A 72,089-nucleotide genomic window follows, 5' to 3' on the forward strand; every position below is an offset into this window, starting at 1 on the left:
CTGTTTGGCATTTGCACCTCCCCCTATGTGGGGCTTCCTCCGGAGGCTCGCATTTCCTCCCACATCCCAAAGATGAGGGGTGCATTCTTTTTAGTACTGCCATTGGGATGAGAATGCAGTGCATGATGAGTTTAGAACACAGGAACACAAAAAAGAAGAGCAATAGTTATCTAACCATAGACCAAAAGACACAAGAGCAGAATTAGGCATTTCGGCCCAAGAGCCTGCTCCACCATTCATGCATAGCTGATTTATCATCCATTTTAGCCACATTCTCCCTGTAACCTTTACTAATTAAGAACCTATCAACCTCCAATTTAAATCCTTAATAATAAGCCCACAGACCAGATGATAAAGGAGCAGAATTAGGCCATTTGGCCCATCAAGTCTGCTCCACCATTTCATCATGGCTGATCTGATTTTCCTCTCAGCCCCAATCTCCTGCCTCACTCCTCCCGTATACATTCATGCCCTGACCAATTAAGAATCTATTAACCCCTGCCTTAAATATACACAGAGACTTGGCCTCCACAACTGTGTGTGGCAAAGAATTCCACAGATTCACCAGTCTCTGGCTAAAGATATTCCTCCTAATCTCCATTCTAAAAAGATGCTCCTCTATTCTGAGGCTGTGTCCTCTGGTCTTAGACACCCTCATCCTAGGAAACAGCCTCTCCACATCTACTCTATTAAGGCCTTTTATCATTTGATAGATTTCAATAAGCTCACCCCTCATTCTTCTGAATTCTAATTAATCCAGGCCCAGAGCCATCAGATGTTCTTCATATGACAAACCATTCAATCTTGGAATCATTTTCATGAACCTCTTTTGAACCCTCTCCAGTTTCAGCACATCCTTCCCTAGATAAGGGGCCCAGACCTGTTTACAATACTCTGTGAGACCTCACCAGTGCTTTATAAAGTCTCAACATTACATCCTTGCTTTTATATTCTAATCCTCTTGAAATGAATGCTAACATTGCATTTGCCTTCCTCACCACACACTCAACCTGCAAATTAACCTTTAGGGAATCCTGTACAAGGACTCCCAAGTCACTTTGCATCTCAGTTTTTTTTGTATTTTCTCTCCACTTAGAAAATAGTCAACCCTTTCACTCCTTCTACCAAAGTACATCACCATACAATTCCCAACACTGTATTCCATCTGCCATTTTTTTGCCCATTCTCCTAATCTGTCTAAGTCTTTCTGTAGCCTCTCTACTTCCTCAAAATTACCTGCTCCTCCATCAGTCTTCATATCGTCTGCAAACTTTTCAACAAAGCCATCAATTCCACCATCCAAATCGTTGGCATGTAACGTAAAAAGAATCGGTCCCAACACAGACCCCTGTGGAACGCTACTAGTCACTGGCGGCCAGCCAGAAAAGGCTCCCTTCATTCCCACTCTTTGCCTCCTGCCAATCAGCCACTGCTTTGTCCATGCTAGAATATTTTCTGTAATACCATGGGCTCATAGCTTGTTAAGCAGCCTCATGTGTGGCACCTTGTCAAAAGCCTTCTGAAAATCCAAGTACATAATATCAACCGATTCTCCTTTGTCTATCCTGCTTGTTATTTCTTCAAAGAATTCCAACAGATTTTTCAGGCAAGATTTTCCCTTGAGGAAACTATGGCCTATTTTATCCTGTGCCTCCAAGTACCTGAAACCACATCCTTAATAATCTGCTCCAACATCTTCCTAATCACTGAAGTCAGACTAACTGGCCTATAGTTTCCTTTCTTCTGCCTCTCTCTCTCTCTCTCTCTTTTTGAAGAATGGAGTGACATTTGCAATTTTCCAGACTCTAGTGATACTTGAAAGATCATCACTAATGCTTCAGCCACTTCTTCCAGAATTCTGGGGTGTACACCATCTGGTCCAGGTGACTTATCTACCTTCAGACCTTACAGTTTCTCAAGAACCTCCTGTCTAGTTACGGTAGCTTCACACACTTCATGCCCCCTGACACCTGGAACTTCCATAATTACTGCTAGTGTCTTCATGTCACAAAGGCGGGGGCACAGGGAGCAAGGGTGGACCCAAATGCAAGACACATCTTGTGAGGTTAATTAAATTTAGTTTATTGTTCGATATCAGGAGAGCTAGGCAGGAGCAGGAGTAGCGAACTGGACAAGGACTGAGGACTACGACTAGGCTGGGACCAAGGGTCTGGGCTTGGACTCGGAATCGGCTCCCAGAACTAGAGGAGACATGAAGAGGCTAGGGTAAGGACTCCAAGCCCGAGACTGGGCAAGGACCCAGTACCTGGGTCTTGCCTCAGGCTCAGACCCCAGAACCAGGCATGGACATGACATGGCTAGGGAGAGGAGGAACATGGAAAAACAGAGCCTCGGTCTCGGGAGAGCAGGTACGTGGAACCATGGACAAATACACAGAACACAGAGTCGGGACCCCTCCTTGGGTGCAGGACATAGGGCTGGGACTCACACACAGAACAGAGGGCTGGGACCCCTCCTGGGGTACAGGACATAGGGCCAGGACTCATGACCCTCTGCGGGGCAACGGCAAGACAGCCTGACTTACCCCACGGAGGCGAGGACAAGACAAGACAGAACATGACCCCCCCCCACGGGGCAACAGCAAGATGGCCTGACTTACCCCATGGAGGCGAGGACAGGACAAGACATGACTCCCCGCGGGGCAATGGCAAGACGGCCAGACTTACCCCTACAGAGGCGAGGACAGGACAAGGCAAAACATGACCCCCCGCCCCCCCCGGCAGAGCAACGGCAAGACGGCCTGACTTACCCCACGGAGGCAAGGACAGGACAAGACCAACACGAAAGCACACCAGACAATACCTATCTAGCTCCAGTGATAGAACTAGACCAAAGGGCAGGCGAAGGCTGCAGATGAGGGCTAGAGGCGAGAGGACCAGAGAAGGGATTCAGACAAGGGGGTAGGACAGGAATCACAGACCACCAGGGCCAGGACTTGACTCAGAACTGGGAAGCCGCCAGGGCCAGGACTTGTCTTGGTGCTTGAATGCCGCCAGGCCCAGGACTTGACTTGGAGCCTCCGGATAGTGGTGAGCTCTCGACTCGACCCGGGAACAGTAGACAGCGGTTCTTGATTCCCTCTGGCGGGTTAACTGACAAACCCACCTTGGTGAGGAAACTTTGCAGGCTCGCTTCGGCGAGGTAACTGGACTGGGTTGCTCCAGTGAGGAAGGGCGAAATACTGGCACTCGCTTCAGCAGAGACTAGGCTTGCTCCGGCCAGACGACTTCGGCACACCGTACCTTGGATGACTTTGCGGACGTTCCCATGCCAAACGGCTGAAAGCCGGAGACTATAAACTACTTGTTCAGCCAAGCGTTAATTGCCTCTAATCACCAAAGCCAAGGGACACGGGAAAACAGGGAATCAACGGTCCGGATTGTAACATAAACAAGGTAAATTTAAAGGGACTCCGATCCGGACCATGACACTTTTACAGTGAAGACTGATGAAAAATACTTATTCAGTTCATCTGCTATTTCATTATCACCCATTACTACCTCTCCAGCATCATTTTCCAGCAGTTCAATATCCACTCTCGCCTCTCATTTACACTTTATGTATCTGAAGATACTTTCGGTATCCTCTTCCATGTTGCTGGCTGGCTTACTTTCATATTCTATCTTTCCTTCTTAATGACTTTTTTTTTGAGTTGCCTTCTGTTGGTTTTTAAAAACTTCCTAATCCTCTAACTTCCCACTAATTTTTACTCAATTATATGCCCTCCCATTGGCTTTAACTTCTCTTGTTAGCCATGGTTGTGTCATCTTTCCTTTAGAATACTTCCTCCTCTTTGGAATGTATTTACCTTGTGCCTTCCAAATCGCTTCCAGAAATTTCAGCCATTGCTGCTTTCCTGGTATCCCTGCCAGTGTTCCTTTCCAATCAATTCTGGCCAACTCCTCTCTCATGCCACTGTAATTCCCTTTACTCCACTGTAATATGGGTACATCTGACTTCAGCTTTTCCTGATTAGATTTCAGGGTGAATTCAATCGTATTATGATCAGTTACCACAAAGGGTTCTTTTACCTTAAGCTCTCTAATTAATTCTGGTTCATTGCACAACACCGAATCCAGGGCAGCTGATCCTCTAGTGAGCTCAACCACTAGCTGCTCGTGGGCAGCCTAGAAATTCCCCCTCCTGTAATCCAGCACGAACATAATTTTCCCAAACTACCTGCATATTGAAGACCCTCATGACTATTGTGACATTGCCCTTTTGGCATGCATTTTCTATCTCCCATTGTAACTTGCCGACCACATCTTTACTGCTGTTTGGGTGTCTGTATATAATAGAGAAACACCATCCCCTCTGCCTTCCTGCCTATCCCTACGATACAATGTGTATCCATGGACATTAATCTCCCAGCTATAATCTTTCAGCCATGATTCAGTGATGCCTACAGTATCATACCTGTCAGTCTGCAACTGTGCTGCAAATCCAACAGACTGGACGCCAACATCTTCCCAACCACTGAAGTCTGGTCTATAATTTCTTGTCTTTTGCCCCCCCTCCCTTCTTAAAGAGTGGAGTGACATTTGCAATTTTCTAGTCTTCTGGAACCATTCCAGAACCTAGTGAGTCTTGAAAGATCATTTCCTAATGGCAGCACGATCTCCTCAGCTACCTCTTTCAGAACCCTGTGGTGTACACCATCTGGTCCAGGTGACTTATTTACTTTCAGACCCTTCAGCTTCCTAAGCATCTGCCTTCCTCGCACATAATTATTCTAACTATCCCTAATTAGGCCTTATTTTTCCAAACGCTCAGAAATCGAATCCCTTAGAATCCTCTCTGGTAGTTTCCCAACGACTGACACAGTGAAGAGTTTGTGTGTTCCCGCATGACCATTTGCGTTTCCTCTTGGTGCCCCAGTCTCCTCCCACAGCGCAAAGACACACCAGTTAGAAGGTTGTAAATACAAGAGATTCTGCAGATGCTAGAGCAACACACACAACATACCCGAGGAATTCATCTATGGAAATGAATAAACACTTGACAATTTGGTCCAAGACCCTTCATCAGGACTGGAAAGGAAGGGGGAAGAAGTGGAAATAAGAAGGTAGGGTGGTGCGAAGGCATACAAGCTTGAAGGTGATAGGTGAAGCCAGATGGATGGTGGTGCGGGGGGGGGGGGAAGATGTAAGAAGCTGGGAGGTGATAGGTAGAAAAGGTTCAGGGCTTGAGAAGAAGAAATCTGATAGGAGAGGAGAGTGGACCATGAATGAAAGAGATGGAAGAGGGGCATCAGTGTAAGGTGCTAAGCAGGTGAGAAGAGAAAAGGTAAGAGGGAGCCAGAATTGGGAATAGTAGAAGAGGGAAGAGGGAAGGGGAAAATTACCAGAAGTCGGAGAAATCGATGTTCAGGCCATCAAGTTGGAGGATACCTAGAGGGAATATGAGGTGTTGCTCCTCCAAACTGAGAGCGGCCTCATTGTGGCAGTACAGGAGGCCATGGACTGACATGTCAGAACAGGAATGGGGATTGGATTGAAAATGGTTGGCCACCGGAAAATCCTGCTTTTTGCAGATGGAGTGAAGGTGCTCGACAAAGTGGTCCCCCGATCTATGTCTGGTTTCACCAGTCAGTTAGTAGGTTAGTTGGTCATTGTAAATTGTCCCTGTGATAAGGCTAATGTTAAGTAGGTGGGTGTGGCTTGTTGGGCACTTCGATGCAGCCTTCCCGGACCTATCAGAAGTGTTATTGTCTTAGCTAAGCGTCTTTCTTACAATCACAGGTCACTACTGGACACCAAGAGCTTCAAGTACTGCAGGGCTACCCCATCAGCTAGCTGCTCATTAGCAGAGGAGCTGGACTTGGTGTGGACCATGTTGCTGTTTGCTACAGAAAGGTCTCAGAGTTGGCTCGCGGAGGTGGTGTGCTGTCTGACAACCAGAGATTGCCTTTGACCGCAAGACCCTGTTGGATATTGGTAACAAAGAATACAGCAAGTCCAGTTCACTGGCTTATTGGTGAGATGGATGGCGGAGCTGGGTGGCTCTGACTGTGGTGAGGTCTAGGCCTCATCCTGCGGATTCACCTGTTGCAGCCACCAGGAAGGGAGACACTGGAGGCGGTGTGGTCCAGTGTCCTTGCTGGATTGGGTCAGGTTCCTCCCACTGGTGCTGCCCTCTAGAGTTCACTTGATGGAAGACAGACTGGATTGCGTGCCTGCGTTTGTGCGTGGGTTCGTCTGCGGACTACTGAGGGCTTGTTCCTGTTGACAACGTACGTGCTTTATCAATCTATGGGACATGTCGCTTAGGGTCTTGGGCTACATTAAAGTCTTTGTGTGACTGTATGTTTACTGCTATTCTTATATGTGCTATGTGTGCCTTCTGCTGTGTATGACTTTTGGTACAGTGTTTTGTACCTTGGCCGCAGAAGAATGCTATTTCATTTGGGTGTATGCATGGGTATTCATGTATGTTTGAATATAATGATTCTTCAACTTGAACTTGAAGGGCCTGTTCCATACTGTATCCTTAAATAAATAAACAGATAGGCAGATAGATATTAGGTAGATAAATAAATAGATAAGTAAATCGATCAATCAGTAGATGAGACTCAGCAGACTATAATTCTCTAATTATCTGCGGGTGTATGGAAATGTTGTAGTTAGCGTAATGCTGTTAGAGTGTCAGTGTTCCACGATCAGGACTCAATTCCCATAGCTGCCTGTACTGAATCTGTGCCTTCTTCCCATGACTGTGTGGCTTCCTCCAGGTGCTCCAGTTTTCCCCCCCGCCCCATTTCAATGATGCATGGTTAGAGTCAGTGAGTTGTGGGCCCCCCCATTTCAATGATGCATGGTTAGAGTTAGTGATTTGTGCCCCCCCCCAGCCCATTTCAATGACGCATGGTTAGAGTCAGTGAGTTGTGGGCCCCCCCATTTCAATGATGCATGGTTAGAGTTAGTGATTTGTGCCCCCCCAGCCCATTTCAATGATGCATGGTTAGAGTCAGTGAGTTGTGGGTCCCCCCATTTCAATGATGCATGGTTAGAGTTAGTGATTTGTGCCCCCCCCAGCCCATTTCAATGATGCATGGTTAGAGTCAGTGAGTTGTGGGCCCCCCCATTTCAATGATGCATGGTTAGAGTTAGTGATTTGTGCCCCCCCAGCCCATTTCAATGATGCATGGTTAGAGTCAGTGAGTTGTGGGCCCCCCATTTCAATGATGTATGGTTAGAGTTAGTGAGTTGTGCCCCCCTCCCCCATTTCAATGATGTATGGTTAGAGTTACTGAGTTGTGGCCCCCCATTTCAATGATGTATGGTTAGAGTTAGTGAGTTGTGGCCCCCCCCCCATTTCAATGACGCATGGTTAGAGTTACTGAGTTGTGGGCTTGCTATGTTGGTGCCAGAAGTGTGGCAACACCTGTGGGCTGCCCAGCACGATCCTCACTGATTTCATTTGACACAAACAATGCATTTTACTGTGTTTTTTAGTGTTTCAAAGTACACGTGACAAATAAAGCTTATCTGTAATCTTTTTCTTCAGTTATCCACATTTCCTTTCTTGAGCAAGGGGAAAACATTAGTTACTCACTGGCAAGAACAAACAGGAGAAAATCTGCAGATGCTGGAAATCCAAGCAACACACACAAAATGCTGGTGGAACTCAGCAGGCCAGTAGCATCTATGGAAAAGAGTACAGTTGACGTTTTGGGCCGAGACCCTTCATCAGGACTGGTGAAAAAAGGATGAGGAATTACTCACTGTTCTCTGGAACCTTGCCTGTGACTAGGGAGGACACGTTGACTTTCGTCAAGGCTACAGCAATCTCGTCTCTAGCTTCTCTCAATGACCTGGAGTATATTGCATCAGGCCCTGGGGAGTTATCCACCTGAATATTTTTAAGAGACCCAACAGCCCATCTTCCTAACTTTGGTAAATACTGATGCAAAGTACTCATTGAGGACCGTGCCCACATCTTCTACCACCAAAAACATGTTCCCACCTTTATCTTTGAGTGGTCCTACCCTCACTCTAGTTATCCTCGTACTCTTGATGAATGCATTGACTGCATCTTTAATTTAACTTGCCAAGGACTGTCCATGGCCCCCTCGGCTCCCCTAATTCCCTTATTGAGTTCTCAAATAGCCTTTTCATAGTCCTTAAGGACTGTGCTTTCTTTCAGCTTCCTAATCCTATTAATTTTCTTTTTGACTAAATTCGGAATCTCTAACGTTATTCAAGATTCTCTTACCTTGCCATCCTTGTCCTTCCTTCTTGCTGCAGCATACCAGACCTGTACATTCAGTTGGTCTTGAAGCACCCTCCACATCAGATGTGGATTTGCCCCAAAAACACCTGCCCCAATCAACTCTCCCAAAGCCCTGCCTAAAACTCTAATAATTTGCCCTCCCCCACTTTAATACAAGGTGTATTCTTATCCTTATTCATCTTAAAACTTAATGAGTTGTTATCTCTAGTTTTCAAATGCCCATTGAAAGGCCAGTTATCGGGCCAGGCTTAATTCCCAATACAACATTCCTCGATACATGATCCGTCAATATTTGCTCAGTGATCTGAAGATCCCTGGAGGACTATGGTATGCGGTGCGAGAGTTTGAAAGATGAAAAATGAGAAAACCCTGCAATGTCTCTCATTACTCACGTTGGACCTGTGTCATTAACTTCCTATAATTTTATATAAGGCCAAATCTTCACTGCACCGTTCATCTGCTGTTCTTTATTAAACCAGGATTGCAGACACGGTAATGTTCTTTCCAGTTCTGAGAAGAAATTTTATTTCCAATATCCACACTGAGTTTGAAAATTGAGAATTAGACCACGTGATGGGTGAGATGATCCATTTGCTTTCAATATGAGTGATTACATACCCAAGCTTTGTGAAGTATGGAGTTCTCATATGTAATGTTTTCCAGTTTCTCTATTAGTCAGAGTATTTTTCACCTCAAGTATTTTATTGTTTCATATGCTCATGCATATTTTAGAGAAATCCTTTCATATAAATGTATCATGGTTAAAGCAAGATAATATAATTTTATTCAACTGACAGCTAAAATAGCTTCAATAATCAAGTATAAAGGTACTATGTTACCTAAACAGAAAGAAAGGAAATAAAAATGCATAATAATTTCAAAGTTTAAAGTAAATTTATTATGAAAGTATGTATACATATACAACCTTGAGTTTAATTTTCTTACAGGACCCTCGGAAAAATAAGAAATACAATAGAGTCCATGAAAAGACATACATAACAAAGGCAGAGTCTCTGAAAATGAGTCTACAGGCTGTTTAGTCAGTTCAGCATAGAGATGAGTGCATTATCCATGTAAGTTCAGGAGCCCAATAGCTGTCGGGAAACAACTGTTTATGAATATGGTGGCGTGGGACCTAAGACCCCTGCACCTTCCACCTGAAGTTAGTAGCAATAGGGAGATGGGTCAAATGCAGGCAGACAAGTTGGGTTAAGGTGGAGGGTCTTGGCTGGCACAGAGTAACAGGGCTGAACACCATTTTGTTTTCCACTCTAGGGTTTCAATGCTTTAATCTGGCTTGAAGTGTGTCCCGGCGATGGCTGACTGTAATCTGCTTCAAGGTGCTGTACGTGAATTCCTGAGAGTCAAGTTCACCAAATCCTCCAGAAGTTCGTAAAATCACTACCTCGAGTAGGCCGTTCAAAAGTATGTTTCTTAAAGGGAAATTACAGGCTGCGGATTGCAGCGATCATATTTCAGAAGAAATATATCTAATAGAATCCATGGTGGTTTTGTGAGTTGCCTGCAAAACACCACTCTATATCACCAGCGCCATATTGGGACGATCCAGTAATCTAGTAATGTTCAGTGAGGTGCTTATCAAGCTTTGCTTGTTATTGAACCAACTCTCCCTTTAACAGAAACCATCCTTAAAAAAAACATCAAAAATATATAGCAATGCTGTACCGAGATCAGAAGTGAGGACGTTTTCCAATGGTCTCACAGCATGATATTAGACAGCAAGATCTAGATAACATTTAGGCAAGAACTGATGGGCATCAGGGGAGGAGAAGATGGCGACGCGACGCAGCTGGCAGCGGCCACTCTGGTGGTGATGTCTGTTATTTGTCAAGTAGGGTGCCGTGCACAATCCTGATTTGATGGAGACGGACATGAGAGCACGGAGGAACATCTGGTGAAACTTCTGAAATGCCTGCTTCACTGCTGCTGCTACTGTGTGGTCCAGAATCTCCAGAGGGAAGGCCCTGAGTCCTCGGCTTTGCTTGTTGCTCGGCGGCTGGGGCGGGGTCAAATCGCTCGGCAGAGGATTCTGCTCGGAGAGGCTGTGTCGGAGGGGCTGGTTGGACGCTCGAAGTTTTTCGGACGGACTCAGAGTCCGCTGCGGTCGGGTGCTTCCAATGGTGCTGCATCAGCAAGTTTGCGGCGCTTGGAGTTCATGGCAGGGAGAGTTTCTCTCTTCTACCGTCTGCGTGAGATGATGAGTCTACTGGGACTTTGAGACTTTTTTTTACCATACCCATGGTCTGCTCTTTATCAAATTACGGTATTGCTTTGCACTGTTGTAACTATATGTTATAATTATGTGGTTTTGTCAGTCCTAGTCTTGGTTTGTCCTGTGTTTCTGTGATATCTCTCTGGAGGAATATTGTATCATTTTTTAAAGAATGCATTTCTAAATGACAATAAACGAGGACTGAGTATCCTCATAATCTAATCAAGTAAGACTGTCACCACAGAACAGGGAGTGATTTGCCTTTATCCCTTAATGGTATTTTCACTGCCAAGTCCCATACTATCAAGGTCAAGACTATGATTCTATGGTGAGTGTCTCACCTGACTTCCCAAATCCTTCTCTATTCACAACGCAAAGCCAGGAGCATGATGGAAAACTTTATGCCAGCCTCAGTAATATTTGTGAAACCTGATGCCACCCAAGCTGTGCCACTGCTAGCTCTGCCCACTGGCACAAGATACACAGCAGTAACTCACTGCGGCTTCTTCAAAAGGACCTTCCAAAACAACAACTTCTACCTCCCAAAGGCCAAGGGCAGCAAATGCATGGGAACGTGAACACCGCCAATTACCTCCCAAATCTCAGATTACTTAATTACTCGGAAATGTTTCACCATGAATTCATTATAACTGGGTTTAATCATGGAATGTCTTACCTGTCTGCAATAGGGAAATACTGCTACCCTGAGAACTACAGTAGTTTAAGACGGCAGCTCACCCTTACCTTTCCAAGGACAACTATTAATGTGTAGTAAATCCCGGCCTTGCCAGTAATCCCCAGGGTCGGTGAATTTGAATGAAAATAAATGATGAGCCATTTTGTAAGGAATTTGTATGTTCTCCCCATGGCCACATGGGTTTCCTCCCACATTCCAAAGCTGCATGAGTTAAGGTTAGTGAGTTGTGGGCGTGCTTTGTTGGCACTGGAAACAGTGCGGGCTGCAATGCTCAGACTGCGTTGGTGGTTGATGCAAACAACACATGCCACTTTATGTTTTGATGTACACGTGACAAGCAAAGCTAATCTTTCTTTCTAATCGGCTTTACACAGTTTAACGTAGAATGAGGAGCGGAGGTTGACAATATTTTAAAATCCTATTGTTAGCTAAAATATAAAGCATGAACGCAATTAAAATGCTAAATTCCATTGTTCTGTAGTTGGTTATTGCAATTGCTGTGAAATCTCAACATTCAATCTTACTGGATTGGATCAAGTCAATCTGAAATTTGACAAATCATAATTAAATCTATTTAATATCAGAATCTATTTGTGAAACAAGCAGTCAATGAAAAATTGCAAGATACATGACTAGCCTTCAAAAAGATTTAAAAATTCTTTATTTTGGGGACTAGAGAACTACAGTTGCTCAAACATTTGTTTAGTTTTTAGCAAACTAAAAAAAAGTCTAAAAATGCAAGTCGCATTTCCCATGGTTCAGACAATCCACCAAGTAAAACTTCTTATAAATCTACTGAGTAAGTCATTGTGAAATGCTAATGTCAATGTCAATACCTCTATGATATCATTTTTAAAAATATGCCATAATAGGTTTAACACCAGACAGTAAATGGTCAAAGTGGCTACGATCGCTTCATTCTGACTATCATTCCACACTTACATTCATCCCAGTGTGATCACACAATTAAACCTAATATAGGTGAATGTTCTGCAGGAAAATGGGATTCAAAACAATGATATAAAAATGGAAAAACAAAAACAGAAATATTGTTGTATTAGAATTTTATGTTGACATGCTTTTTTTGGTGCTGAGTTGTTATTAATCTCAATGCTGCTTTAGCAATGTTCATTAGTATCTGTGTGTTCAGTCTGAGAAGTGAAAAAAAACTGAATTTAATAATATAAAGTTTTAGAAAGCTGGGAAGAAAAGTGGCATCAGAAGTAGGTAGAGTGGTGAAGGAACCGTTGGCACACTGGTCCTCATCAGTCAGGACATTATGTTGCAGCTGTACAAGATACTGGTGAGAGCACACTTGGAGTATTGTGTACAGTTTTGGAAACACACAATTAAACTTGAAAGCAGATTTATGAGCGCTTGACTTTCAGAAAGATCTTGGGTAGGCTGGGATTTAATACCTTAGACTGAGAGGTGTACAAAATCATGAGGGGTATAGATAGGGTGAACACACACAGTATTTTTCCCAGGCAAGTTTAACTAAAAACTACAGGGCAAAGGTTTAAGGTGAGAGATTTAAAAGGGATCTACGAGACAACTTCATGCAGAGGGTGGTGCGTATATGAAGCCAGCTGCCAGAGGAAGTGGTTGAGCCAGGTAGAAAATAACTTTCGAAACACTTGTATAAACACATGCTTAGGAGGGGTTTAGAGGGAAACTGACCAGCCTGGTACATACTGTGGTCAGCATAGTATGGGCTGAAAGATCTGCCTCCGTATGTATTATTTTCTGACTCTGTAACTCTTCCACATGTTTAGCTTCTCAGACCTGCTCCCAGGCAATTAATTGGATTATTTGTGGTATTTAAATTGGCTCCCATTACACATCTCTAATTATCCATCACTAACTAACAAATACCTTTAAATATGTCACTGATTCAGTAAATTTGACTTTTGAAAGTTGTATTCTTAGATTCCTATTGCCTTTAGCTTGAATAAATATTTCCTAATTTTCTTCCGGAACAGGATATCTCAAAGTTTGAATTTACACCCTCTTTCTGGAGAAACAAGCTTCTCATTAGCCAGCCGAGTGAGTTTTAAGAATTCCATTTGTTTTCTCCTCAACATTATAAACCAAAGGTAGTTTAACAGCAATTAAGTAAACACATTATCATTAAATCTAAAGAACTAATCATTTTCCTGTGCCCTTTTCATCCGAATCTAACTTGATAAGTGCATTTTCTCTGAATAATACATAAATGAAAAGAAACAGCCTCTGTCTTGGAAAATGGAAGAAATCATATCATGATTTATTTCCTCCAGGGGGTTTTAGCTTTACTGTTCTGGGGTTTCAATACACGCAGGGTGGGTGGAAATATATTCAGGACGAAACAGAATCAGAGACATGTCAGAGCCGAAAGAGGACATGAATGCTTTGTTCTTGAGCTGATACTCAATCCTGAAACAATAACAAACTATTGCAATAATAATCTCTACATGTGCAGGAAAACATCATACAGGCTCATTTCTATTATAATTTCGCTCCATGTTCACCCTTCATGCCTTTAAAATGCAGAATCCAGTTTGCATTTTGCGTTCGCAAACAACAGGAATTCTGCAGATGCTGGAAAATCAAGCAACACACATCAAAGTTGCTGGTGAATGCAGCAGGCCAGGCAGCATCTGTAGGAAGAGGTACAGTCGACATTTCAGGCCGAGACCCTTAGCTCTTAGCTCTTCCTTCAGTTAGTCCTGACGAAGGGTCTCGGCCTGAAACCTCAACTGTACCTCTTCCTAGAGATGCTGCTTGGCCTGCTGCATTCACCAGCAACTTTGATGTGTGTTGCTTGGATTTCCAGCATCTGCACATTTTCTCTTGCTTGGGAACGTGATGTACCTGATTTCAAGAGTATCTGTTCCTCCGTCCCCCAGAAAGGTACACATGGTATTGGTGGGTCTCAATATTCATAAGATTTCCTCTGGTATTGGATCACTGGCGTACAGAAGTAGATAACAAACCTTATATTGGGCATACTGTGTTGGTGCCGGGCTATGACCCCTGCAAGCTGCCCCCAGCAAACCCTCAGGTGTTATCACAAATGTATACGTTTCAATGTATACGTGATAAATAAACTTGAATCTTGAATCATATAACTGGTGGGTGAAAGAACACGGTCTTTTTTCTCCGCAGTAGCTGCTGGCTGCTGTGAGTAATCTGATGGTTCAATCTGTATGAAGTGTGGTCTTTTAAATTTATGTCAAAGGGTCTGAAAACAAAGCTATGATAAAAGATGAACTTTTACAACAATAATAAAAAAAACAGGTCAAAGTAGCATCAAAACTGAAGAAAATGTTTGCTTTCTGCATTCATTGGAGCAATGTTAATGGTACTTAATAAAATTTGTGCTAATAGGGTCAGAATGACCTTAATAATAGAAAACTCCACCACAAGTCCACCAACCGGTTGTTTTTGCTGGCCATTCCTCCTTCCTCCCTTCTTCATTTCTGACATTTATTGAGATACAGGGCAGAATAGGCCTTTCCAGCTCTTCGAGCCGAGCTGCCCAGCTACCTCCAATTTCACGGGCAGCGACTGGCGGGAATTGAACCTGTAAAGCGTTGCGCTGACCACTACACTACCGTGCTGCCTGAATATCATGACATTAGTGACACATTGCACAGACAAAGGAGCCTAAACAAAATGCTGGAGGAGCTCAGCGAGTCAGGCAGGGGAACAGACAGTCAATGTTTCAGGCCAAGAATAAGAAGGTGGGGGAAGGTGAAGAAGTACAAGCTGGCAGGTGACACGTGAAGCCAGTTGAGGGGGAAGGCTGGCGACGGGGGTGGGGGGGAGTGCTGGGGGAGTAAGAAACTGGGAGGTATTAGGTGAAAAAGATGGAGGGCTGAAGAAGAAGGGATTTGACAGAAGAGGACAATGAATCCCATGGAAGAAGCGGGGTGGCCATGAGCAGGTGAGAAGAGGAGCCTAGTGAGGAATGGAATAGAGAGAAGGGGAGGGAGACAAATTGCTGGAAGTTAGAGAAATCGTTGTTCATGCCACAAGGTTGCAATATGAAGTGTTCCTCCAACTGGAGTGTGGCCTCATCATGGGAGGTTAACTGTCTTTAATGGCTACACTATTTCACACTATCAGAGAAATTCCCTTTGACCATAAAGGGTTTTTGGCCTAAAACATTAACTATTCCTCTTTCCAGAGAAGCTGTCTAACCTGCTGAGTTGTTCTATTTTTTTTCAGATAGAAAGCATCCTTTACAGAATTTCCTTTAGCATGGATCCAGGACTAACAGGTCTGTACCTAGAACATTACAGCGGAATGCAGGCCCTTCAGCCAACAATGTTGTGCAAGCCTCCAAAATCAATCTAATGCTTCCCTCCCACAAAGCTCTCAATATTTTCTTTCATCCTTGTGCCCATCTAATGTCTGCTAAATGTTCCTCTTGTATCTGTCTCCAGCAGTGTGTTCAATGCATTTGCCATCACGTGTGTAAAAATCATACCTCTGACACCCCTCCCCCACAACCATACTTTGCACAATTACCTTAAAGTTATTCCCTCTCCTATTAGCCATTTTTGCCCTAGGAAAGAGGCACTGTCTGTCCACTTTATCAATTCTTATCCCCTAATTTTCTTTACTCTCCTATACATACAAATGTATTTCCCACTTTTCTCTCCCTCCCTTGTTAAATAGTGGTGTTGCACTTGTTACCTGTCAACCAATGGAAATTTTGAAATCTATGAAATTTTGGAAGACAATAGTTATTATTTTTCAAAATTTCAGCTCCTTCAAATACTTGGGATTCAGGGATTTCTCACCTTTCAGTCCCGTTAATTTTTCAACAACACACATAAAATGCTGGAGGAGCTCAGCAGGTCAGGCAGCATCTGTAGAGGAAAATAACCAGTTGCTATTTTGGGCTCACCATGAGTGCTGCCTGTTGATTCCCTGCAGAATTTTGCTGTGTTGCTCAAGATCTCCAGCAGCTGCAAGGTGTTGGGTGTCTCCGTTAACTCGTATTTCAATTCAGTTTTACTGATGCTCATCCAATTTTGGTGTATGCTATAGCTAGCTTCCTTTACCTTCTCAACCTCTACACCTGTTCCTATCCATGATTTCTGGGAGGTTTTAACTTGTTTTACCCCAAAGACACGTAACATGTAGGCTTGATTTCCATTCCATAAAAATTAATTTTTTTTTTGCTACCCACTGAATTAATTCCTTTCTGAACACAAACTAATAGAAGCAAAGCTTACACAGCTGTCCTCAAAAAGTAATTCTTTGTGATACCATTGTTATCTGGTATTGTATCTCAGTCGCCACTTTGTTAGGTACACCTGCACATTAATGCAAATATCTAACCATCGAGTTGTGGCAGCAACTCAATGCTTAAGCATGCAGATAATGTCAAGACGTTCAGACTAAGCGTCAGAATGGGCATGAAATGTGATTTAAGTGACTTTGACTGTGGAGTGATTGTTGGTGCCAGACAGGGTGGTGTGAGTATCTCAGGAACTGCTGATCTCCTGGGGATTTCATGCATAACAGTCTCTAGAGTTTATGAAAAACAAAAAAAAACATCCAGTGAATGGCAGTTTTGTGGGTGAAAGTGCCTTGTGAATGAAAGACATCAGTGCCGAATGGCCAGAGTGATTCAAGCTGACAGGAGGGTGACAGGAACTCAAATGACCAGATGTGACATTGATGGCGTGCAGAAGAGCACCTCTGAATGGACAACATATCAAACCTTGAAGTGTTTGGGCTACAGCAGCAGAGGACCACACCGGGTTCCATTCCTGTACCTAATAAAGTGACTACTGAGTGTCTATATCCAGCTTGCATCTAACCATGGGTCTGTAGAACTGAAATATGACATCCAAACCTCTGTTTCCCAGTCTCTCAAACTAAAGCCCTCTGGTGTAAGGGTAGTTTGGCATACATTGACAATGAATGTAATTAAGTGTTCTGGTACGGAGGAAGTGGGCAGGGTTGGTGTAACGCATCAGTGTGCTGATTTCACCACTCCCCATCGCTGCAGTATTGTGGAACCAAGGACCAAGGGGTAAAAATTTGTCAGGAGCTGGAAGGGGGCGGGTGGGAAACCCTTTCACACAGAGGCCAGTGCATACGTGGAGTGGGCTGCCAGGAGAATTGGAGGAAGCATGTACAATAGTCACTTGGACAGGTACACGGAGATGAAAGGTTTGGGGGATACGCATCAAGAACAGGCAATTAGGACCAGTTTAGTTTAATGGGTGACAGTGGATCTAGCTTGGCAGGGATGAGTTGCACCGAAGAGCCTGTTTCCAGGCTGTATGACTCTATAATTTGTTATTGTACAATACTGCCAACACTGGGAAAAGGAAAACATAAGACAATAAAAGGAAATAGGAGCAGGTGTAGGCCATTCAGCCCCTCAAGTCTGTCCTGGCATTCAATATGATCTGTCCAATGTTCCACCTCCTTATCTGTTCCAGTTCCCCCAAAGCTCTCAATTCCCTGATCCTTTAAATAAAAGATTATCTATTACTTTTTTCAAGTAACATTGTCCCCCTCCCAATGAATCTGGCTCCATAATCTTCTGCGGTAGGGAATTCCAGAGATTCAAACCCCTCTGCCCAAAGGTGAGAAAGAGAGAACAACAGAGAAAAGACTGGGAAACAGAAGGAGGCCAAAAAAGCCGACAATTATAAAGAAGGGCAGGAAGTTTGGTTGTTCCTCACATCTCATGAATTATTGTTAATGTGCAACCACCATCAATGTGAGGAAAAAACCTCTCAGGAACTTCCATCAACACTAAAGAAACTGAAAGTCCAGTAATTTCAGATCATTGACCTGAAACATTGACTTCATTTCTGGCATTTTCTGTTTTTAATTCAGATCTCGTCTTTGCTCTTTCTTTGTTTTTAAATTTCAGAATTTATTTTGGCTGGAGCTGGGCAATTGTGGGGCGCATGGCAGCACAGCAGTTGGCTTAATCTAGAGGTACAGTGCAGGCCCACTGGGTTGGAAGGAGCAGTTACTGTGCTGTACCTCTAAGTTAAAATTCTCTTCGGCTGAGTTTAGCTTCCAGTCCAATTAAAAATGGTCAATTTTCTCATAGATGGGCTGTGTCTGTCTATTCCCTGATGTAGGCATTTAGATCTTGGGACACCAGTTGTCTCAGCTAGTGTTGCTGGTAAATTTATTTTTATCTCAATCAACGTAATTAAAAAGACAAAAATTCTTTATTTTTCAGGGGAACTGCATTTTTAACAAAGCATTAGTTATCCACTTCAGAAGTGCGCTGTGGACTGTAATAGAGCTCTAACAGCAAACCCTTACAGACTTAGGACAAGTTGTGATATGACCATATCCCCCAGGTGGAAATGTTAAATACCAGAGAGAAAAGCTCTACGGGAGCAAGCAGGTAAGTTTAAAGAAGGTATAGGAGGTGAGATTTTACAGAGAACTTGGTCAATACCTTGAACACACAACCAACAGAAAGGAAGAAGCAGATGGAATGAGGTTTTGGGGTACTTGGAGGCACATGATAAAATAGGCCAAAGTCAGCAAGGTTTCCTGAAGGGGAAATCTTGCCTGACAAATCTGATGGAATTCTTTGAGGAAATAACAGGCAGGATAGACAAAGGAGAGTCAGTAGGTGTTTTATACTTGGATTTTCAGAGGGCATTTGAGGCTGCTGAACTTGATAAGAGTCTACGGTATTACAGGAAAGATATCAATATGGATGGAAGATTGTCTGACTGGCAGGAGACAAGAAGTGGGAATAAAGAGGGCCTTTTCTAGTTGGCTGCCGATGACCTAGTGGTGCTCTGCACGTGTCAGTGTTGGGATCACTTCTTTTCACATTATATGTCAATGATTTGGATGACAGAATTGATGGCTTTGTGGCCAAGTTTGCAGATGATTCAAAGATTGTTGGAGGGGCAAGTAGTGTTGAGGAAGAAGGGAGTCTATAGAAGAGTTTAGACAGATTGGGGGCAAAGAAGTGGCAGATAGAATATAGTGTATGGAAGTGTATTTTCATGCAATTTAGAGGAAGGAATAAAGGTGTAGACCTTTTCTAAATGGGGAGAATTCAAAAATTGGAGGTGCAAAAGGACTTCAGAGACCTCATGCAGGATTCCCAAAAGGTTAACTTGCAGGTTGAATTAGTGGTAAAGAGGGCAAATGTAATGTTAGTATTCACTTTGAGAGGACTAGAACATAAAATCAAGGATGTAATGCTGAGTCTTTATAAGGCATTGGTCAGACTGCACAGAGTACAGTATTGTGAACAGTTTTGGACCCCTTATCGCAGAAAAGATGTGCTGGCATTGAAGAGAGGGTCCCAGAGGAAGTTCACAAGAATAATCCCAGGAATGAAAGGGTTAACATATGCAGAGCTCTGGGCCTGTACTCACTGGAGTTTAGAAGAATACCTGTAAGTGTGGTGGTGGTTGGGGGGGCTGGGGATCTCATTGAAATCTATCACATATTGAAAGGCTTAGACAGCGTGGATGTGGAGAGGATGTTTCCTATAGCGGGAGAGTCTGGGACCAGAGAGCACAGCCTAAGAATAGACGGACATCCACTTAGAACAGCAACGAGGAGGAATTTCTTTCGGCAGAGGGTGGCGAACCTGTGAAAAATTGCCACAGACAGCTGCGGATGGTAAGCCTTTGGGTATATTTAAAGCGGAAGCTGATAGGTTCTTGATCAGTCAGGGTGTCAAAGGTGACGGGGAGTTGGGAAGAGAATGGGTCTGAGGGGAGTAATAACTCAGCCATGATGGAATGGCGGAGCAGACCCGATGTGCTGAATGGCCTGGTTCTGCTCCTTATGCCTTATGGTCTCATGGAATAGCAACGTTAAAGAGCCATTAGACGGGGACACGAAGAAGGAATGGAGGGATATAGTCTACGTGCGGGCAGATGGGATTAAATTAAATTGCACCATAGTTTGCACAGACATGGCGGTTCGAAGAGCCTGTCCTGTGCTGTGCCGTTCTGCGCGCTCTCTCCGTTTGTTAAGGCAAACTTTGTCTCGACCTCGGGACCTAGCATTGTGTCCTTCGGCGTGGGATATTAAGTAGCAGGGTGTTAGATCCCTCCGTGTACACACCAATCAAATGCACATCACTTTTGTAGTGGAATATTCTATTTTAAAACAATTTTCTATTAGTTTTAATGTACAGTTGCATTTTCCCGGACTCGCCGTCATTTCTAAACTACGTAGGTCGGGATTTAAAACAGCGCGGCAGCTTCCTTTTAACTTCCTAAAGTATCCGTAGATTCCTTAAGTTTAATCGATCAGAGTGTAATGCAGAATGTGAGAGACAATACATCAAGAGACCCTGCCCGGGGAGTGGGCAGGCTTCTGGTAAAATTGCAGTAAAAGTGATACAACGCAGAGTCCATGGGCAGATGCACCATCCCTCCCTCCCGCCCGGCCATTCACTGAGAGTCCCGCGGCATTTTCCTTCCTTATCCCTTGCGAAACTGGTGGGGACATCGCCTTCGGTAATCTACGGAGGAAAGAGAAACGGAGATCCCTTGAGTAAACTGGCCACCTTATAACTATATCTGTACACCTGCTCCTTCATGCAAATATCTAGCCGGCCAATCATGTGGCAGAAACTCAATGCACAAGCGCACGGTCAAGAGGTTCAGTTGTTCAGTCCAAACCTCAGAATGAGGAAGAAATGAGATCTAAGTGACTTTGACCGTGGAATCATTCTTGGTGGCAGACAGCGTTGTTTGGGTATCTCAGAAAATGCTGATCTCCTGAGATTTTCATGCAGAACAATCCAGAGTTTACAGAGAATTGTGCGAAGAACAAACAAAAGAAACATCCAGTAAGCGACAGTTCTCTGTAAATAGAGAGGTCAGAGGAAAATGGCTAGACCAGTTCAAACTGACAGGAAGGCGATAGTAACTCAAATGACCATATGTTACAACAGTAGCGTACAGAAGAACACCTCTGAACGCACAATACGTCGCACCTTGAAGTGGATGGGTTACAGCGGCAGAAGACCACGAACATTCACCCATTGCTACTGTTCCCTCTAAGCTGCGCGAGAACGTGGCCGCGCAGTAACGGAAACGTTTCCGCGCACATAGCCTTTGTTGCCGCGCAGCTGAAACTAGACTTAACTTGGGAAAAGTTTACAATTTGTGAAAAATGTTCTTTGTTGTACTGTATTTCACTATTCCCTTCCGTAAATAAGTAAATAAAATCAAAAGTATGTAATTTTTTCAATTTTCATTCTAGATATTTATAGTATGCATATTACATTTAAAGTGCCGCACTATTTTCAGGCAGTGTAAAAACTTCCTGCTCAAAACAATGGTTGGTCCGAGCAGCTATAAAAAAATTAGAGAGAATGTTGCTCATTGGCCACTTTATTAGGTGCAGGAGGTGTCTAATAAAGTGGCCACTGAGTGTATAACAACGTCCTTAACGTCAAAGGCTAATATCAAGACTTACACTTATTCTTATGATGGATGAAGACAAAAAGGATGGAAATGATGAGCAGAATGTTGAAGGCAGCCAGTGATGCCCAGATAGGCCAGTCGCAGACATACTCTGGAGAAACAGGAAGAGTTATGTTAACAGTGCCCAGTACAGTGAGATGCCCAGCAAATGACCTTCGTCTGGTCAGGGAGAGTGAGGAGTTGATGGAGAGGAGTTACAGGCAGGTGGTCACACCGGGGCCACGGGAGGCAGACAAGTGGGTCACGGTTAGGAGGGGAAAGGGGAAGAGTCAGGTAATAGAGAGTACCCCAGTGGCTGTGCCCCTTAACAATAGATACTCCTGTTTGAGTACTGTTGGGGGGGGACAGCTTACCTGGGGGAAGTGACAGTGGCCGTGCCTCCGGCACAGAGTCTGGCCCTGTAGCTCAGAAGGGTAGGGCAAGGAAGAGGAGGGTAGTTGTGATAGGGGACTCGATAGTAAGGGGGTCAGATAGGCGATTCTGTGGACGCAGTCCAGAGACCCGGATGGTAGTTTGCCTCCCTGGTGCCAGGGTCCGGGATATTTCTGATCGTGTTCAAGATATCCTGAAGTGGGAGGGTGAGGAGCCAGAGGTCGTGGTACATATAGGTACCAATGACATAGGTAGGAAAAGGGATGAGGTCCTGAAAGGAGAATTTAGGGAGCTAGGAAGGGAGTTGAGAAAAAGGACCGCAAAGGTAGTAATCTCGGGATTACTGCCTGTGCCACGTGACAGTGAGAGTAGGAATGCGATGAGGTGGAGGATAAATGCGTGGCTGAGGGATTGGAGCAGGGGGCAGGGATTCAAGTTTTTGGATCATTGGGACCTCTTTTGGCGCAGGCGTGACCTGTACAAAAAGGACGGGTTACACTTGAATCCTAGGGGGACCAATATCCTGGCAGGGAGATTAGCGAGGGCTACTGAGGTGACTTTAAACTAGAATGTTTGGGAGGTGGGAATCAAATTAAAGAGGCTAGGTGTGAGGAGGTTAGTTCACAACAGGGGGATGGGAACTAGTGCAGAGAGACAGAGGGGTGTAAAGTGAGGGTAGAAGCAAAAAGTACTCAGGAGAAAAGTAAAAGTGGCAGGCTGACAAATCCAGGGCAAGCATTAAAAAGGGCCACTTTTCAACATAATTGTATAAGGGCTGACAGAGTTATAAAAGAGCGCCTGAAGGCTTTGTGTGTCAATGCAAGGAGCATTCGTAACAAGGTGGATGAATTGAAAGTGCAGATTGTTATTAATGATTATGATATAGTTGGGATCACAGAGACATGGCTCCAGGGTGACCAAGGATGGGAGCTCAACGTTCAGGGATATTCAATATTCAGGAGGGATAGACATGAAAGAAAAGGAGGTGGGGTGGCGTTGCTGGTTAAAGAGGAGATTAACGCAATAGAAAGGAAGGACATAAGCCGGGAAGATGTGGAATCGATATGGGTAGAGCTGCGTAACACTAAGGGGCAGAAAACGCTGGTGGGAGTTGTGTACAGGCCACCTAACAGTAGTAGTGAGGTTGGAGATGGTATTAAACAGGAAATTAGAAATGTGTGCAATAAAGGAACAGCAGTTATAATGGGTGACTTCAATCTACATGTAGATTGGTGAACCAAATTGGTAAAGGTGCTGAGGAAGAGGATTTCTTGGAATGTACAAGGGATGGTTTTTTGAACCAACATGTTGAGGAACCAACTAGAGAGCAGGCTATTCTGGACTGGGTCTTGAGCAATGAGGAAGGGTTAATTAGCAATCTTGTCGTGAGAGGCCCCTTTGGGTAAGAGTGACCATAATATGGTGGAATTCTTCATTAAGATGGAGAGTGACATAGTTAATTCAGAAACAAAGGTTCTGAACTTAAAGAGGGGTAACTTTGAAGGTATGAGACGCGAATTAGCTAAGAGAGACTGGCAAATGACACTTAAAGGATTGACGGTGGATATGCAATGGCAAGCATTTAAAGATTGCATGGATGAACTACAACAATCGTTCATCCCAGTTTGGCAAAAGAATAAATCAAGGAAGGTAGTGCACCCGTGGCTGACAAGAGAAATTAGGGATAGTATCAATTCCAAAGAAGAAGCATACAAATTAGCCAGAAAAAGTGGCTCACCTGAGGACTGGGAGAAATTCAGAGTTCAGCAGAGGAGGACAAAGGGCTTAATTAGGAAGGGGATAAAGGATTATGAGAGAAAACTGGCAGGGAACATAAAAACTGACTGTAAAAGCTTTTGTAGATATGTAAAAAGGAAAAGACTAGTAAAGACAAATGTAGGTCCCCTACAGACAGAAACAGGTGAATTGATTATGGGGAGCAAGGACATGGCAGACCAATTGAATAATTACTTTGGTTCTCTCTTCACTAAGGAGGACATAAATAATCTTCCAGAAATAGTAGGGGACTGAGGGTCCAGTGAGATGGAGGAACTGAGCGAAATACATGTTAGTAGGGAAGTGGTGTTAGGTAAATTGAAGGGATTAAAGGCAGATAAATCCCCAGGGCCAGATGGTCTGCATCCCAGAGTGCTTAAAGAAGTAGCCCAAGAAATAGTGGATGCATTAGTGATAATTTTTCAAAACTCGTTAGATTCTGGACTAGTTTCTGAGGATTGGAGGGTGGCTAATGTAACCCCACTTTTTAAAAAAGGAGGGAGAGAGAAACTGGGGAATTATAGACCGGTTAGCCTAACATCGGTGGTGGGGAAACTGCTGGAGTCAGTTATCAAAGATGTGATAACAGCACATTTGGAAAGCAGTGAAATCATCGGACAAAGTCAGCATGGATTTGTGAAAGGAAAATCATGTCTGACGAATCTCATAGAATTTTTTGAGGATGTAACTAGTAGAGTGGATAGGGGAGAACCAGTGGATGTGGTATATTTGGATTTTCAAAAGGCTTTTGACAAGGTCCCACACAGGAGATTAGTGTGCAAACTTAAAGCACACGGTATTGGGGGTAAGGTATTGATGTGGATAGAGAATTGGTTAGCAGACAGGAAGCAAAGAGTGGGAATAAACGGGACCTTTTCAGAATGGCAGGCAGTGACTAGTGGGGTACCGCAAGGCTCAGTGCTGGGACCCCAGTTGTTTACAATATATATTAATGACTTGGATGAGGGAATTAAATGCAGCATCTCCAAGTTTGCGGATGACACGAAGCTGGGTGGCAGTGTTAGCTGTGAGGAGGATGCTAAGAGGATGCAGGGTGACTTGGATAGGTTGGGTGAGTGGGCAAATTCATGGCAGATGCAATTTAATGTTGATAAATGTGAAGTTATCCACTTTGGTGGCAAAAATAGGATAACAGATTATTATCTGAATGGTGGCCGATTAGGAAAAGGGGAGGTGCAACGAGACCTGGGTGTCATTATACACCAGTCATTGAAAGTGGGCATGCAGGTACAGCAGGCAGTGAAAAAGGCGAATGGTATGCTGGCATTTATAGCGAGAGGATTCGAGTACAGGAGTAGGGAGGTACTACTGCAGTTGTACAAGGCCTTGGTGAGACCACACCTGGAGTATTGTGTGCAGTTTTGGTCCCCTAATCTGAGGAAAGACATCCTTGCCATAGAGGGAGTACAAAGAAGGTTCACCAGATTGATTCCTGGGATGGCAGGACTTTCATATGAAGAAAGACTGGATGAACTGGGCTTGTACTCGTTGGAATTTAGAAGATTGAGGGGGGATCTGATTGAAACGTATAAAATCCTAAAGGGATTGGACAGGCTAGATGCAGGAAGATTGTTCCCGATGTTGGGGAAGTCCAGAACGAGGGGTCACAGTTTGAGGATAAAGGGGAAGCCTTTTAGGACAGAGATTAGTAAAAACTTCTTCACAGAGAGTGGTGAATCTGTGGAATTCTCTGCCACAGGAAACAGTTGAGGCCAGTTCATTGGCTATATTTAAGAGGGAGTTAGATATGGCCCTTGTGGCTACGGGGGTCAGGGGGTATGGAGGGAAGGCTGGGGCAGGGTTCTGAGTTGGATGATCAGCCATGATCATAATAAATGGCGGTGCAGGCTCGAAGGGCCGAATGGCCTACTCCTGCACCTATTTTCTATGTTTCTATGTTTCTATGACTGTGGATAAGCAGTTGGACCACAAGGCTGATTCTTTCCCCCAGAAGAATGCATTGGAACAATGTGATGAAATGACGCAATTTACAGCAGAGCCCTTCAAATATAAAGAACTTTCGGGTTTTTACAGAAATGGTGGTTGCCCATTTAAAGCTCCGTTAACTCTTTGACTCTGGTACGTACTACTCAAGTTATTAGTAAACCTAGTCAGGAATGCAATTTTCTTGACACTGGACCCGACAACTAAACAATAGAACCTGGTGATTACACTCAACAGATCGAGCAGTATCTATGCAAATTTTGTTCAGTTTTGGTCACCCTGCCAAAGGGAAGATGCAATTAACTTGGAATTAGTGCAGCAGAGATTTACCAGGATGTTGCCGGGAGTTGAGGGACTGAGTTATGGAGAAAGGTTGAATAGGTAGGGATTTTATTCATTGGGGTGTTGGAGAATATGGTGTATAAAACCATTAAGACCATAGAAGGCTCAATGCGCACAGTCTTTTTCCCCAGATTTGGGGAATCAAGAACTTTAGCCTACTGCAGGTTAAAGTGAGAGGGTAGAAGTTTAATAGGAACCTGAAGGGCAACCTTTTCATCCAGTGGGTGGTCAGTATATGGGACAGACTGCCATGGGGAAATGGTTGAGGTAGGTGTACAGAATACATTGACATTCCTTTTAAAACAGAGACCAGAAAGAATTTCTTTAGCCAGAGGGTGGTGAATCTGTGGAATTAATTTCCACAGAGGGCTGTGAATGGGCAAGTTGTTGAGTATAATTAAAATGGAGGTTGATAGGTTCTTGATTAGCAAGGGCATCAAATGTTACAGGGAGAAGGCAGAAAAATGGGGTTGAGAATGACAATTAACCTACCTAAAGAAATTCCACCTAATCTCCGTTCTAAAGAGATGTTTCGAAGATGCTTTGACGCCTCTGCCATGTGGTATCAAGACAATCCACACACAAACCTTTAACTTAGTTAATCAAACAAAATTTTGTCCCACTCCTTCATTCTTCTATATTTTCTCTGTCTGCCACAATTCCCTGCTTATAGTGTGTGTACACTTTTGTCTGGACACTGATGATGCAATAATATCTGGCCTTTCAACTGAGATTAACTAGGAGTCAATAAAGAAAGTACGTTTTTTATTGAAAGAGAACCTCTAGGACCTCAGTATATCTAACCATGCTTTACAATGAATTATGTTCAATCCATGTATATCAAATTCACAGCCTAAATGTGGAATAGTTCAAACTGCACTATTTAGGTGTTAGTGGATGATAAGTATTGTCCAACAAAATATTTTACAGTAAGTTATTTGTACTTTCAAGCACAGTTTAAAATAGAAATTTTAGATATACCCAGCAGCTTGTGCTAGTGAAGGTTCATTGGGCTGTGCATTCCAAATGCGTTCGTTGTACAAGTCACAGCAACCCGCAGAGAATCTGGATATATTGAACAACCATTGATTGTGTTTTGTATCTAAGTTTAGCTACTTATTTATTGATCTGCGTGTTATTGGAAAGGACAGAATTTATTGCCCACTTGCCATTGAATTAGATGGTTTGTTAGACCATTTCAGTTGGCATTTAAGAGTCAAAGGTGATGGCCTTTAGTACAGACTGGGTTAAGTCAGCATATATCTGAGGATATCTAAGTTTCATCACTTTATTTTGGTGGAAAGGCTAGTGAGTTCCTGAGATCCCAGGAGTAATGGCGTCTGGAGTTCTGCCATCTGCCGTTTAGGTCATAGTAGAATCTCCCAAGGCAGGAGGGTCAATGGAGAGGTTCCAGATAAAGGCGAATCCAACCAAGATCTCAACAGTGGAGCTGGCAGAAGATGATTACACATCATAAAGGCAGTGAACGTGCAGCAGCAGTAAAGGAACCCCACTCGTCTTGCATTCCATGCTACTTGACCCTGCCCCTGATATGTCAAGGACCGTTAGTGGCTGCCCATGCATCAGATTTCCCACGTTAAACAGAATCACACACAAGCGTCCTTCACTACGGGAATCTTTCCTAATATCCCAGTTATGTCGTTCCCAGATTGGCCATCTGATGATATACTAATAGACAACCCTATATCTTTGTGGTCATCATCACTAATAACTAGTTTTTGTTTATTTACAAATTAGTAACTTTTGTAAACTAATCACTAGTCTTGGGGCCCCAGGAATATGCCGGGAAGGGAAAGTTTCAGCGCTATTTCTGTCACCATGTTGTGTAAAGGACCCAAACAGGATACATTGCCAATAGATGCCTATTGGTTGCCACTTGCCCTTCATCCAGGGTCAATGGGCCAACAAGGAAAGATGATATTTATATGGATGATTAGGTGGGCTATCTAATTATGATATTCGCCGTTTCTCTACTAAGACGCGTTCAAAGTTCAAAGTAAGTGTATTACCAAAGCAAGTACATGTCACCATATACTATATCCTCTGCAGCCTCTCTAAAGCTTCCACAGCTTTCTTATAATGAGGTGACCAGAACTGAATACAATATTCCAAGTGTGGTCTAACCAGGGTTTTCTGCAGCTGCCACATTATCTCCTGACTGCTGAACTCAATCAAGAGCCACGAGGTAATGTTGCAGCTCTAAAAAACCCTGGTTAGAGATTTGTATTCTTGCCGGCACTTGTTGCTTCCCCTATCTTCGTTTGTTTGTATCAAATCCCCATTTGAAATGGATTATTCAATCCGGGTTCACCCTTCTTTCGATCAAGATTAGAGCACCTCATCAAAAAAATACATATTTAGATTTGTACTTTAAATTATCTTATTAAAACACTAATTTTCAAAGGTATCTTGCTCTTGACTGCAATCATTCTCACATGCGTGTTGCGTACTGCCTTGTTAGTACGTTGTAATAGGGTTTTAGGAATTCCCTTAATGATGTTTTTATCCCACACAAATTCAAACTGGCTTCAGGCGATGGGTCACTGCATTGGAAAGGTCGACCGCTCCCGTCTCTCTTTACAGACCCGCCTGATCTGTTTGTACCTCGGGTTTGATCTATAATTGTTAAGAAGGCGTATGGTGTGCTGGCATTCGTTAGTCGGGCGATTGATTTCAGGTGCGGCCATGCTGCAGCTCTCTAAAACATTTGGAATATAGTGTCTGTTCTGATGGCCTCATTATAGGAAGAAGGCACAAACCTGGTCTGGAGGTCATGTCTTACGAGATTCGGCTGAGCGAGCTCAGGGTTTTCTTTTCGGAGCGAAGGAGGATGAGAGGTGAGAGGTGAGAGGTGTACAGGATGACAAAAAGCATCGAGAGACTTTTCGCAGGGCGGACATGGCTAATACCAGGGGGCATAAATTTATAATGATTGGAGGAAAGTACAGGGGGATGTCAGAGATAAGTTTACACAGAGAACGGCGGGTGCGTGGAACGGCCAGCCAGGGGTGGTGGCAGAGGTGAATACATTAGAGACATTGAAGAAACTCCTAGATAGTCACATGGATAATAGAAAAGTGGAGGGCTATATAAGGGGAAGGATTATATTGATCTTAGAGTAGGTTAAAAGGACAGCATAACATAAGGGAAGGACCTGTACTCTGCTGTGGTGATCTTTGTTCTATTATCGCTATATCCAAATATCGTTTCGTGCAGTAACCTGCAAGGTATTTTATGATGACGACAGGGCAGGGAGGCATTTACTATTCAATAAATGCTTTTCAGCATAAAACTGGGGAGGTTCAGAAAAAAATCCGGGATGATCAGTGATGCTTAACCATTGAGCGAAGGGGGGTAACTCCATAAACCTGACGGGAGTGGGAGCTACGCGGTGGCGCGAAATAGATTTTCATTATTTTATAAATCATTAGCAAGGAGATTAGGGACAGGGGGCTTCCACTGAAAGGCTTTGGGGTAGCAGGTTACTATCGTCCCTACTGTACTTAAAAGACATGCCCGTGAAATAAATTTAACTTTCTTAAGTAGTCCAATTACAAACGAAGCCTCCAAACAAACGCGAAAAGGCGGGTTACATTGCGAAAGGGTTGCCCCTAAGGGTTCTCTGTTCGAAGTTCAAAGATCTAAAACGAAAACCAGTTTCTCCCTCCGCGGAAGCTGTCTGACCAGCGATTTTAACGTTTATTTTCAAATTGCCTTCACTTTCTGGTGAACCTCACCTTGAATAAATACACTCAGGCAATACAGATATACGAGACACCCTAGGATTCACTCACTCTAAATCAAAGTGATACACTTGAAATGTCTCCGTTTGAATTAACCTGAACACCTGGCGCCGAGTTGATGTCAAGTTGAAGTTTCTGCGCCTACATTGTTTTGCCGAGGGAGATCAGAGCCTTGCTCGCTGACAATATGATCAGGCACCAGTCAATTGGACTATACGAATTTAAATCAAACCCAACACGTGTATTTCTAGTAAGAAGATAGCCTTAGCGGAACCATCTCCCTTAAAATGCTGGAGGGATTCAGCTGGTCAGGCAGCATTTATGGGGAGAAATGACGGACCTAGACCCGAAATGTCGACTCTCTCTTACCCTGTGTTGACGCTGTCTGACCTGCTGAGTGTCTCCAGCATTTTGAGCTTGTTACTCTGGATTTTCAGCATCTGCAAACACGAGAGATTCTGAAGATGCTGGAAATCCAGAGTAACGCACATAACATGCTGGAGGAACTCAGCAGGGCAGGCAGCATCTATGGGGAGGAATAAACAGTCAACGTTTCGGGCCGAGTTCTGATAAATAGTCTCGGCGCGAAACGTCGATCGAGTTCCTCCAGCATTTGTAGAATGTCTTTGTGCTTATGAAAACATCTCCCTGGTCGTTTCAATGTCTGCAGTTAGACAACAGTCTTACCATTTTTTTCCCATTTCTTCTTGTTATGCAGCGGGTGTTTGTGCCGAATGATTTTGAGAGTTGTTGCAGTTGTAGTTGTAGGCGGTGAAGTTACAACTATCGCTTTCTCTGGAACTGAAAGAAACACCATCTTGTGAGATTTCCTCTGTAATGTCTGCCACAAAAGCCCAACAACACTAGAGCTCAACTGCTTTTGTTGGACTTAGAGAATGCTTGCAAGTGAAGATACCAACTTCTCTCATAATCCGTATCCGGTAACCAGAACAACATTAACAAACCACTATCAATTCAAACCCGGTTAGAACCCATGCAATTAGAATAAACTTTGGGTTTCCGGGTGTTTAATAGATTAATAATCACAGATTTTATTTTGCAATTACTAGGACAAATGCTTGAGAAAAAAAATGCCAAAGGTAATATTACTAAGGTATGCAGTCGGCCTCTGTAATTATGTTATAAATTGTCTAATAGCAGATTACGGACCAGAAAAGTTAGATCCAGGTTAGGAACCAGAAACGCAAACAACAGGAATTCTGCAGATGCTGGAAATTCAAGCAACACACTTCAAAGTTGCTGGTGAACGCAGCAGGCCAGGCAGCATCTGTAGGAAGAGGTGCAGTCGACGAAGGGTCTCGGCCTGAAACGTCGACTGCACCTCTTCCTACAGATGCTGCCTGGCCTGCTGCGTTCACCAGCAACTTTGATGTGTGTTGTAGGAACCAGAAACGTTGCTTCTTTTGGCGGTACAGATGTATACGGTTGAATGACCATAAACTTGAAGTTGAACTTGAAGATTAGTCAGTTCTTTACACAAAAGATGCCTGGTCCACTGAGGGCTGAGGGTCGTTAAAGGTTATTTCGCTTACACTGGATAACCTTGTGTGTGTGTGTGTGTGTATCTGTGGAGTGTGTGTGTGTGTGTGTGAGAGTGTGTGTGTGTGTATCTGTGGAGTGTGTGTGTGTGTGTGTGTGTGTGTGTGAGAGTGTGTGTGTGTGTGTGTTGACGTCGTTAATGGCATGCAGATGAAGGTCTCCTTACCTACAGTCACCACACTTCCAGCTCCGAGGTGCACTTTATCCTGCTGCTTCATCATACAGTGATAGGTGCCGTTGTCCGTAGGTTGCGCCTTTTTAATTACTAAGCTGAATTTTGAACGAAAGTTGGTTTTGACGGACGTGAAACGTTCATCTATCCCATATCCCCGCTGTATTTTATCCATGACATTCATTGAGATCACAAAATGTGATACAGAGTTCTCGTCTATCCTGTACCAAGCCAACCGACCGAGAGGCTCATTCGCAGCGCAGGTCAATTCCAGCTTTCCTCCTTTGACCACAAGTATTTCAGCGGGATACTGGTCCAGGATCGGCTCGAACTGCGCCCCTGGTCAGAAAGCGAACACGTTCGATTTAATTCCAGAATTGCAGATTATTCACAAGTCTTCCCGCCCTTATTCTTGATTCTTTCTCTATAGATCAGCAAATACCGATTCAGCATTAACTCTTGGGAGGCTGGCGACAGAGGCAAGCGCTGTCGTTAATCAGTAACTCTTTAGAAGCGCCTGCACAGGACGATGGACCGAATGGCCTGACTACACGATTATACATGACTTGGATCCCCAGCACCCCGTGGCACAAACGGAACTGGTCAATGAAAATGTAAAAAGAGGGTTTCTACTTACGACGCATCCAACAGATCAGAATGCAGATACATCGGAGGAATACCATTTTGTCCAGCCGACAGGATGTTTCTGACTGAAAATCAGAGGGGGTTTTGCTATGAAGGGAAAACACAGACACATCTGAGAAACCACGCAGATCTTTAACCCTCGGCACCATTCAGCCGCCAGTCCTGGCCCACGTGATCAGCACACCTAATTTTTATGCAAATATGTCTGAAAAACTCCTGTTTAGAGAACTATGCGCTCCAAAATCAGCATTCCGTCAGCCTTTGAAACTGATGAATGCATTAGTCTGCCTCGGTTTACTGCTGATGATAATATTTTAAAAATTTCTTGAAGGACTGTATTTTAAAAAAATTGTCAAATGTTGTTTTCGACTCATCAATAACACCCCCAACACCCAGAAAGAAGGTTGAGGGCAGTCGGCGAACCGGAACACCACCATCTGCAGGCTGCTCTCCAAATCGCACGCCGTCCAGACTTGGAAATATACCGTCCGCCCTTCATGCCCGCTGGGTCTTAATCCTGGAACTCCCCAATGGCACAGGCTACCGCGTTAGTCCAAGGCGGGTCTCACCGCCATCCTCTCAAGGGAAACTAGACTGAACAAGTAATAGTATGCGCTGGCCAGCGATGCCAATATCACTAAATAATTATACTTCTTGTTTAGATGAACCATTCCGTTTGCTACCGTAGGTACTCAATAGGTGTCAAAATCAAGTCAGGGAAGGTGTGGGAACAATGAGGAACTGAAGGACTGTTTGAAATAGACACCAGCGACTCGAGAAGCTGCAGTCTAGAGCAACAATCCTGGGACTCAGCGGATCAGATGCTACCTGTGGAGAGTGATGGGCAGACCCTGCATTTGGACCGTGGACGAGCAAACAAGATGTTGGAGGAACGTTGCACTTTCGATGGTTTCTTCCTCAGTCCCGGCGCCTGCTGCCACTTGCGCGCCCATTTCGCTTCTCCACTGCCAAAGTATGCCCACTTTGAAGAAGCTTTCCTCCTCTTCAGTGCAGGTGAAGGGTCTCAACACGAAATGTTAACTATCCATTTCTGTCTACGAACTGTTGACTGTCCATTTTCCTCCACAGATGCTGCCCGACCTGTTGAATTCCTCCAGCAAGTTGTTGAAAGAGATGCAAGTGTTTTCATGATCCGTCCTTTCAAACCCAGGTCTGTTTCGGGCGCGATAAAATGCCCTGCAAACTAATCCCGGCAGGTCAATCATCACAATATAAGACCATAAGACATAGGAGCAGAATTAGGCCATTTGGCTCATCGAGTCTGCTCCACCATTCAATCATGACTGACCCGTTTCCCCCCTCCTCAACCCCATTTCCCGGCCTTCTCCCCGTTACCTTTATAAGACCATAAGACATCGGAGCAGAACCGGTTAGGATGGTTGGTTGCAGGTTCTGACACAGAAGCAAAATATTAAGGATATTAAAAACATGAACTATAAATATCTCCGGAACGGTAGAGGCAGATACATTAGGGACTTTTAAGAGAAATTTATATAGATACATAATGTGAGGGAACTGGAAGGATACGAGCAGGTTCGGTTAGTTGGCCATTTGATCAGTAATTTGATTGGTTTAGCACAACAATGTGGGCAGAAACTAATTAAATTAGTGATCAAGTTACTGTACTGTGTTCTTCGTTCAGTGTTACCCCGCTTTCCGTGTGTTTCCAGCATCTCCGGTCTCCTGCTTGTTACAATCTCAGGAACTTTGGGCCTTGATTGGATGGTGTCCGCACGGTCGGGCCGTGACGTTTCATCAGGACTTTAGGGAAAAGAGTAAACAATCGACGTTTTGGGCCGAGACCCTTCATCAGGCCTCAATGGAAAAGAGTAAACAGTCTTTGACTGGCCTCGGCCAGAAACGTCGACTACTTACCCTTTTCCAGAGATGCTGCCTGGCCTGCTGAGTTCCTTCAGCGTTTTGTGTGTGTTTCAAAGGATCATACGGTTTATTTTTAGGTTCTGCCGCAGAGGCGCCCGATAAGCTTGACTAATCACATTCCCGGGGGTTGTTTCACATATCCTAAATATAATCGATTATTCAAAGGCGGGCAAAGGACGTTCCTGTCAAAACAAGGACATATAAAAAATTACAAGTGGACACTTGTGCTAATCCATTTTCGGAGCGTATTCCTGGTTAGGTGGCTGCATGCAGCGTCCGAAAGATCATTCTGACATAACAGTTAATTGTGAATTGCGGCTGGGTAGATATTTTGGAGATCCATCTATGGGGTAAGACAAGGAGTCTTTTAGTGAAATTATTTGTGCAGAATAGGATCCATGACAGACGCCGTGTAGAATTATACACAAATCTACGGGAACGTCCTTGATGTTCCTCGTCATTCAAAGATTTCCGTACCCAATCTGAATTAAGCACGATCCCACAGTATCTGACATTTCACTTTACGATGGCCATCCTTGTCGCCATTTCATCCTCTAATCAAGTCTGTACTTGTACCATGCTTCCAGGGAGAACACGTTCAGAGTCCATTCACAGTCTTAAAGGTCTACTAAACTGTAAAATGGTAAATTGACACGACTGACACCGGCATAATCTCGTGTCCTAGTAGAACTGTAGACGCCGAACACTAAATTAGATTCACCGGGAGTAATGTGATTTATTCACTTAAATTATTTAGATTAGATTAGATTAGATTATGAGGACACGCAGTCCTCTTTTATTGTCATTTAGTAATGCTTGCATTAAGAAATGATACAATATTCCTCCGGTGTGATATCACAAAAATACAGGACAGACCAAGACTGAAAAACTAACAAAAACCACATAATTATAACATATAGTTACAACAGTGCAACAATACCATAACTTGATGAAGAACAGGCCATGGCACAGTAAAAAATTATGTTAAAGTTAAATATTATGACTAGATTTTGTGACTATATGTAACACAGTCTAGCTGGCTGCATCACAGCCTGGTATGGAGAGGCCACTGCCCAGGATCAGAAAAAAAATCTGCAGAGGGTTGTAAGCTCAACCAACTTCTCCAAGCGCACCAGCCTCCCCGGCATCGAAAAATCTTCAAAAGGCGACGCCTCAGAAAGGTGGTATCCATCAATAAAGATCCCACTACCCAGAACATGGTCTCTCTCATCACTACCTTCAGAGAGCAGATACAGGACCCTGACCACCCAGAACATGGTCTCTCTCATCACTACCATCAGAGAGCAGATATAGGACCCTGACCACCCAGAACATGGTCTCTCTCATCACTACCATCAGAGAGCAGATACAGGACCCTGACCACCCAGAACATGGTCTCTCTCATCACTACCATCAGAGAGCAGATACAGGACCCTGACCACCCAGAACATGGTCTCTCTCATCACTACCATCAGAGAGCAGATACAGGACCCTGACCACCCAGAATATGGTCTCTCTCATCACTACCATCAGAGAGCAGATACAGGACCCTGACCACCCAGAACATGGTCTCTCTCATCACTACCATCAGAGAGCAGATACAGGACCCTGACCACCCAGAACATGGTCTCTCTCATCACTACCATCAGAGATGACAGCGGTTTTGTGAAAAGCTTCGTTTCAAATTTCTGAATAGACAAGGAACCCAAGAAAACCACCTCACTATTATTTGCTCTCTTTTTGCACTAATTCTTATATCTATATTACATTACATGTCATTTTATATAAACTTCTTATTAAACTGACCGCTGCCGCAAAATAAGACAAGTTTAAATGAAAATAAACCTGATTCTGATTCTCAGATGCTCTTTCTAACGGATTTTATAAATTGGATGCATTTAATCTCAATTTCTTCTGTACGGATCTTTCTATCACGTCATGACAATGTGCGACCCTTTAATTAAATACATAGGGAATTACCTTCCAAAGATTGTGCGTTACATTCCCAGGCGAATAAATTCCGGCAGAAACTCATCTCTCCGTTACTACTCACCCCTTAGAAAACCCACCCTTAAAAAAGGCCGAAATTTAGAAAGACGTGTTCAGTGAGCTGGAATTTGTTTGTGCCCATACGGTTTAGGAAATTCATAAAACAACAATAAGCGACTAGATTTTTTTGTTTAAACGAAATCGGGTGCGAGACGTGATTAAGCATCGCATCTTAGCATCACGCGGCAGAACTTCACCGCGAGGCAATGCAAAAACGGGTCCTCTTACTCTGTAATATTGGATATGTTAACCGTTTAGCATCTTAAACATCTGCAGGTTCTTAAAAGGAATCTAAATACTAACGCAATGTTTCAATAAAAAAACACACGGATATTTCTCAGTTGTTCTCGTCGTTTTCTGTTAAATACACATAACGACCACATTTATAGAGAAAAAAGTTCAGAGTCGACGTTTCGGACCGGCCGAGACACTGTCCTGATGAAGGGTTTTGGGCCCAAGCACCGACTTTCCATGGATACTGCCTGACCTGCTGAATTCCTCCAGCATTTTGTGTGTGTGCGTTACTCTGGATTTCCAGCATCTGTAGGATCTCTTGTGTTACCTACGCCATTTGCATTGTGTGGCACAAATGCTCTTTTCAGGCGTTGATAGTACTGATCCAGGTACTTCGTCCCAATTACTGCGCAAGCGAATTTTACATTCCGGTTCTGGCGAAGGGTTTCTATCTGAAACGTCAGCTTGTCTATCTCCCTCCATGAACGCTGCCTGACCCGCTGAACCCTTCCAGTTGCGTTGTCTGTCACTCCAGATTTACTTCATTTGCCCTCCGTCTGTCCCCACATGGTGTTTTCTAAAATTTGTCATCTCATTTCTTTACAAATTTTCAAGATCGGTTATGTTATGCCAAATGAAAACGCTAATATCGGGAATTGCGAGAAGTACCGATTGCCTCTGTTATATTTTTACTACTGAGCTGTGGTTGGCAGATTTGCTTAAGCCTTGAAGTCAAACCTTTTTTCTTTTTCACACTATGATCTATTTTCTTTGATTGCTAATATCCCAGATAATTATATGTTTCACATTCATCCATCGGTTGTATTGTATCCTGCCGCTCTGTTTCATATTCTACTAGCTCCATTGCACCTTTCCTTATGCTTAATGTTCTACATTTATCTAGTCCAAAGTTCATGTTTATATCTTTCGAAAATAGTTCTACTATTTGAATGAATTACTTTAACTTTACTGATGAAGGAGCGTAGAATTTCAAACCGTGCATGTATAGAAGGTGTGTCAAGGTGTACTTGGTTTGGTCGTTTCTAATTTGATACCCTATTTTCGTCCGATTTAGTAAATTAGAGAGCGAGTTTAAAGCTAGACGAAACCATAGTGGGCTTTGAGAGTCGCCCTGAAATAATGCCTCCGTTTATTTTGATATTGATGGTTGTTCTTTTGTTGTTGTTAATATATAGGGTGATCATAGTACGCTGATGCTTCATTGGATATTGTAGGAATTTCACAAGTATAGAGTATAGTTTATATGTATTAAGGACTTCTATTAACCAGGAGTGTGGGACAGAATCTAATGCTTTTTGGTAGACAATATAACAACATGAAACATTTCTGCTTTTCCTTTGGGCTTGATTCAGAATTATAGATCCTATTATCGGTTGTTCTTTACATCCTTTCATACCTTTACAGCATCCTTTCTGTCTTCTGTAAGTATATTGTGGTTATCTAAATGAGTGGTGATTAGTTGTGAGATGTGTGCTGGGTCTTTTAAGAGACTCCTGGATAGGTACATGGAGCTTAGAAAAATAGAGGGCTATGGGTAACCCTAGGTAATTTCTAAAGTAAGCACATGTTTGGCCAGCATTGTGGGCCGAAGGGCCTTTATTTGCTGTAGGTTTTCTATGTTTCTATGTGTGATGTTACAATTTTATATACAGTGCCTATAAAACGTATTCACCCACCTTGGACGTTTTCATATTTTATTGTTTTACAACATTGAATCACAGTGGATTTAATTTAACTTTTTTTTTGACACTGATCAACGGAAACAGACCTTTTTGTCTTTTCCAAGGGAGCTGAATACTTTTCATAGGCACTGTATATCGTTTGCAAGCAATTAATAGGACAATATTTTGATGGATCTTTGGTAATTACCCCTTTAGGTAAGAGATATATTTTACCTTCTGTAAAATTATTAATATTATTATTAGTGTATTTGCACAGCGAATCTTTGTTTGCACATTGGTTATTTGTCAGTCTTTATATGACTATATTATTTTATTGATTCTATTGCATTTCTTGAATTTGTAAGCTATCCATAAACTAGTCCCTGCTGCCTGCACAATGTGCAAACGGAAGGATATGGACATTATGTTGGCAGAAGGGACTGGATAACTTGGCCACTTGATCACTAATTTAATTGCTTTGGCACAACATGATGGGCTGAAGGGCCTGCTATATGTAGAATGTTCTTTGTGCTAATGTGAATGCCTGCAAGAAAAGTAATCTCAGTAGTAAATGTTCATATGTAGTATAGGTTCTTTGATAATTAATTTACTTTAAACTTTGAACATCAGTGATTCTGGAAACTTATCCTGGACACTAGTTTTAACTTGGGAGGTATCCCAGCCAGTTTTCAGTTTGCAAAGCAAAATCTGGATTGCTAAACAGAAACCGGCTAAGCAGTTAGTGTCATTGTTTCACAGCCCCCAGGGACCTGGATCAGATCCGGGCTTCTGGTGCTCTCAGTGTGGAGTTTGCAGCTTCACCCTGTGTACATGTGAGTTTCCCTCATTTGCTCCAGTTTCCTTTCATATCTAAAGATGGCAAAGTCAATGTAAAGTTTACTATCGAAGTACATACTCTATATGTTACCTTGAGATTTATTTTCTAGCACATATTTACAGAAAAATAAAGAAACCATAGAATTTATGGAAAAAAACTATACATAAACAAAGACTTTGACAACCAATGTGTAAAATAAGACAATTTATGCCGCTTGGTTGATTGGTTTTGGTAGAAGGTCATTGTGAGGGATTTCACAGGCATGTGAGAGAGAATAGTTTACAGGGGAATCATTGAGGGAAAGGGAATGATGGGAGTGCTCTGACAGCTGGTATAGATTTGATGGGCCAAGAGGCAATGCTCTTACTTCAGCAGGAAATGTGTAGTTTAGACAGTGTTAAAGGTGAGTATTTACTGAAATTTAATGATAGCATACTAACTTCAAGAGGCTTGTTGAGAAAGCTTCAGCAGATTGTGGTGTGAATTTTCTTTATCTCCATGTCAGTCTCTTTGGTGCCTTCTGCAGCAGGTCGATGGTGTCCCGCTGTAGTAATGCAATCACTCTAGTCGCGTATGATGTTCTCCTAACGGCTCGTATGCTGAGGGCGTCCAGCTTTTGTAAGGATGCCGTGCTGGGCCGACTGAACAGACGGATTCTGAGACTGCAGATTTTGAAGTAATAAAGCTCTTTTTGTCTAACTGGGTTAAAGAGAATGAATTATAGATTTGATGCATGCACTTGGATTAGGGTAGGAAAATTAAAATTTCAAACAGAATAATGTATTACCAATGGGCTGGTAAAAATCAGCAACTTAAAAAAGATGTTAATCTAATCCTTCCCTTCCAAATAACCCTCCCTTTTCCTTCCATCCATGTGCCTATCTAAGAGTCTTTTAAATGTCTCTAATATACCTGCCTCTACCAATATCCCTGGCGACATGCTCTGTGCTTTAACAAAATGCAACCCCACTACACTTTACTCCAATCACCTTAAACTTCCGCCGCCTGGTAGAAACCATATCACCATGAGGAAAAGCCTTTGGCTGTCCAACTTATCTATGTCAATCACCATATACACTTCAATCACGTCAACTCTCATCCCCTTTTGCTCCAAAGAGAAAAGCCACATCTCACTCAGCCCATCCTCCAAAGAAATACTCTCCAATGCAGAGAGCATCCTGGTCAATTTCCCCTACATCCTCTCTAAATCTTCCACTTCCTTCCTATGATGGGAAGACCAGAACACAACACAATATTCCAACTAATTTCATGACATACATTATGTCAGTAATAATAAACCTGATTCTGAAGTGTGGTCTCACCGACTTTTACAGAACTGTAACATTACCTTGTGGTTCTGGAACTGAATAATGAAGACTAACACTCCAGGTATCTTCTTAGCAACCCTATCAACTCATGTGGCAATTTTGAGGGACCTCTGGATGTGAACTCCAAGATCCCTCTGTTCCTCTACACTGCTAAGAATCCTGCCATTAACTCAGTATTCTGATTTCAAATTTGACCTTCCAATGTGTATCACTTCACCCTATTCTGGATTGAACTCTTGTCGGATGGAGCCCATCTCTGAATCCTATCAATAGCCGTTGTAACCTACGACAAACTTTCACACTGTCCTCAGCACCACCAACCTGCATATCATCTGCAGACTTGCTAACCCACCCTTCCGCTTCCTCATCCAAGGCATTTGGAAAAATTGCAAAGAGCATGAACCCATGAAGTGAGATGGATTGGCCGAAGACTGCCTTTTGTGATCATGGGGATATCAAGAGGAAATTGAATCGGGTGAAGATGTTGCAAAATGTTTCAAATTTTTAAAGTTATTTATGTTAAATATTGCCTTTATTAAGGATAAGTGCACTGTTGGTGCTTCCTGTTACCAGTAACTGATTATCGGCCAGCACTTTTCATGACATAAGGTGGCAAAACTGCAGAGGTTTCTCCTGACTGTGGTCAATTGCCTATGTCACCAGGCTAATCCCTGGGCTGAGAGGGTTATCCCATCACGGGAAGACATATTCTGGGGTCTACACGTAGATGCAATCACAAGGAAGGTGAGCCAAAGGAGTAATGAGGTCCAGCTTGTCACTGTAATAAACGTGTACAGATGTAGTGCTGAAGGTATCCTGACTGGTTGCATCATGGACTGGAAGGACAATTCAAATGCACAGGGATGTACGAAGCTGATGAGAATCGTGCACTCTAACCTTACTGCACTGACTGAACTCACCCGAGGTGGGGGGCACCATTTTTGAGGTTCCCCACCGCAGAATCAGATTTATTGTATGTGTTTCAGCAGTACTACATAAAATATACTACAAATTATCATAATATACAGAACCGTGCGCAAGTCTTCGTCTGGTGCCCCGGACACCAGCCCTACTGTGCGCGCTGTTTGGGAGAGTGCGAGAGTGTAAGAAAAAGGTTTGATTTGTAGTGTTCTTTTGTTGTTTTAAATTTTGGACGCAGCTGCTTATATAACCTGTGTTTGGCCGCCGTACAGAGCCCGCAAAGGAATTTTTTCCCCCGCGGCCCAGCCCTTGTTTTGGGCGGCCGTTTTTTTTTCGCCTTTGCATAAGCAGTTCTCTAGCGGTAAAATGGGCGCTTAGTGTGATTTCGACGAAAAAGTGAGCCGATAATTAGATAGAGGTGAAATTGTAGGCCTAACAAGGCGGGACCAAGAATCGCTTCGCGGTAGAGTTTACCGGGGGAGAAAGCGAATCGATCAGGGAACGCAAATCTAGAAAGTCCGCGGAAGGTCCAAGCACGCGTTAGGTGTTAGGCGCTATCTGGTACATCAGGAGCAAAGTAGGAATAGTAGAGTAAATTGCATTTTACTTTTGAGAATCTAAATATATACAATCACTTAATCTTCAGTAGTTCAGTAGTTCTTTCCCCCTAGAAGTATAATAATGCAGCCTCTGCAATGTCAATCTTGCCTGATGTTCGGATTCACGGAAACTCGCTCCCCTGGAGAGTTAATATGAGAAATGTCAGCTAACCCAAAACTTCGGGAACAAGGTGGCTGAACTCGAGCAGGAGCTAGCTAACCTGCGATGTTGTAGAGAATTGACAGATGTGCTCCCGATGTCCTTTAGGGAGGCAGTGTGCACCCCAAGAAAGCCACGGGTTGAGACTCCAGACCAAAAAGAAAGAGACAGGTGGGTAACCGTGGGAAGGACGTGCTGGGTAAAAGTTGCACACTGTTCGGGGGCTTCAACCCCAACCATTTTGAACATCTATGATGCTTGACGACCAGGAAACCTCTAAGGTGGTTGGCAGGATAGAGGAGCCCCACAGGATCACAGCATCCTCACTAACCCCAGACCTAAACCCCGTAAAAAAGAAGCAGTAACAGTAGGAGATTCAGTTAATGGGGGGGGGGGGTGAGATTCAGGACTCACTGACACGGGACAGTCCCGTACGGTGTGTTGCCTAACAGGAGCACAGGTAGGAGACAGCCCTGGACGAGTAGATAAGCTCCTGACCAGAGCTGGGGTGGATCCAGTAGTCATTGTCCACATTGGAACAAATAATATAGGTAAGGGCACAGGCTTTCAGTTCCGCAAGACAGGTTTAAAGAGTTAGGCGAGAAACTTAGGGACAGAACTGACAAGGTGGTCTTCTCGACACTTCTGCCTGTGCCACGCGCCAGTCCAGGTAAGATGAAGGAGATCAAAAGATTTAACGGGTGGCTCAAATCATGGTGTAGGTTAGAGGGGCATAGGTTTATGGGACATTTTGGGGCAGATGGAGACTTTACCGCCGAGATCGGTTGCATTTGAAACGGAGGGGCACTGGTGTACTGGGCAGGCGTATGCTTCAGTTAGTTTAAACTAGGGAATGTGGGGGGGGGGGCACGGAACTTAGAACGTCAGTTTCTACAATTTAAACACTTTAGTGGAGGAGAACATAGTAGGAATACAATAAACGAGCTGGAATGATATGTAAGTGTATACAAGTATGATATAATAAGAATAACTGAAACTTGGCTGACCTCAAAGGATGGTGGTGAATATAGTATTAAAGATATACTTCACTTAGGAAAGATAGACAAGGTCGTAAAGGTAGTAATATACAAGAGAGAGAATTTAAATGTGAGGCTGCTTATGATAGAAGATGAATGGAGACTGAGTGAAGATATCTGGGTGAGATTTGAAACCTATAAGGATAAAGGAATAACATGAGGTGTGTGTTTGAGACCCCCTCATGCTGATAGTGATTTTAGTAAACAAGTCTATCAGAATGTTTAAACAGCAAGTTCCAAGGATGATGTTATAGTTATGGGTGACTTTAATTTTCCAAATACTAAGTGGGAGAACCCAGTGACTAATGGATTACAGGAAAGTGAATTAATCGAGTTATTGAATGATTGTTTTTTGACGAAGTATGTTAATGTACCGACAAGAGGAGAGGCCTGTCTGGATTTGATATTCTGTAACAATCAGGATAGAATTTTGAGTACAGAGGTTGTTGAGCCTTATCATAACCTTGTTAGTCTCGAAGCTTTTTTGGGAGAGTATATCAGTAAAAGCTAAAAATATTGAATTGAATTTCAGAAAGGCAAAGTTTGTGCAGATGCGGCAAAGACTTCAGAAAGTAAACTGGAAGGAACTGCTTGATGTTGAGTCAGTTGAGGAAAAATGGGGTTGATTTAAAGAGGTAGTACAAGCAATGCAGGAAATGTTCATACCCAAGACTGTGAAAAGCAATAAAAACAATAGATTTACTACATGGATGTATAAAGATATACATAAAAATTATTGTAGAAAAAACAGCTATATAAGGAATACCGAAAAATATAGCAATGATGTTAACTGTAGGGCAAATAAAGATATGAGAGCTATAGTCAAGAGGGAAGTTTGGATTGCCAAAAGGCAGGTTGAGAAGGATATTGCTAATAATGCTAAGATTTTCCCTAAGAGGTTTTTTGAATACTTTAGTAGCAAGAGAAAAATCAAGGAGGAAGTTAAGTGCATTAGGAATAATAGTGGAGTATTGAATTATGCAGAGAAGAATGTACAGATACTCTTAACTCATCTTTGGCTAAAATATTCACCTGCAAAGATGTTAGCAATATGCCAGTAAGTGTAGTGAAAAATAAGATTGTTTTAGGTTACTTGGAGGTCTTAGGAAGTGAGGTCTTGCTCCAGTTGAAAAGGCTAAAGTTAATAAATCTCCAGGGCTAGGCAACATTTATCCAAGGGTATTTAAAGAGGTCTGTGATTACATATACAAACCCCTTGTCATGGTCCAGTCCTTGAAGTCCACATTCCAGTTCACAGTCTGGTCCATCGATCCTTGTTCCAGGTTTTCCTGTTTTCTCCCTTGTTCTGTTGGGTGCCTTAATTGAGGCACCTGATTCTCATTTCAGTCCGGCACATAAATACCTCTGCAAACCAGGGATTGTTTGCTGGACTGTTCCCTTCTACCTGAAACCTTTGCCTGCAACCTTGTCGGTATCCCCATCAAGTTCAACCGCCGGAGTGAAACTGGAGCCTTGCCATGCCAAGATAAGGAACTATCTATTGTTGAGTTTGGAACTGTCTCTTGGTGTCCCCGTGTTTAGTGTCCATGTTCTGTGTATGAGTCCTGCCCCTACGTCCTGTTCCCAAGGAGGGGTCCTGACTCTGTGTTCCCTGTTCCTATGCTCAAGTCCAAGGCTCTGTGTTCCCATGTTCCTGTGTTCCAAGACCAAGTCCAGGAGCCATGTTCCAGCCCTGTCCAAGTCTGAGCTTTGTGGCCTCACCCAGCTCAGTGCTGGAGTTCTCTCGTCCTGTCCAAGCCAAGTCCAAGAACCTCATCCTGTCCAAGCCACGGCTTTGTGTTCTCGTTCTGTCCATGTGCCTCATCCAGTGCAGGAGTTCCACATCCAGTCCTGCAGCCACGTCTCGCCCTCACCTAGATCTGGGATCGGAGCCCGAGTCAAGACCCAGATTCCGGGTCCCTGTCCAGTCTCTGGCTCAGGGTCCTAGCCCAGGCACCTAGTTCCAAGTTCCTTGGGTTCCATGGGTCCGAGCTATGCCTGCCTTTTTGTTGGCTTTATGGAACAATCTATGTTCCGTACCTATTCTGGTATCTGTCCTCCACTTTTCCTTCGCTACATCAATGACTGCATTGGCGCTGCTTCCTGCACGCATGCTGAGCTCATTGACTTTATTAACTTTGCCTCCAACTTTCACCCTGCCCTCAAGTTTACCTGGTCCATTTCCGACACCTCCCTCCCCTTTCTAGATCTTTCTGTCTCTATCTCTGGAGACAGCTTATCTACTGATGTCTACTATAAGCCCACTGACTCTCACAGCTATCTGGACTATTCCTCTTCTCACCCTGTCTCTTGCAAAAATGCCATCCCTTTCTCGCAATTCCTCCATCCCCGCCGCATCTGCTCTCAGGATGAGGCTTTTCATTCCAGGACGAGGGAGATGTCCTCCTTTTTTAAAGAAAGGGGCTTCCCTTCCTCCACCATCAACTCTGCTCTCAAACGCATCTCCCCCATTTCACGCACATCTGCTCTCACTCCATCCTCCCGCCACCCCACTAGGAATAGGGTTCCCCTGGTCCTCACCTACCACCCCACCAGCCTCCGGGTCCAACATATTATTCTCCGTAACTTCTGCCACCTCCAACGGGATCCCACCACTAAGCACATCTTTCCCTTCCCCCCCTCCGCTTTCCGTAAGGATCGCTGCCTACACGACTCCCTTGTCCATTCGTCCCCCCCATCCCTCCCCACTGATCTCCCTCCTGGCACTTATCCTTGTAAGCGGAACAAGTGCTACACATGCCCTTACACTTCCTCCCTTACCACCATTCAGGGCCCCAGACAGTCCTTCCAGGTGAGGCGACACTTCACCTGTGAGTCGGCTGGGGTAATATACTGCGTCTGGTGCTCCCGATGTGGCCTTCTATATATTGGCGAGATGCGACGCAGACTGGGAGGTCGTTTTGCTGAACACCTACGCTCTGTCCGCCAGAGAAAGCAGGATCTCCCAGTGGCCACGCATTTTAATTCCACATCCCATTCCCATTCTGATATGTCTATCCACGGCCTCCTCTACTGTAAAGATGAAGCCACACTCAGGTTGAAGGAACAACATCTTATATTCCGTCTGGGTAGCCTCCAACCTGATGGCATGAACATTGACTTCTCTAACTTCCACTAATGCCCCACCTCCCCCTCGTACCCCACCCATTATTTATTTACACACATTCTTTCTCTCACTCTCCTTTTTATCCCTCTGTCCCTCTCACTATACCCCTTGCCCATCCTCTGGGTTCCCCCCCCCCCACTTTTCCTTCTCCCTGGGCCTCCTGTCCCAGGATCCTCTCATATCCCCTTTGCCAATCACCTGTCCAGCTCTTGGCTCCATCCCTCCCCCTCCTGTCTTCTCCTATCATTTTGGATCTCCCCCTCCCCCTCCCACTTTTAAATCTCTTATTAGCTCTTTCTTCAGTTAGTCCTGACAAAGGGTCTCGGCCTGAAACGTCGACTGTACCTCTTCCTAGAGTTGCTGCCTGGCCTGCTACGTTCACCAGCAACTTTGATGTGCGTTGCTTGAATTTCCAGCATCTGCAGAATTCCTCGTGTCCCGCTTTCCTAGTCTTAGTCCTAGCCCAGGCCCGGTGTCCTTGTCTCATCCAGGGCCTGTGTCCATGTCCAGCGTCATTTCGACCTGACTCCCCTTGCTTTCTTGATACACCTTGTCCTGTTCCTAGTACTTCAGTGTCTGTGTCTTGCATTTGGGTCTGCTCCCAATGTCCCCTTACGACACCCCTAACATGTATTTTTCAAAAGTCACTGAAGACTGGTGAAATCCCTAAGGACTAGGAATGGGCTAACATTGTCCCGGTATATAAGAAGGGTGACCGTACTGACCCAGGTAACTATAGACCAGTAAGATTAACGTGCATAGCAGATAAATATAATGAAAACAATAATGAAAATGAGATGGAAAAGCAGCTGATAAGAACAGGCATGTTAGCAGAAAGCTAGCATGGGTTCAGAAAGGGGAAATCATGTTTTACTAACATGCTCGAGTTCTATGAAGAGGCAAATAAAATTTATGATAACAATAGAGCAGTTGATGTCATTTACTTGGACTTTTAGAAGGCTTTTGACAAGGTTTCTCTTGAGAGGTTGATAATCAAATTACAGGAGGTAAGAATTCAGGATAAAGTGTGTGAATGGGTGCAGATTTTGCTCAAAAACAAAACAATGAGTTATGGTGAGAAGATCATTTTCACACCTAGACTATGTTAAAAGTGGGGTTCCGCAGGGATCAGTTTTGGCACTGCTGCCGTCGATTTGGATAAGCATCTAACAAATAAACTAGTAAAGTTTGCCAATGACACAACATTAGGGGGATGAGCTGATAACATTCAGGCAGCTAAATCAATACAGTTAGATCTAAACAAAATCCAGATGTGGGCAGATAAATGGCAGATTAAATTTTAATGTAAGTAAATGTGAAGTATTAGATGTAGGAAGTAGAAATTTTAGATATAAGTATACAGTGGGGGGGGGAGGTTTGAGTTAGAACGTGCACTGTATGAAAAGGGTTAGGACATTCTTGGTAAACTCATCTTTAACAACAACTAAACCATGCACAGAAGTGATTAGGAAGGCTAATAGAATGTTGGGCTATATAATGCGTTTAGTGGAGTTCAATTTAAGGGACGTCCTCCTTAAGCTGTATAATGCATTTGTGAGGCCACACCTTGAATACTATGTACAATTTTGGTCTCCATATTGAGTGAGGGATGTGAAGGCACTGGAGAGAGTTCAGAGAAGGGTGACTAGACTCATTCCAGGCCTGCAGGGCATGAACTAGGAAGAAAGATTGAAATAATTAAATGTTTTCAGCCTCAGTAGACAGAGAATGAGAGGTGACATGGTAGAAGTGTACAAAATTACCAAGGGTACGAGTAAAGCAGATGCCAGCTGCTACTTCGAAGTTAATCCATCATTGAGGACACAGGACCGTAGGAGAAGACTGGTTAAGGGGAGATTTCAGACTAACATCAGGAAGCATTTCTATGCACAACAAGTTGTGGACACAAGATCATAAGATACAGGAGTAGAATTAGGCCATTTGTCCCATCGAGTCTGCTCCCCCATTCCATCATGGCTGATCCAATTTTCCTCTCAGCCTCAATCTCCTGCCTTCTCTCCATATTCCTTCGTGCCCTGACCAATCAAGAATCTATCACCCTCTGCCTTAAGTATACATAAAGACTTGGCCTCCACAGCTGCCTGGGGCAAAGAATTCCACAGATTCACCACTCTCCGGCTGAAGAGGAACAAACTAACTAGTTGTGTAGTTGAGAGTTGTACCTTAGAGACTTTCAAATCTAAACTCGTTAGTTACTTCAACAGACTATGTGAATAGGAATTTGGCAAGATTTGACAGGCCGAATGGCCAGCTCTTGACAAAAACTTTCTAATGTTCTCATATGTACAGCCGGGGTGCATAAGAGCCTTGCACAGTACTGTATTTGTCAACATGGAGTGGACATCCCCAAAGAACCATGAAAGTTGAGAAGATAAATAATGTTTTAGATTGGAGTAACTTTGTGAAGAATAATGACTAATTTATTGAATTTTTTGAGTTTTAATGTTAATGGGCTTAATGGACCAGTGAAAAGAAAAAGAATCTTAACACATATTAAAAAAATGAAGATAGATTTAGCTTTTTTACAGGAAACGCACCTAACGGAAACAGAACATCAGAAACTAAAGAGAGATTGAGTGGGTAGTGTTGTTGCGGCTTCATTTAATTCAAAAGCGAGGGGAGTAGCAATTTTGATCAATAAAACGTTACCAATTAGAATACAAAATGTAATAACTGATTCTGCGGGGAGATATGTGATTATACATTGTAAACTTTTCTCTGAATTATGGACTTTTATGAATATTTATGCACCAAATGAAAATGATGCAAAATTCATACAAGAAGCTTTTCTGAATTTGGCGGATGCGCATGAAAAAATATTAATTGGAGGAGACTTTAATTTTTGCTTAGACCCAGTCTTAGATAGAACAACCAAGGCTGTTATAAAATCGAAGGTAGTAAATTTAACTTTATCATTGATGAAGGATTTAAATCTGATTGATATATGGAGAAGAATCAATCCTAAAGAAAGAGACTATTCGTTCTACTCCCATAGACATAAAACTTTCTCAAGGATAGATTTGTTTCTATTATCAATGCATATTCAACACAGAGTGAAAAATATGGAATATAAAGCAAGAATATTATCAGATCATTCCCCTTTATTAATGACAATAATAATGGCTGATAAGGAAGAAGTGGCTTATAGATGGAGATTTAATTCAACATTATTAAAACGTCAAGATTTTTGTGATTTTATGAAAAAGCAGATTCAATTTTTTTTGGATACAAATTTTCATTCAGTGGATGATAAATTTATATTATGGGATGCGATGAAAGCATATCTTAGGGGCCAGATAATAAGTTATACGTCTAAAATTAAGAAAGAATATATGGCAGAACTAGATCAATTGGAAAAAGAGATTACAAAAATAGAAAAAGAATCTCAAAGATATATGTCAGAAGAAAAACGAAAACAACTTGTCAATAAGAAGTTACAATATAATACGCTTCAGACATATAGAATGGAAAAAGCAATTATAAGAACTAAACAAAGGTATTATGAGTTAGGTGAGAGAGCACATAAAATTCTTGCCTGGCAGTTGAAAACAGAACAAGCTTCCAAAACAATAAATGCAATTAGAACAGGGGCAAATGAAATATCTTATAAACCTCTTGAAATAAATGAAACTTTTAAAAATTTCTATTCTGAATTATATCAATCAGAATCCCAAAATGATGTTAATGAGATAGAAAGGTTTTTATCACAAGTTTCTCTTCCAAAATTGAATTTGGAAGAACAGAAGGGATTAGATATGCCTTTTACATTAAAAGAAGTTGAAGAAGCTTTAGGATCACTCCAAAGTAATAAATCTCCAGGAGAAGATGGTTTTCCACCTGAATTTTATAAAAAATTTAAAGATTTATTATTTCCTCTTTTTATGGAACTAATACGTCAAGCAGAAAAAATACATGAACTTCCAGAATCTTTTTCAACAGCGATTGTAATAGTATTGCCAAAAAAAGAGAGATCCTATGAAACCAGCATCATATAGGCCTATTTCTTTATTGAATACGGATTATAAAATAATAGCAAAAATTTTATCGAATAGATTATCTAAATATTTACCAAAATTAATACATATGGATTAAACAGGATTTATTAAAAATAGACAATTGGCAGATAATGTAACTCGGCTACTTAGTATAATTCATTTGGCACAAAAAAGGGATGAGAAGAGTATAGTAGTAGCTTTGGATGCAGAAAAAGCATTTGATAGATTAGAATGGGATTTTTTATTTAAAGTACTAGAAAAATATGGGTTAGGAACATCTTTTATAAATTGGATTAAAACTTTAAATTCTAACCCTAAAGCTAAAGTGGTGACAAACTCTCAAATTTCAACGCCATTCCAGTTAAAAAGGTCAACTAGACAAGGTTGTCCACTATCACCTGCTTTATTTGTATTGGCGATAGAGCCATTAGCAGAACTAATTAGAATTGATCCAGATATTATGGGTTTTAGAGTTAATCAGGAGGAATATAAAATTAATCTTTTTGCCGATGATGTTTTGATCTATTTAACAAATCCACAACATTCGTTACATAAATTATCTTCTAGATTGGATGAATATGGGAAGGTATCAGGTTAGAAAATAAATTGGGATAAAAGTGAAATTTTACCTCTTACTAAAGGAGACTATAGTCAATGTCGATTAGTAACCCAATTTAGATGGCCGGTAAATGGTATAAAATATTTAGGTATAAGACTTGATAATGATCTAAAGAATTTATATAAATTTAATTATTTACCACTATTGAAAAAAATTCAAGAAGATCTTGACAAATGGATGATATTACCAATAACATTAGTAGGTAGAGTCAATGTTGTAAAAATGAATATATTTCCTAGATTACAGTATTTCTTTCAAACATTACCAATACAATTGCCACAGAAATTTTTTCAAGAGTTAAATAAATGTGTGAGAAAATTTCTTTGGAAAGGTAAAATGTCAAGAATATCATTGGAAAAATTAACATGTAAATTTGGGTTAGGAGGGTTACAACTTCCAAACTTTAAAAATTATTATAAAGCAAATCAACTTAGATTTATTGCATCTTTCTTCGATGATCGAAAACCAGCATGGATTAAAATAGAACTACACAAGATAGGAGAAAATAGACCTGAAGATTTTATATATAAATGGGAATCTAAATTGATATGGGAAAAGAAAGAATCTCCTATATTAACACATTTGATTGATCTATGGAATAAGATAAATGTTGATAATGAAACACAGAAATCTTTATTAGCAAGGAGACCTTTGTTCCAAAACAGACTTATTCCTTTTACAATGGACAATCAACTTTTATATAATTGGTACCAAAAAGGGATTAAATTTATAGGAGATTGTTTTGAACAAGGTATATTGATGTCATTTGAACAATTAAAGGATAAATATAAAATATCTAATAATACTTTCTTTTGTTACTTTCAATTAAGGGCTTACTTAAAAGGTAAGCTGGGTCAAACAATGTTTTTGCCAAAACCTAATGAAATTGAAATTTTAATTCAAAAAGGGAAAATTAAAACATTTATTTCTTGTATGTATAATTTGATTCAAGAACAGACAATTAAACAAGGAACCCATAAGTCAAAGCAAAAATGGGAAACAGATCTGAATATTATTATTGATGAAACAAATTGGTCAAGACTTTGTCTTGACAGTATGACAAATACAATAAATGTTCGACTTAGATTAGTACAATATAATTTTTTACATCAATTATATATTACACCGCAAAAAATAAATAGATTAAATTCAAATCTATCTGATAAATGTTTTCAGTGTAATCAAGAAATTGGTACTTTTTTACATTCTACTTGGTCTTGTTTTAAAATTCAACCCTTTTGGATAAATTTAAGAATCTTATTGGAACAAATTACTGCAATTCAACTTCCACATAACCCTGTATTATTTTTACTAGGTGATGTTGAAGGGATAAAACCGAAACTTAAATTGAATAAATATCAGAAAGAATTTATAAAAATTGCATTGGCAGTAGCTAAGAAGACTATAGCAGTTACTTGGAAAATCTGATTTGTATTTAAGTATGGATCGTTGGAATAATGAAATGGCTAGTTCTATTCCACTTGAAAAAATTACTTATAATTTAAGAGATAAATATGTAACATTTTTGAATATTTGGCGCCCTTATTTACAAAAGATAGGATGGCATATTTAAGTGCTCTGATAAAGACTTTGGTCACTTGGGGAAAGTAACAAATAATTATACCAAATTCATTTTGAATCCCATGGAGCATGTGGAAACCTTCCAATAACCAGGCGGTTCTTTTCTTTTTTTTCTTTTTTTAGTTTTTCTTTCTTTTTAGGTAGGACTATATATGGGGGGGGAGGGTTAAGGGGAGGGGGAGGGTAGATTCTCTTTTTCATGTATTCTTTTTGAAAATTCAATAAAAATTATATTACAAAAAAAACATGGAGTGGACAGAGTGTTTGTAATTCTGTCTGGAGCTTGGGAATGGTGAGGATGGGGTGTGGGACAGGTGGCAGAGATGGAGTACTAAAGGTAGAAGGGGTGATGCTGTGACTGCAAAGACACCCAGCCCCGAGGTGCTAGGCAAAGTCATTTGGTTTATTGATCATTACAGAATGTCTCTTTGGTGCTTCCTGCTCCCTCCCCTCTCTCTTCTCATTTTCCAAACCACGATTCCCCTCTCCCTCCTCCCTACCCACTCAGTCCACAATAGAGGCCCATATCAGAATCAGGCTTATCATCACTCAGATATGTCATGATTTTTTTTGTAGCAGTACAATGCGATACATAAAGTTACTACAGTACTCTGCAGAAACCTTAGGCACCTTAGAGATATATATACACACCTAGGACTTTTTGCACTTTATACAATATATATGTGTTAATTTCAATATATAATTATACATAAATATATAATATTATATAATTATATCCAGACACACACACAGTGCAAAAAGGGAGCAAAAATATTGAGGTAGTGTTCATGGATACACGGACTATTCAGAAATCTGATGGCGCAGGGGAAGAAGCTGTACCTAAAACTTTGAAATTGAGTGTGTGTCTTCAGGTTCCTATACCTCCTCGCTGATGGCAGCAATGAGAAGAGGACATGTCCTGGGTGGTGAGGGTCCTTGATGATGGATGCCATCTTTTTGAGGCATCACCTTTTGAATGTGTCCTCGATGTATGGAGGCTAACGCCCATTATGGAGCTGGCTAAGTTTAAAACCCTCTGCAAATCTTATCATTTAAAATAAAAGATTAAAATCATTAAATCCAGGTCATCTGCAAAGACAAAATAGGGTGAAGTTGAAGTGTTTGAGCTGAAATGCTCTCTTAATTCAATGTCAGTGGTGGTGTGTTACATTGCCATGTTTACCACCCTGGCTGCAGTACCAGACTGCGAGCTCACCAACAGCTGCAAGACGTGTCTGCGTTGCAGAGGTCGGTGGCATTTCCACACCTCCACACACCCTCTTTGTGTACCTGCTTGATGCGTTGTTCTCTCTCGCCCACGCTGCTTGTGGCTTGGCTGAAGATGAAGAGCCCGTTCAAGAAGAAAGAAAACACAATTTCAATCATTGTGTTGTTTCAGAGTTACTCAAGTATTTTCTTCCATATTTCTAAATGAAGTGCATTGTCTGTGTAGAAAGTGCAACCAACAAAAGTCGAGGAATTCTAAATCACCAGCACATCTCCATAGCGTCATAAAGCGGAGTTTCACAAGTGAAACTTGTGTCAACTTTTGGTAGGAACAGAGTTTTTTTTAAATGAAACACTAAACACAGATGATCAAAGGGAACGGGGTACCCTGCTTAATGAAACATGGCTAGTTAATGTATAGATAAAAATGACAATTAGTAGGACAAAAAGTAAATGAAAATGGAGAAAAAAACAATGCAAATGTTGGAGATCTGAAGTAAAACACCGAACACGTGGGAATCAGTCAGTAAATTAGCATCTCTGGAGAGAGAAATGGAGTTAAATGTTTTAGGTCCGAGACCCCTTGTCAAAACAGGGAAAAAACTGGGAAAGGTAATTTTAAGTTGCACAGAAGGTGGCAGGAGGGATGGATAGACAGAGAATGCTGCAAGCCAGTCAGACGGGTTAAAGAGCACGATGACAGTAGCATAATGGTTAGTTTTGCAATGCCAGCTTTCACTGATGGAGCTTCAATTCCCATCGCTGTCTGTAAGATGTTTGTACGTTCTCTCTATGACTATGTATGTTTCCTCCAGGTGTTCCAGTTTCCTCCCATATTCTGAAAACGTACACTTAGGGTGAGTGAGTTGTGGGTAAGCTTTGTTGGCACTGGAAGCATGGCGTCAGTTGTGGGTTACCCCCACCAAATCCTCATTGATTTTTTTTGACACAAGCGACACATTTTACTACGCTTTTCAAAGTTTCAATTTCCATGACATAAATATAGCTAATCTTTCTTTCTGAAGAGTATCTATGGTACTTTGGGGTGTGTTTTATTAACGGTGGGGCTGGGGGGCATTCCCAGCAGATCAGACAATACCGATGAGAGAGTAAAACTGGACCGTTATCTTACACGGACACGACAAATTCAGCAGAAATGACCAGTTCTAAAATAGAAAACTGCACCATTGAAAATTGCAGAATTTGATATTGAGTCCAGAAGGTTGCAACGTGCCCAGGTGGAACATGGAGTGTTGCTCCTCATCTTCTGTGTGGGCTTTGTGTAACAGTGCAAAAAGATACACAGAAAAAATAGCTTAATTTGCCACACTTACATTGAAACATCAAAGCATACGGTAAAATGCAATGTTTTACATAAATGACCAATGCAGTCCAAAAATTCTGCTCGGGTAGCCCACAAGTGTTGCCACCCTTAAACATGGTACGTCGACACCTCACTAACCCGAACTCCACTTCTTGAGAACGTGGGAGGACACTGAATCACACTGAGGAAACCCACAGGGTCACATGGAGAACGTACAAACTCCTTACAGACAGTCAAACCCCAATCAATGATCGTTGGTGCTGTACGGTGATTATGCTGACCTGCATGCTTTAGAGAGTTAGTGGATTAAGAATTACTGTGTCAGGCAACATGATGCTCAGGGTCACCCCTAAAGATGGTTGCTCCAAAACAAGACACACAAAATGCTGGAGGAACTCAGAAGGTCAGGCAGCATCTAGGAAAAGAGTACAGTCAATGTTTTGGGCCAAGATGCTGCCTGGCCTGCTGAGTTCCTCCAGCATTTTGTGCATGTTGGTTGGATTTCCAGCATCTGCAGACTTTCTCTTGTTTATCATTCACCACAATCTTGCTTTGAAATACAAACTCATAAAAGAAACCATACATTACTATAAATACAAGCCTGATCTAAATATAATCCCACAAATTATATTACCGATTCATTATTATAAATTGGACAATCCATAATAATCATCCAGATATAATAATACACGATAAACAAACAAGAACAACATTTCATAGATATACCCATTCCCAACATATATAGCTAACAGAAATCAATGCGAAAAACAGCAGAAATATGCTGAATTACAAAAGACCTTGGAACTTGAGCTGAGTATACATTGTCCTGACAGTAATATCTACAACTGGTTATCATCCCAAAGGTACTACACAATAGCACGACACACTTAGGGCTACACAGCAATATCTACAGTGCCTATAAAAAATATTCACCCCTCTTGGAAGTTTTCATGTTTTATTGTTTTACAATATTGAATCACAGTGGATTTAATTTGGCTTTTTTTGACACCGATCAACAGAAAAAGACTCTTTCGTGTCAAGGTGAAAACAGATCTCTACAAATTGGTCTAAATTCATCATTATTATTAAACACAAAATAATCGATTGCATAATTACTCACCCCCTTCAAGTTAGTATTTAGTAGATGCACGTTGGCAGCAATTACAGCCTTGAGTCTGTGTGGATGGGTCTCTATCAGCTTTGCACATCTGGACACTACAATTTTTCCCCAGTCTTCTTTACAAAAATGCTCAAACTCTGTCAGATTACTGGGGATCGTGACTGAATAGCCCTTTTCAAATCCAGCCACAAATTCTCAATTGGATTGAGGTCTGGACTCTGACTTGGCCACTCAAAGACATTAACTTTGTTGTTTTTAAGCCATTCCTGTGTAGCTTTGTCTTTATGCTTGGGGTCATTGTCTTGCTGGAAAACAAATTTTCTTCCAAGTCATAGTTCTCTTGCAGACTGCACCAGGTTTTCCTCCAGGATTTCTCTGTATTTTCTTTCTTTTCAAATCTTTTTATTATTATTGTCCAAAATTTACAAGAGTACATCGAAGTAAACAACACTTACAATGTCACAAGAAAAAAAACATTATTATAAAGATTGAAAAAAATTTTTGGTGATGAAAAATAAGAAAAAAACCCCTACTAAGCAAGTAAAAGTGAGGGAAAAAAACCCCATTAGGTGTTCAACCCCGGAGCCATGCATCATACAAAAGCTTCTAAAGATAAACATCAAACCACCAGCCAAAAATAAAGTACCAAAAATTTACAATTAGACCCTGGAGGAAATCTATCAATTAACTCAAATGATAATAACGAGCAAATGAACCCCATCTTTTCTCAAAATCAAACATAGGTTCAAAGGTTCGACTTCTAATTTTCTCCAAACTAAGGCATAGAATCACTTGAGAGAACCATTGTGACAAAATGGGAGCCGATGTATCCCTCCACTTCAACAAAATGGCCCTCCTAGCTAGCAATGTAGCAAATGCAATAACATGCTGGTCAGACAAAGAGATACCAGGGATATTTTGAGGAATTATTCCAAAAAGCACAGTTAATTTGTTAGGTTGTAAATTAATTTTAAGTGCTTTAGAAATTGTCGAAAAAACTGACTTCCAGAACTGTTCCAGTACAGAACGAGACCAAAACATGTGTGTCAGTGTAGCTGTCTCAGTTTTACATCTATTACAATAACTATCAACATTAGGGGAATATTTTAGACAATCTCTCCTTCATCAAATGTTAACGATGTACACTTTAAAATTGAATCAGTGAATGACTAGCACAGATCGAAGAAGAGTTAACCAGCTTCAGAATCCGCATCCAATCCTCCGTCATAAAAGTCAAGTTAAGTTCCTTTTCCCAGTCTTGTTTAATCTTAAATAAAGGACGCTTATCCCATTGTAATCGTAAATTATAAGTTCTTCCAATGGAACCCTTCATCGAAGGGTTCATACTCATAATAGTATCTAACAGGTCAGCATCCAATATGTAAGGAAAATTACTTAAATATTTTTGTAAGAAATGTCTAACTTGAAGGTATTGTAAAAAGTGTGAGTAAGAAAGAGAATATTTATCAACTAATTGTTCAAAAGACATCAGTCTATCTTCTTTAAATAAATCCAAAAAAGAATTAATACCTTTATTTTTCCAAAATAAAAAAATTGTATCACTCAAAGAAGGCTTAAAAAAGTAGTTTTGATAAATTAAACTAAAAAGTTTAAATTTTTTAAGATTAAAAAAATTGCGGAACTGGAGCCAAATTTGTAAAGAATGCTTAATCACAGGGTATAAATTTAAATTAGTAACTTTAGCTAATTGTATAGCTAAAGCAGCTCCCAATAACGAGCTTAAATATAACTGTTTCACCGCTTTCAATTCCAAGTCTACCCAAATTGGCCGATTGTTCTTATCAACCCAATGTAATCAAAAGGACATGTATTGCACATTAACAGCCCAGTAATACATTCTTAAATTAGGCAAAGCGAGACCTTCATCCTTTTTCAACTTTTGTAAGTGACATTTACTAATTCTTGGTCTTTTATTATTCCAAATAAAAGATAAAATAATAGAATCAATCCAATCAAAGTGAAAATATAAGTGGACTCCATCTACTAAATAAATACTTCATAGAATCTACCAAGGGAAAAAAAAAGCTTTATAAAGATCTTTATATTTTTTAGTGACTATAACACCTAAATATCTCAAAGAATCTGTGACTTTGAAAGGAGTATATAGAAACAGATTCATTTAAAGGAAACAGTTCACTTTTACTGAAATTTATTTTATATCCTGAAAAATCTCCAAATTCATTAAAAAATTTAAGCAAGGCAGGAATAGATTCCTCGGGATTGGATACATAAACCAATAAATCGTCAGTGTAAAGAGAAATCTTATGAATAGTCTCATTTGCAAAAATCCCATAAATACTTCTAGCTTCACGAAGAGCAATAGCAAGGGGTTCTAATATTAAATTACATAACAAAGGACTTAATGGACAACCTTGTCTTGTCCCCTGTGAAAGCTGAAAAAAAGGAGACCTACAGTTATTAGTAATAACAGTAGCAATAGGAGTTTTATATATCATTCTAATCCAATTAATAAAATTAACACCAAAGCCAAATTTCTCTAAAACATTAAATAAATATTTCCTTTCAACTCGATCAAACGCTTTTTCAGCATCCAAAGAGACGACACATTGTGGAGTTTTAAAAGAGGACGAATGTATAATGTTAAATAGGCACCAAACGTTTGAAAAAGGATAATGACCCTTCATAAAGCCTGTTTGACCTTTAAAAATAATCTTACCCAAAATATTCTCCAACCGATTGGCCATTATCTTTGACAGAATCTTAGCATTGACATTTAATAATGAATTAGGTCTATAAGAGGCACAATCAGTAGGATCTTTATCCTTTTTAAGAATTAAAGAAATAGAAGCCTCATAAAAAGTAGAGGGTAAATCACCTTTCACAAAAGAATCCTTAAACATTTCCAACATATACAGAGAAAGCAATTTTCCAAATTTTTTATAAAGGATGTTTCTGTATTCTGTTGCATTCATTTTACTCTCTACCTTCAAAGCCTTCCAGGGCCTGCTGAAGTGAAGCATCCCCACAGCATGATGCAGCCACCACCACGCTTCATAGAGCGTTTTTGATGATGTGGGGTGCTTGGCTTACGACAAACATAGCGTTTCATCTGATGGCCAAAAAGGACAATTTTCCTGCTGATTTCAGAGTCTTCCACATGCCTTCTAGCAAACTCTAGCTGAGATTTCATGAGAGTTTTCTCAACAGTGGTTTTCTCTTTGCCACTCTGCCATAAATCTGCGATTGGTGAAGTACCTCGGGAGCAGTTGTTGTATGCGCTGTCTTTCCCATCTCAGCCATTGAAGCTTGTAACTCCTCTAGAGTTGTTATTGGTCTCTTGGTGGCCTCCCTTACGAGTCCCCTTCTTGCACAGTCACTCAGTTTTTGAGGACAGCCTGCTCTAGGCAGATTTACTGCTGTGCACATAAAATGCCAGAGGAACTCAGCAGGCCAGGCAGCATTTTGTGTCTGTTGTTGGGGTTTCCAGCAACAATTTTCTCTTGTTTGTGCTGAGATTTACAACTGTGCCATATTCTTTCCGTTTCTTGATGATTGACTTTACTGTACTCTGAGGGATATTCAGTGACTTGGAAATTTTCTTGTATCCATCTCCTGACTTGTGTTTTCCAATATCCTTTTCATGGAATTGCTTTGAGTGCTCTTTTGCCTTCATGGTGTAATTTTTGCCAGAATACAGACTCACCAGCAGTTGGACCTTCCAGATACAGGTGTAATTTTACTACAATCAATTGAAACATCTTGACTGCACACGGCAATCTCCATTTAACTAATTATGTAACTTCTAAAACCAACTGGCTGCACAAGTGATGATTTCGTGTATCATATTAAAGGGGGTGAATACTTATGCAATCAATTATTTTGTGTTTTATGTTTGTAATTAATTTAGATCACTTTGTAAGGATCTGTTTTCACTTTGACACAAAAGAGTTTTTTTCTGTTGATCAGTGTCCAAACACCACTAGAATAGTCCAAAAGTTCTTACCAATTGAGAAATAAGTGTGCTTGGCTATGCCCACACCTCTGATTTTACCAGCTTGAGCTGAGAAAAAATGCTCGAGGCGGAGGAATGAAAGATGGGGGAGTGGCATTGCTTGTTAGGGAAAATATTACAGCAGTGCTCAGGCAGGACAGATTAGAGGGCACGTCTACTGAGTCCTTGTGGGTGGAGCTGAGAAACAGGAAAGGTATGGCTACATTAGTGGGATTGTATTACAGACCACCCAATAGTCAAAGAGAATTGTAAGTGCAAATCTGCAGAGAGATAGCAGGCAACTGCAGGAAACATAAAGTTGTGGTGGTAGGGGATTTTAAGTTTCCATATATTGATTGGGTCTCCCATACTGTTAGGGGTCTAGATAGTTTAGAGTTTGCAAAATGTGTTCAGGAAAGTTTTCTAAATCAATATATAGAGGGACCAACTAGAGGGGTTGCAATATTGGATCTCCTGTTAGGAAACGAGTTAGGACAAGTGACAGAAGTCTGTGTAGGGGAGCACTTTGGTTCCAGTGATCATAACACCCTTAGTTTCAACTTGATCATGGACAAGGATAGATCTGGTCCTAGGGCTGAGGTTCTTAACTGGAAGAAGGCCAAATTTGAAGAAATGAGAAAGGATCTAAAAAGCGTGGATTGGGACAGGTTGTTCTCTGACATGGATGTGATCGGTAGGTGGGAAGCCTTCAAAGCAGAAATTTTGAGAGTGCAGAATTTGTATGTTCCTGTCAGGATTAAAGGCAAGGTGAATAGGAATAAGGAACCTTGGTTCTCAAGGGATATTGCAACTCTGATAAAGAAGAAGAGGGAGTTGTATGACGTGTATAGGAAGCAGGGAGTAAATAAGGTGCTTGAGGAGTATAAGAAGTGCAAGAAAATACGTAAGAAAGAAATCAGGAGGGCTAAAAGAAGACATGAGGTTGCCTTGGCAGTGAAAGTGAAGGATAATCCAAAGAGCTTTTACAGGTATATTAAGAGCAAAAGGATTGTAAGGGATAAAATTGGTCCTCTTGAAGATCAGAGTGGTCGGCTATGTGCGGAACCAAAGGAAATGGGGGAGATCTTAAATAGGTTTTTTGCATCTGTATTTACTAAGGAAACTAGCATGAAGTCTATGGAATTAAGGGAAACAAGTAGTGAGATCATGGAAACTGTACAGATTGAAAAGGAGGAGGTCCTTGCTGTCTTGAGGAAAATTAAAGTGGATAAATCCCCGGGACCTAACAGAGTGTTCCCTCGGACCTTGAAGGAGACTAGTGTTGAAATTGCAGGGGCCCTGGCAGAAATATTTAAAATGTCGCTGTCTACAGGTGAGGCGCCGGAGGACTGGAGAGTGGCTCGTGTTGTTCCGTTGTTTAAAAAAGTAATCCGGGAAATTATAGGCCAGTAAGTTTAACGTCGGTAGTAGGTAAGTTATTGGAGGGAGTACTAAGAGACAGAATCTACAAGCATTTGGATAGACAGGGACTTATTAGGGAGAGTCAATATGGCTTTGTGCGTGGTAGGTCATGTTTGACCAATCTACTGGAGTTTTTCGAGGAGGTTACCAGGAAAGTGGATGAAGGGAAGGCAGTGGATATTGTCTACATGGACTTCAGTAAGGCCTTTGACAAGGTCCCGCATGGGAGGTTAGCTAGGAAAATTCAGTCACTAGGTATACATGGAGAGGTGGTAAATTGGATTAGACATTGGCTCGATGGAAGAAGCCAAAGAGTGGTAGTAGAGAATTGCTTCTCCGAGTGGAGGCCTGTGACTAGTGGTGTGCCACAGGGATCAGTGCTGGGTCCATTGTCATTTGTCATCTATATCAATGATCTGGATGATAATGTGGTAAATTGGATCAGCAAGTTTGCTGATGATACAAAGATTGGAGGTGTAGTAGACAGTGAGGAAGGTTTTCAGAGCCTGCAGAGGGACTTGGACCAGCTGGAAAAATGGGCTGAAAAATGGCAGATGGAGTTTAATACTGACAAGTGTGAGGTATTGCACGTTGGAAGGACAAACCAATGTAGAACATACAGGGTTAATGGTAAGGCACTGAGGAGTGCAGTGGAACAGAGGGATCTGGGAATACAGATACAAAATTCCCTAAAAGTGGCGTCACAGGTAGATAGGGTCGTAAAGAGAGCTTTTGGTACATTGGCCTTTATTAATCAAAGTATTGAGTATAAGAGCTGGAATGTTATGATGAGGTTGTATAAGGCATTGGTGAGGCCGAATCTGGAGTATTGTGTTCAGTTTTGGTCACCAAATTACAGGAAGGATATAAATAAGGTTGAAAGAGTGCAGAGAAGGTTTACAAGGATGTTGCCGGGACTTGAGAAACTCAGTTACAGAGAAAGGTTGAATAGGTTGGGACTTTATTCCCTGGAGCGTAGAAGAATGAGGGGAGATTTGACAGAGGTATATAAAATTATGATGGGTATAGATAGAGTGAATGCAAGCAGGCTTTTTCCACTGAGGCAAGGGGAGAAAAAAACCAGAGGACATGGGTTAAGGGTGAGGGGGGAAAAGTTTAAAGGGAACATTAGTGGGGGCTTCTTCACACAGAGAGTGGTGGGAGTGTGGAATGAGCTGCCAGACGAGGTGATAAATGCGGGTTCTTTTTTAACATTTAAGAATAAATTGGACAGATACATGGATGGGAGGTGTATGGAGGGATATGGTCCGTGTGCAGGTCAGTGGGACTAGGCAGAAAATGGTTCGGCACAGCCAAGAAGGGCCAAAAGGCCTGTTTCTGTGCTGTAGTTTCTATGGTTTCTATGGTATGGTTTAATTTTAATAATAATAAATAAGCACATACATAAATAAGATAGAGAACCTGATTTGTAGAGTCCATAGGTTTTGAATTCAGTTCAGTGTTGAGGTGAGTGAAGTTATCCACACTGGTTCAGGGATCTGTTGGTTGAAGGGTTATAACTGTTCCTGAACCTGGCAGTGTGGGAGCTAAGGCTCTTGTACCTCCTTTTTAAAATTTTTTTTTGTAATTTATTTTTTATTGAAGTTCATCATCAAACAAACATTTCCATAAGATGTATTTCAGATATTGTATGCAGCGTGCGCGGCCACTTTGGTGGTGATGTCTGTTATTTGACAAGTAGGGGACCGTGCACAATTCTGATTTGATGGCGACAGACGTGAGAGTACGGAGGAACATTGGAGAAACTTCGGAAGTGCCCGCTTCGCTGCCGCTGTTACTGTGTGGTCTGGAATCTCTGGAGGAGAAGGCCCTGAATCCTCGGCTTTGCTTGTTTCGCTGGCCGGGGCAAGGTTGAAGGCGCTCAGCAGAGGATGGCACTCAGGAGGCTGTATCGGAGAGGCTGGTCGGAAGCTTGAAGTTTTCGGACGGACAGACTCGGTGTCGGCTGTGGTTGGCTGCTTCCAAGGCATCGGCAGTTGTCGGTGCCTAGAGGTTTATGACCGGGAGTTTCTCCCCTTTGCCGCCTGCTATCGGGGACTCAGGCATCAATCAGGACTTGAGACTTATTTTACCGTGCCCATGGTCTGTTCTTTATCAAATTATGGTATTGTTTTGCACTGCTGTAACTATATGTTATAATTACGTGGTTCTGTCAGTGTTAGTCTTTGGTTTGTCCTGTTTTTCTGTGATATCACTCTGGAGGAACATTGTATCATTTCTTAATGCATGCATGCATTTCTAAATGACAATAAATGAGGACTGAGTGTTCTCATAAAGTTCTCATAATCTAACCTGTTCTCATAATCTATATATCATATAATCATATTTGCCACAAATCTCCACATAATATTTACCTGAGGTATATGCCTATAGAAAAGAGGAACAAAAGAACAAGCAAAAGGAGAAAACTATGTACAAGTAGGGAGTGATCTTTTTTTTTTACAACATATTCATTGATTTGTGAGAATAAAATCAGGCCTTTGAGGTGTTATGTAGTTGAACCATTTTTCCCAGTATGAATCAAATTATTCCAACTTATGATTAACAGATGCTGTTATCTTCTCCATTTTGTAAATGTCCATTGTAAATTCCATCCATGCGTTTAAAGTTGGGCTCTCCTGTGATAACCATTTCCTGGTAAGATTGTTTTTACCAGTCACCAGCAGTATATTAATCAAATATTTAGCTCTTTTCAACCAATCTTGAGGTACATACCCAAAACATATGGTCTTACTTTCTAAGGATATTTCACATTTAAAAATATCTTGTAGGGCATTGTGTATCCCACTCCAATTGTCTTTGATAATGGGGCATTCCCAGAAAATATGATAATGGTTGCATTTTGATTTCTACAATTTCTCCAGCAAACAGGGAGGTTACTTATCATAACGGGATTTCTAAGAGGGTGTAGTAAAATATCTTTATCAAGTTTTTCCATCCAAACTCCCTCCATTTCTGTGAACTGGTACACTTCCATTGATACCTCCATATTATTGTCTATTCTTCCTCAGATCCCTCCTTCCTTCTCCCATTTTGTTTTAAGGTATGAAGTGGAATGTGTTTTAAGATTTGACAAACCCTTATACACACTTGAAATGATTCTACTACCCTGAGTTATATGCTTTTCTAAAAAGCTCTATCAAACATGTACTTGCCTTGGTTACATTTTTAATCCTCCTATTAACATACTGTCACATCTGTAGATACTGATAAAGGTCTTGTTTTCTCATAAGTCACCAATTCTTGAGACTTCGGCGAAAACATGTCCCACTAAGAAAGTGCTAATTCCATTGAAAATGAATAACATTTTCTTATTTAAAATAATCAGGGTTGATCATCTGAGGGTCTTTTGCACAAATGCAACATTTTTTCATATGTTTGTTTTTAATTTTATAAATTATATGATTATATGATAGCCCCGTACCCACGACATCAGTTGTCCTCAGGCAAGAGATTATCATTTCAATTTGATAAAAAGGTGTGAAAAAATCATTTAAAATGTATAATATATGCCAGATGAAAGAGTAGAGTGAAAAACCTCTTTAAAACTAAAAGCTGTGAATTTTCAACAATATTTACTCTTATTTTGTGGTTGCTCAAAATGTGTCCTAAGTTTTTGTCAACACCTTCAGATATTTATATAAAAAAAACAATAAAATCAGGCAAGCACATGGTCAACTATATCCCTGAGGACCCCCTTTCCACCCTCCACATCTGCTAAATGCAACAAGGCCAAACAAGCTCCTGTAAGTTTGCTATTTTTTCCAATAATTTTTACATTTTTATTGATGTTGCTACTGTCACAATCACGATGTGTCAACACTGTCTCTTTTGTATAGAAATAATTATTTTAAATTATGTCATAAATGTATGCATTTTAAGTAGAGGCCAGAGGCAGCTAGCAACAGAGGGAAAACAAGACGGCTCCTGCATACAACTCATGCATGTCATGTAAAGAAGGGTGTTTCTGTCACTACCATCGGATGTCAATGCCCTCAGGTTTTATGTCACGTGGTGACACATGGTTTGATGGTGTTGACAAAAACATCCAAATCATCCTCACTGGAGGCTTGAATATCATTTATGATTACAATAAATAGTAATATGGCTTATGATGTTTCATTAACCTCTTTATTTAAAATATACATAATTTCCCCTTTTTATCTTCCACACACAGGCCTACAATATTTCCTTACTATATGTATCCCCAATGACTAAAACCATAAATGAACTTAGTTGCACCATTTCATAATCATTTTATAAAATTTCACCAAATTAAACATAATTAAATTCATAGTAATTTTGCACAATTTCATAGTAATTCCATTAAATTCTGACCTTCCTTTTATGTATTTTAGGAAGTTATGGCTAGGCAGCAGCTGTCAGTGGAGGAGCGAAGGAGAAGAAACAGGGAATACCATAAAAAGAGGAGAGAGAAAATACAGAGTGAGCCAGAGTTAAAGGAAAAGCAAAAATGGAAGAAGAAGGTAGAGGATGGGAAGATAAAAACTATCAGTGATTTGAATGAAAGGGAAAGAGGAGTAAGAGAAAGGGCCCAGAAACTCCCCCAGATAGTCCATTGAATCAGACTATACAGGAGCCAGCTGGCAGTAGGCAGTCTATAGCAGGGGAAAGGGGAAGAAAGAAAACAAAAGCAAGATACGTGAGAGAGATGAAAGCTTTGAAAAATAAACTTTAAGAGATAATAAAAGATGGGAACAAACTGAAAAAGCGTTGGCAGCGAGAGCAAACTAGAAATACGACAGATATATCTGCTGGTGTCATTAATTGTGGACACACATAAAAGTTGCTGGTGAACGCAGCAGGCCAGACAGCATCTCTAGGAAGAGGTACAGTGGATATTTCGGGCAGAGACCCGAAACGTCGACTGTACCTCTTCCTAGAGATGCTGCCCGGCCTGTTGCGGTCACCAGCAACTTTTATGTGTGTTGCTTGAAATTCCAGCATCTGCAGAATTCCTTGTGTTTGCATCATTAATTGTGGAGATTGGGTTGCAGTCATGTACCACCAAAGTTGGTGGTTAGCAAAGGCTGTCACTGTGGATGCTCATCATCAAGATGTTCAAGTGAAGTTTTTTCACCCTCATGGGCCCAACACGCACTTCCATCCAAAACCAGGTGGAGAGGACATGTGCTTCGTACCAGTTGAAGATATTCTGGTCAAACTGCTGGAGCCATCATCGCTAGGTCGTGCAAGCAGGACGAGGGAGATCTACCACCTGTCTGCTAAAGTCATGGACTTCATTGAGGAGGAGCATATTAATCGTCTACTTCCTGATAAAGCTGACTGAATATTTTCAAAGATTTTCAAGCCCAGAAATGGATGGAATTTTTTTTTACTTCCTGGTGTGTTTTCTGATGTTCTTAAACATTGCAGTTGTACTGTAGTTTTTATTTTGCTGTTTACCATTGTTGTTAATATTTACAGAAGGATAAAATGTACATGACAAATTGTCATTTGTTGTACCAAATTGTTAAATAAAGTTGTTTAGCAAGGAAGCATTGACTTGAGTGGTGAAAAGGTTGGAATTGTTTGTTGTAATTAGGTCACTGCCACCACCGTCAGGTCTCAGTCACCACCGTCAGATGGAGCTTCCTTTGTCTTAATTAATTTGCTTACAACCTGTTCCTCCAAAACAGTTGATTTATTAAAGTAATTGTCTCTTTAAAATTAAAAATGTTTTTTATTTCCAAAATTGTTATTTTATATATTTAATGCTAATGATAAAAGTTGCATGATGTAAGAGTTTTTAAAGGAGTACACATGAAACAGTATAAAAAACGACCAAAAGTGAATATTCAACATTTAACAGCATATATGCGTACCTATGGTGTAGACACAATGACTTAAAAGCTCTAAATCTAGATAAGACTAAATAAATAGGAATAATTAGCTTTTTATTGTGTCTGACTGCGTTGACAAAAACTAGGTAATGACAGGAAACACACATATTTTATGAAAAAATGACAAAATCAGGTTGCACCGTAATATTGCTTGATTGCTAAGACCTTGTTCTGTAAGTTTAGATTTCTTAACATTTAAAAATTTTTCTTTTCAAAATTAAAACTTGTTTTATCTAAGTTCTCAAGAATCAGTGAAGTGTTTCTCTTTGAGCATTTCAAAACTGAACGGTGTTCCCTCTTTCATTATATTGCAAAGAACTGTTATTCCTTTAGCTGTCCAGTCCTTGAACCTAGCATCCAGTTTATTTGTTGTAAAATCCGAGTCATATGCACACCATTTAAGAATTGCAATATTTCCCTCTAGTTTATATTCTTCTATAATAGATTTCCATATTTTAAGAGTCCATTTCACCCATGGATTATCAATAGTATTTATGTACTGTAGGTTGATATCAGCCAAAATTGCCTGTATGGGGATGGGAAGTATCCCCTCCTCAATGTTTTTCCATTGAGCGTCATAAGATGGGTTGCACTAGCATATCACAGCTGTCAACTGTGCTGCAAAATAATGATCTCTAAAGAAGGTAGGCCCCATCCCCCCTTTTCCTTGGCTAATTGCAAAGTTTTGAGACGAACCCTGGGCCTTTTATCTTGCCATATATATCTTGATAGCATCTTGTTCCATTCATTGAATTGATTTTGGTTAACCTCTATTGGTAGGGTTTGAAAGAGATATAGTAGTCTGGGCAGTATATTCATTTTAATAGATTCAATCCTTGAACTGAGACCAAGGAAAGGAATTAGGATGCATCTTGTTATATCTTAATTTTTTTATAAATAGGCTGATAATTGCATTCTGATAATTTTGCCAAATCTTTTGGCATAATGATGCCCAAATATTTGAAAGACTCTGTTTGCCATGCCCAGGGATATCTACTTTCAATTTTTCTTGGTGGGCTATAGTTACATGAAAGTAATTGGGTTTTATCTATGTTGATCTGCACCTCCTTCCTGATAGCAGCAATGAGAAGAAGATGGTGGTGGTACTTGATATGGATGCTGCTTTCTTATGGCAGCACTCCTTGTAGATGTGCTCAATGGTGTAAAGGGTTGTTCCTGTGATAGGCTGAGCTGTATCTAACACTTTTTGTGGACTTTTCCATTATTGGTGTTTCCATACCAGGCCATGATGCAATCAATGAGGATACCCTCCACTGTGCACCTATAGAAGTTAGTCGAAGTTTTAGATGACATCCCAGATCTGTGCAAACTTCTCAGAAAGTAGAGGTGCCGCAGTGCCTTCTTTGCAATGGCCATTACATACTGAATCCAGGACAGATCCTCTGAAATGATAATGCTAAGAAATCTAAAGCTACTAACCCACCCCACCCCAAAAGAGGACTGCCTTATGGACTTCCAGTTTCTTTCACCAATAATTAGCTCTTTGATTTTGCTGGTGTTGTTGTTGTGGCAGCATTTCAATCTGTCTCCTAAAAGCTGATTCGTCATTTCCTTCGATTTGGCCGACCACAGTGAGGAAGGGTGGTGAAGGGCCTTTCACCTCCTCTCTCCCCACTATCCACGGACCCAACAATCTATGGCTTGTACCACTGATGCTGGCTGATCTGTTGGGTGTTTCTAGCATTTTCTATTTTTATTTAAGATAGATGATATGTTGTTCTTTACAGCAAAGATAAGTGTGACAATATCTTGCACAGGACCCAAAGTATTGGTACTCCTGTTCATGAAAAGATATACAGTAATTGCCTTGCAAGTGGTACAAGATAAATTTGTTGGCTTATTCCTTGGAATGGATCCATTACCCTTTGCAAAGACATTGAATAGTTTGAGCCTTTCTCTCAAGAGTTCAGAAGAAAGAGTAATGATTACAGTTAGGTTTGGAATAAGTGATCATAGAGGTATTCTGAAGAAGTTTCATGTTGTTGATATCAAAATCGGAGTCAAAGTAAATTTATTATTAAAGTACATGTGTCACCATATACTAGCTTGGAATTCATCTTCTTGCAGGCATTTAAATGAAAATAGAGAAATATTATTGAATTTATGTATAAATATACATTACCAAAGACTGACAAATGTGCAAAAGAAGACAAATCATGTGAATAATATAAAAAGAAAATAAATCATACTGAAGACATGAGTTGTAGACTCCTTAAAAGTGAGTCTGTATGTTGTGGAGTCAGCTCAGCGTTGAGGGGACTGAAGTTATATATCTTGGTTCAGGAGTCTGATAGGTAAAATTGTTCCTGAACTTGGTGTCAGACCTAAGGCTCGCTCCCAATAAAGATGTAAGATATAGGAGTTGAATTAGGCCATTTGGCCCATCGAGTCTATTCTGTCATTTCATCATAGCTGATCCATTTTCCCTCCTACCTTCTCCCTGTATCACTTCATGCCCTGACTAATCAAGAACCTATCAACCTCTGCTTTAAATATAGCTAATGATTTGGCCTCCACAGCCAACTGCGGCAAGGAATTCCATAGATTCACCACCCTCTGGCTAAAGAAATTCCTCCTCATCTCAGTTCTAATTTGTCGTCCCTCTATTCTGAGGCTGTGCCTTTAGTCTTAGACTCCCTCATGATAGGAAACATCCTCTCCATATCCACTCTATCAAGGCCTTTCAACATTCGATAGATTTCAATGAGGTCAACCCTTACTCTTCTGAATTCCAGTGAGCTCAGGCCTGGGGCCACCAAACACTCTTCATATAACAAGCCTTTCAATCCTGGAATTATTTTCGTGAATCTCCTTTGAACCCTCTCCAATATTAGCACATCCTTTCATAGATAAGAGGTCCAAAACTGCTCACAATACAAATGAGGGTTCACCAGTGCTTTACATCCTTGCTTTTATATCCAAGTTCTCTCGAAATGAATGCAAATGTCACATTTTCCTCCCTCACCACTGACTCTCTCTACAAATTAACCTTGAGGGAATCCTGCCCAAGGACTTCCAAGTCCCTTTGCACCTCAGATTTTTGAATTTTCTCTCCATTTAGAAAATAGTCTATCCTTTTATTCCTTCTACCAAGTGCATGACAATACACTTCCTGAAACTGCATTCCATTTTCCATTTCTTTGCCCATTCTCCTAATCTGTCTAAGTCCTCTTGCACCCTCTCTACTTCCTCAAAACTACCTACTCCTCCACCTATCTTCATATTATCACTAACTTTGCCACAAAGCCATCAATTCTGTCATCTAAGTCATTGGTGTATAACATTTTGGAAGGTTATTTCCTCCATTTGGAGAGTTTAAGTCTATAGTGGGCTGAGAAGAGCTAGTTCCCATCAGGAAATCAGAGATGGAGAGGGCCAGCAACTTTAAATTGCTCAATGTTATAATTTCAGAGGATCTATGCTGGATATGGCTAAGTGCCATTACAAAGAACGCATAGCAGTGCCTTTACTTTCTTAAAAGTTTGAGTACATTTGGCATGTCATCTAAAACTTTGACAAACTTCTATGATGTCTGGTGGATAGTATATTGACTAGTTGTATTACGGCCTGGGGTTTAACGCCAATGCCCTTGAACATAAAAGCCTATAGAAAGCAGTGGATGCGGCCCAGTCCATCATGGGTAAAGCCCTCCCCACCATTGAGCACAGCTACACAGAGCCTTGTCACAGGAAAGCAGCATCCTTGGTAAGGGACCCCCACCAGACATACTCTTTTCTCACTGCTGCCATCAGGAAGAAGGTACATGAGCCTCAGGACCCACACAACCAGGTTCAGGAAAAGTATTATCCCTCATCCATCAGAATCTTGAACCAGAAGGGATAAATTCACTCAACTTCACTTGCCCCATTACTGAACTGTTCCCACAATCTATGGACTCACTTTCAAGGACTCCTCATCTCACCTTGTTGATGCTTATTGTTTATTTATTAATTAATTATGATTTTGCTTGTATTTGCAGTTTGTTGTCTTTTGCACACAAGTTGTTTGTCCTGCTGGAAGCAGTGTTTCATTGATTCTATTGTGTTCCTTGCACTTACTGTGAATGCCCACAAGCAAATGAATCTCAGGGTTCTATATGGTGACGTATATGTACAGTACTGTGCTATGGTCTTAAGTACATATATAGAACTAGGGTGCCTGAAACTTGCTCAGGATTGTAGTAATTTTATGTACTGCACTGCAAGAAAACCCAAATTTCATGATATATTTGACTGATGATAAACGTGATTCTGCTATGGGTCTGTATTGTGGACTGAGAGTGGGAAGGGGGCAGGGAGAGGGGAATCGTAGTTGGGGAAGTGAGAAGGGAGAGGGGAGGGAGTGGCCAACACCTGTAATGATCAATAAACGAATTGTTTGGAATCAAATGACCTTGCCTGGTGTCTCAGGAGTGGGTGTGCCTGCAGCTGCACCCGTCCCTCCCCACCCTGGCACCCCTCCATTGCCACCTGTCCCCCACACCCCCCCCGCGGCACTCCACCCTCACCATTCCCCACATCTTTTGTTCCCTCAAGATTTACAAACTCGCTGTCTGCTCCACGTTGACAAACACGGGGGTTTTTTACTATGGAAAAGTCCTAGTTATCCTAGATATATAAATTTTGCACACTACTGTATTTGGATAATAAATATCCTTGCACAGAAGCTTGTGACATCTTTGGATTATTCCTGTTGCCCATGGGTTCCACTGTGTTCAAGGATGAGATCAATTGATCTTTTTGGGCTTTGAGGGGATTTATGGATGTGGAGCTCAGATGAACAAGGGTCCAAACG

At 41.5% G+C, this 72,089-nt stretch overlaps 1 protein-coding gene across 1 annotated transcript; it reads right to left on the reverse strand.

Moving 5' to 3' along the window:
* Nucleotides 1–13,989: 13,989 nt before the first annotated feature.
* Nucleotides 13,990–34,171, reverse strand: LOC134345815 (uncharacterized). The gene is made up of 6 exons (XM_063047077.1): nt 33,900–34,171; nt 32,223–32,317; nt 31,580–31,924; nt 30,541–30,654; nt 21,627–21,725; nt 13,990–20,664 (listed from the first exon to the last, which is right to left on the reverse strand). Exons 2-6 carry the CDS (start codon nt 32,266–32,268, stop codon nt 20,624–20,626), a joined length of 645 nt encoding a protein of 214 aa, XP_062903147.1. The 5' UTR covers nt 32,269–32,317; nt 33,900–34,171; the 3' UTR covers nt 13,990–20,623.
* Nucleotides 34,172–72,089: the final 37,918 nt, after the last annotated feature.

This window comes from Mobula hypostoma, chromosome 4 (genome assembly GCF_963921235.1).
Source record: "Mobula hypostoma chromosome 4, sMobHyp1.1, whole genome shotgun sequence".
NCBI lineage: Eukaryota > Metazoa > Chordata > Chondrichthyes > Myliobatiformes > Myliobatidae > Mobula > Mobula hypostoma.

Excerpts from the sequence above, each read along its gene's own strand:
- LOC134345815 (XM_063047077.1), bottom strand. The coding sequence starts at position 32,268 with ATGGTATTCCTCCGATGTATCTGCATTCTGATCTGTTGGATGCGTC. Across the intron at positions 30,655-31,579 it reads TGGAAGTGTGGTGACTGTAG|TTCCAGAGAAAGCGATAGTT; the intron begins GTAAGGAGACCT and ends TGTTTCTTTCAG. Across the intron at positions 20,665-21,626 it reads CATCCATCATAAGAATAAGT|ATTACCGAAGGCGATGTCCC; the intron begins GTAAGTCTTGAT and ends TTTCCTCCGTAG.